At 33.3% G+C, this 53,254-nt stretch overlaps 2 protein-coding genes across 2 annotated transcripts; both read left to right on the top strand.

The window, feature by feature from the left end:
- The first annotated feature begins 3,896 nt into the window (after window positions 1-3,896).
- Window positions 3,897-26,538, top strand: LOC142333811 (uncharacterized). Its single transcript, XM_075381348.1, has 5 exons — window positions 3,897-4,131; window positions 7,844-7,996; window positions 11,803-11,931; window positions 17,013-17,153; window positions 20,951-26,538. The coding sequence occupies exons 2-5, from the start codon at window positions 7,847-7,849 to the stop codon at window positions 21,584-21,586; spliced, it is 1,056 nt and encodes a 351-aa protein (XP_075237463.1). The 5' UTR covers window positions 3,897-4,131; window positions 7,844-7,846; the 3' UTR covers window positions 21,587-26,538.
- A 13,591-nt stretch (window positions 26,539-40,129) lies between these two features.
- On the top strand, window positions 40,130-47,407 carry LOC142334024 (uncharacterized). The gene is made up of 4 exons (XM_075381691.1): window positions 40,130-40,217; window positions 43,869-44,021; window positions 46,551-46,673; window positions 47,351-47,407. The coding sequence occupies exons 2-4, from the start codon at window positions 43,872-43,874 to the stop codon at window positions 47,405-47,407; spliced, it is 330 nt and encodes a 109-aa protein (XP_075237806.1). The 5' UTR covers window positions 40,130-40,217; window positions 43,869-43,871.
- The last annotated feature ends 5,847 nt before the right edge of the window (window positions 47,408-53,254 follow it).

Here is a 53,254-nt window from a genome sequence, read left to right as displayed (position 1 = left end):
TCCTTACATCCAAGAATCTTCTGCGACTGGATGTCGTTTGACATCTCAATGTAAAGACCATCATAGGTTTTTCGAATTTCCTTTACAGGACCTCCAGCGTAATTATTTATTTCACAAGCAATAAGGAACGGACTTACCCTTGCAAAATTACCATCTTCTCTCTTGATTACAGATACTTTGTTTTAGGGGTATTGTTCTTGAAAACAGCTCTCTGTAAACTCTTCATCTTATTTTTAATTCTTTTTGTCTCATGACTCTTTTTCTGTTTTGCTTCGGCAAGTGGTTGGTTCAAAGCAAGGGTGTTTACATAAACCCTCTGCCATGTTTAATTGTTGTTCAACTGGCATAATTTTTCAACCCCCTCTGTAGCAAGGCTAGTTTCCGGGTTACACACTTATTCCAGGGGTACCAACTTGGGAAGTCCAGTTCGGTACTCCAGTGGAACCAACGTATGCCTTGAAAGAGAGTGGATGCACAGTCTCTGCACTAAATCCAGGTCTCTAAACACAAAAGCTTTCAGGGTTCTCATGCACCGACATATGTGGGCATATGTGAATCCATTTTCTAATTGTTTTAAAATTTTCATATCTGCAGGTGGCTGAAAAATCCAGTCCTTGTAAGGACCTGTAGATGTAATTCAGTCTCTTAAGAATTAATTAGGTTTCTAGGATCTTAATTAAGTCTTTAGGATGGAAATAAGTCTCTTAAAAGAGATGGGAAGTGTCAACAATAAGTATTGCTTTGTTGAGGTGAAGCTTAGTTCCAAGAATATGTATTAAATTAATTTCAGGTCTAACCAAACAGATTTTTATTTCAAAAATTGTTTAAAACACCTGACAGATTGTTGGCGTGCAGAAATAAGAAATATAAGTGAAAAATCACATTCACAACTCAACAGCTAAAGCTATTTTATTCTGTTTTAATATATGAATAGATTTATTCTAATAAATTTATACATTCATTCAGAACAAATAAAAAATTTTGCTGCTTTTGTAAAATTAAATTCTAATTTTCTTATCATTAAACAATTAAAATCCATTATCTTCATCGTTTGCATACCACCTAATTCACAAATCTGCACAATGTCAACTTTGCTTGTCATGAAGTTCTTGTTTTGCTAGTTGTAATTATGATTACTTTACACCCATTCTCAAAAATTAATATTTTCTGGATCTATGGAAAATAGTCAAAACCAATCAAACCAGGTAAACGATCTCATGATATAACATCATATCAGCCAATTAGCATGCTACCTATACTTTCAAAAGTTTTCTACTTAGAAGATTAAAACATTTTTACATCAAAACAAAGACTACCAGTTGGTTTTCAAACATATCATAGTTCCATCGAACAGAGTTTTTGCTAATATTGAGACAGCTTTAGACATAAATCTACTCTACCGGTTTTCTTGATATCTGTCAATCCTTTAGATAATGTGCACACTGGCCTTTTTAAAATTAATCAGCATCTATCTTATCATAATTAAACATTTTCATTTATTTTTCTAAGCAATAGATGTTTCAAGGTTAAATTTCAGACTGAATTGTCTCCACAACTTCCCATAAATGCAGCATTCCTCAAGGAAGTATGGTACAGCATCTTCAAGAAAAGTTAAACAACATTTGAAGCATGGCAGAAGTTGTGGCTAATAAAGTCTATGGAAATTAAAGTACAAATGTTAGTTTCACTCTCTGAACAAATGTCCACTTGTTATACTCAATGACATTCAGCTACCACAATCAGATTCTACTTTTGTATTCACCTTGACAAAAGACTCATAATTGGAAAAAGGAAACATCCTGACCCTGTAGGGGAAAACACCCACCATGTGACATTTCCGTTCACCATGCTATTCTCTCCATAACTAGCTCTGATGGGCTTTACTGGAGGTCATCTTCAGAAACCAAGGTGGTTGACATATTACAGTCTTGCCTTGGCCAGGATGCCCCTGATGCGAATGCCACAAGCAACATTCCCATCGATGTACTACTAACTGAGGCAAACTCGTGGAAAACAAAATACATCTCAATTGAAGTTTTAAAAAGATTAAATTACCTAACGTCGAGTGAAGGAACTGAAATTTACCTACCTGAATAGGTAAAAATGAGTTCAACACACAACTCAACAACAAAAATATAAAACAAGATGTAAACAAAGAAACAAAAGGTAGCTCAGTTGGGACCTTACATCCCTGCTGCCATTCTTTCTTTAGCAAAGAAAATCATAAATTCTTCTACTATTGACCATTCGGCCCGGTTTCTACAATTCTACTGAATATCCAAAGTCGACCCGACAATTTCGAGACTACAAATCACCTCAGTGCGCTTCTCATTGTACTTTGAATACTCATACAGCACGCGCAAGGCATCATCAAGTACCCCACACTGCAGGATAGACCCCAATCCACCAGGCTAATCACGCCAATCTGCCTCTAAAAGCACCGTGTTCTGAAAGAAACTGAGGAACATACTTATTGGGGAAATCCAGGAGGGCCCCGCAATCATCTAATATCTGGGAAGAGATCATGCGTCTCCCGTCTTCCGTCTCACCCCATCTTGCTTGGCATAATTCATATCCATGCTGCTCTATCTACCGAATCTTTTCAGAAGTCAACTAATTCCACTTCCTAGCAACATATCCTTCTGCAGTTTTGTCGCAAGAATATCGACTGGCTTCACATCTACCATCACTAAGATCACCTCTCGTAAAATCGTTCAGTAACCACCCGTTACCATCAATAACATAATTCGTTGCGCCCTCAGTAAAATATTTCGAAAACTTTTAAATTTCAGCCTACCCGCATAAACAGGCGCTGTATCTAGCATTATGGCCTCGTAGACGATACTCATAGTTCTAAAATTAAAACTCAAATCAGGATTGACCATAAGTCGAATACCAAAGTAAGCACTACAGGCCTTCCCCGCGACGTATTGAAGGTGCTTCTTGAATTTCAACTTCTCATCGAGTAACACCCCAAGGTATTTCTAAGCCTGAACATACTTTATATGTTTGCCTGCTTTGACACACGGGCTTGCCACCTCACAGCCAGATGGTCCTTAAGGAGCATTATCATGGTCTTCTCGGGCTGAACGTGATCTTGTGTTGACCCCAAAGCTTTAGTATCCTGCACGAATAACTGTGAGCTCCAACTTCCTCCGCAAGTACCCCCTAACTTTATATATATGTATTGCATATATATATTTATATATAACTTTACTACTATAAATACAAAGTTAAACAATTTGATTCGGTTTGTCGCTACACAAGGTATATATTTTTAAATTAACATCACCGCCGACCGTTATAGACAAAAATCTATTAGTAATTAAAAATGAATACTGGTTGTTTAAGTTATTAAAAAAGGTGTTTATTATTTATATAAGTTTATAAACTTATTTGAATTTTTATGTTTAAGTTTGTTCTTTTTTGTGTTATATTACTTTTAGGTTAACAAAGAAAATAGTAATATTAAATGCAAGCCCATTAAAAAAAAATAAATTTATAAATAACAATGGCTTCTAACAATTTTATGAAAATTCCAGTAAATTCTTTATTTTTATATTTTAGTACTTTTATTACAATCGCATCAACAATTAAAGTCATTAGCGACTTATCAGTATAATGTAAACTTATCGTTAAATTTATAGTTTTGATCAAACTCAGTTCGACTACTCCTGAGACATGTGGTTAATTGAAAAACAACCACCAAAGAACACCGGCATCCATGATCTAGTATTCAAATCCGAATAAAAGATACCTTTAATTTAAAAAAAGTACCTTTATTAGGATTTGAACCTGAGAACTTCTACTTCAAAATCAGCTGATTTACGACGATGAGTTTACCACTTGACCAACCCGATGAGTTTATTTTTATAATAAACCGTTTTAACCGTTCAATGAATGAAAAATTATATATTAAGTCTGTTGTGCAATATCATATTTATATATGAATTTAGTTTTGTTTCAACATTACAACGAGATATCGTATATATTGAAGTATAAAATTGCATGTGTTGGCATCATGGATCAATAATTCTACGCCTACCGTTTTTGTGAAGGGGTGTTAAGAAGAGATTCTATTTTCTAATTTCAGTATTATTCAGTTCTTGGGGTGCTCATTTGTTTATCTCAGTAAGTAACTTTTTATTATTCTAATGGAATTTAAGTATGATTTTGTTTTTTTTATTAATGAATCGGTAGTGTGGGCTTTAACCTGTGATAAAATCCTTCGAGTTGTAAAATCATTTATTTAAGCAACGTTTTGTTAAAAACTTTCATCATATATTATAGGCACATTATTATTAGTCGTTTATACATAGTAATTTTCTTACTGTTTTATTGGACATTATAATACTTATTTTCTTATCCTTTATTTTCAGATACTAATAAAAAGAACAATTTATAATTGACAGTTTTATAATAGACTAGACCTTGGATATGGTGTTCTTTGGTGGTTCAGTTTCAATTAACCACACTTCTTAGGAATTTTCGATCTGAGACCACAAGACTACACCTAATTTACATTCATACATAATCTCATTTAACCTTTGAAGTAATACCTGATGGTGGTTTCAAAGGCTAACCATAAAAAAGTTTCAGACTGTTGGAAGTTTTCAGTTATATTATAAGTAATGGAAAAACGATCTGTTTCATGTTAACTTCTACCAAATGTAAATCTTTTTTATTAGTGTCAGGTAAAACTCGCTAAAATAAGCAGATAAGTTACAAAAACTATTGTTATTGTCAACAAAGGAGAAAAACATCGTCACAACTAAATACATATGCCTACTTAATAACACTGCAAACTTTAGATTCTGTTAAAAGGTCTATGAAATTAAGTAGCTTCTCACAAAAATAAGAATTATAAATAATATATGAAACAAATAAATAAAACATGAACATTGTACATAAATATTAATACTGCTTATTGTTTTTCAAGACCTCAGAAGTCTATAATTCTCATTGGATTTTCATACCCATGAGTGTCTTCATTACTTTTAAATAGATAATAATAATTTTATAAATATATCTGGTACCTGTTTTTCAGATGGAATGCTTCCTTCTTTCCCCATCTTCCTCCACAAAATGGGATCTATTTTTGGATATGTTTTATTTTATTGTTGAACTTCAGGTTATTTGTAAGTTTAATGACACTCTTGATTATTTATTAAGTGAGTTAGCTTTGAATTGACATCAAGCATAAACTTCTTTTAACTTGATGTCAAGCCAAACCAACCATTTGGTTGCCTCTGTTGCAGCAACATATTCAATTTCTGTAGAAGAGAATGTTGCATATTACTGCAATTTACTTTTCCATACAACTGGTCTACCAAAGTATTGAAGGAGAGTTCCACTAGTCGATCTTCCAGTGACTGTATGCATAATCGGCATCACTGTATGGCTCAATTTGGCTTCAGGATTAAATTTCAAATATCTGAAAATTCTTTTTACCAAATTAAAATGGACCTTTATTGGTTGACTGTATTCTAGATGTAATATTCAAGGAAACTTAAGTTTGGTGTTGTGCCGGAAGTTAAATAATTTAATTTTCCAACCATTTCCCTGCAATGTTCACCACTGGAGATTAGAGGGATTTTCCAGGTTCCCAACCAAGTTCAATATGTAGAAATAAAGGTTTATAGTCTAAGCTCATATTTTTGTAAAACTACCTTTGACTACTGACTGATCATTGTAAATTTATCTGTTACAGTAATATTTATTCCAATATAATTTTTCACAACATGTGATTTTAATTCAAAGTGACAATTTAATTTTGTAATTGGATCATGATCTTTGAAGAAGGACCTAAAATAAGACTGTCATCAGCATAATAAACCACCACAATTTCTTTGCCATGGTACATGCAAGGATCATCCTTGCTTTATTCTAGATCACACAGCTATAAGAAGTGTGTTAGGCATTTATACCATCACTTAGAAGCTGGTTTAAGGCCATACAAACTTTTTAATAATTTGTGTTACATCTCATATCCTTATTATGGCATGAACACATACATTCTTGTTTAATTGTTCATTGAGGAACGCAGTCTTCACATCATGAGTAAGCTAAAAGTTCCCTGACTGTCTCTAGGTGGGAAATAGGGCCGAAAGTGACAAAATAATCAATCCCTGTATGTTGACTATAGTCCTTAGCAACTAGTCTTGCTTTATACTTAATGATGTCATTCAAATCACTTCATATAAAGATAAGTCAGAAAACAATTTGTTAGAGAGTTTTGGCTTGCAAAACATTTAGGCCTGCTTTCTGCTCCCTCTGAAATTATTGGGGTACAAATCAAGGGGTAAATTTTGTGCTTCTTTATAGTTTTTGATCTAAAAAATAGAATAAAGTGGTCCCAGACCTCTGTCTTACTTAGATTTTAAGAAAAATTAGGTAAAACACGAAAAAGTTTTGTTGAAAAATACAAAATTTTTAAGGTTTTGAATAAAATAGATTAATTTACCAATTAACAAATAAAATTTCTAGTTAAATTTGCAGAGAATTTACTTCTTAGAAAATTGATGTAAATAATGTCTATTAAAATTAAAAATGAAAAGTTTGAAATTTGAAAAGTTCAACTTAAAAACACAACACACAATCTGGATCTGAAAAGTGATAGGATTTTAAATACAACAATTTACAGACAAATGCTAAAAATTATAAAAATAAGTTTGAAAAACATCTTTCTAAAACTTTTTAAAAATATGTAATTTTTAATAGGTCAACAGTAATATTTGATCAATTTTTATGTCTAGCATTTGAATATTCATTCAAATGGTTTTTTGAGGTGAGTTCGAGAAACAGGTATGCTTAAACCGCAACGATTTAGTGGTGGTCATGAACATTTTTTTTAAAAATGCTGTGCTGAAGAAGCAATATTGAATGCAGTAAAAGTATTTCCCACCTCAAGCACGAGAGAGTTGTAACGTCGCTTTCATGTGTTGTAGGAATCAGTGTATAAAGGGGTTTATCACATGGCATGTGATTTAGTGTGAGCGACACATGGCAGTCAATGTGTTAATATTTGCTTATTCTTAAGTTCTTATCTTCTTCATTAGGAAAGCTTGCATCAATATCAAATACCATTCAAACCAGTACATTCCTCATTCATATACCTCATTCAAACCACCATCTATATAAATAAAAATGTAAATGTTCATTTGTTTAAAAGATTAAATCTCCAGAAGGTCTTCACAGATTGGTTTGAAATTTTGACACAGCGTTGCATTCGAATACGGGTATGTTTTTATATACCTACTATTTATATACCTAAGATGTCACACCTGTAACAGGTAAAACATGATTTTTTTTTAAAACAGCACTATTTGTTGGACATAAAAGCAACACATACTATACCAAATATTTTACGATTCTATTTCAGTGTTTCCGATATGTATGTCCGCTATAGCCTAAAAAACTACTGGGCCGATTTACACGCGGGGAAAAAGGAAGAAAGGGAAAAATCAAAAAAGGGGAAAATGGAAAACAGTGAAAATAAGATTTGGGAAAGGGAAAGAGAAATGGGGAAGGAAATGGAAAAGAGGAAAATGGTGAAAGGGCATATGGTAAAAATTAAAATGGGGAAAAAGGAAAGATTAAATTTTGTGTAGCTTCCGTAATGTTCATTTTGTTATTATTTTATCAAACTTTCAATTTTATTCATTTAATCTATATATGTACTCAAATCTAGCAATAGCGAAGCATTGCCGGGTCTGCTAGTAAAACATAAACTAACAATAATCATTAAGGAATTACAACATTTGTGTTTATGAAGTCTTTTTATATTTAGTATTTTTTTTATTTTATTAAGGATAATTATTTTAATTTTTGTTTTTTTTTACAGATAATGAATGAATCTGTAAATAATTCTTTTATTAAAGAAGCTCTGCCTCTTAGTAAAAATATTAAATTAGAGAATGAACAAGATAATGTAGGGGAAATGATATGCATTTTTTTACCAAATCACGTGACTGAAACTGATACATCATCTGAGCATGTAAGGTTTTTTATAATTTATTTTTTGTATGTTTGGCCTTCTGAGGACCAATAAATTGTTCATTTCCATATGAGAAAGTGAAGCATTATTTTACATTTATTTATCTTTCTTCTGTATGTTTTCGCCTTCTCTCTTCTTGTTTAGATTACTTCTTAATTTGCATCCATTTTTTTGTATTTTTATGGGTCCTAGGATTTTTTTAAAGATTTTACTTTCTTTTTTTCTGTTAGATTTATTATATCTGATTTCAAACTGAAGATGCATCTGATGCAAACAGATCCTATGTTTTGATTACTGTATTTTAGTGCCTGATTTTGGCATCTACTGAAATATTCTTTTAGTTGAGAATATCTTTTGTTAGTTTGTAGGCTAATTTAAATTTCTCTTTTATTTTTACTGGTTTCTTTATCTAAAACATTGATTTGGATTATTTCTCCCATATATTTATATTTGTTGACTTTATTGATTTTTCCATGTTTTGTAATTAGGGACTTGAGAGAATCTTTTAGTCATGAAATTTCCTTTATGAAATAAAATTTTAGCTTTATTTTCCATGCAATTTATTTTAGGTGGTTTACTTGTTCTGCTGCCTTTTCGAGATTCTCCATGAAACTTGTAATATTGTCAGCAAAAGATTAAGCAGTTAATCTGAATTCCTTTCAATTTTCTGTCCCAATTTTATTTAGTGGTGTTTTCCAACTTCTTTCATCATTTCCCATTTCCTTTTTATTTTCCCCAGGACACATAAAAAGAATTGATGGAAAACCATTCCTTTGCCTTACTTCTGTTTTATTTCTAATTCTTCTGACACTTCTCTTTACTTCTGATTTTGTAATTAGTGTGTTTAGTAATGTTAATTGTTTTAGGATCTACATCAAATTCTTGTAGAATATAGTTAAATGAAGAATTTTATCAATTGAGCTGTAAGTCTTTTTGAAATCTACAAAGACTATTAGTTATTATTTATGCCTTGTCATTTTTTCTGTTTTATTGTTTTAAGGTTTGAGATTTTTCTTCATGTGATCTTCCTTTTCTGAATCCTTCTTGAATCTTTTCTTCTACCAAGAAAATCTTCAATTAATTAGATTCTATTTTGAAGTGCCCTTGAAAGAATGTTGTTTGTCATAGGTAAGAGGGAAATCCCTTTGTAGTGATTTACTTCCTTTTATCTCCTTATTTATGTAGTGGAAGTATTAATGCATTTTTCCAATCTTGTTGAATTTTCTTCTGTTTTTCATATCTCATTTAAGAAAAAGTTCTTCAGTTTTTCCTGGCTGTTTTGATTATTCTTTCCATAATTCTGCTCCAATCAAGCCATCACTTGCTACTTGATTTCCAGATCATTGTTATCCAAGATTTCCAGATTTTGTCAAAATTTTTTATTCGATTAGGTGGTTTGGATTTTGCATTTCATGTTGCTGGGTTTTTTTAATTAAAATCTTACCTCGTGTTCTTGCTAGTTTAATAATCTTTCAACGTACTTGCTAAAATTTTGTTAATTGTCTTCATTGTTATTTGGTAATTGTGATTGATATTTGGTAAGTTTTTAAATTTTGATAAGTGTGGTAAATTTTAAACTTTATTTATGTATTTAATTCAAAAGGTGGCATGAAACCCATGATACAAAATCATATAAAAAAAAAAAACAAAACATAAATAGATAACAAATTATCATTCATAAGAGAATAGCTCTTGATAAGGTATTAACAGTACTTTAGTATTATAAATGTCTAGCCACCTTAAGTGTACTTTACATAGTAAAAATAGCCTAGTAATCGGTGATCTCCTATGAGAATCAATTGAAACATAAAATATGGAAAATTATGCTTAAGCAGCCCTACTTAGTATAAAAAAGTCAAAAAGTTGCAATAAATCACACAGTAGTGGAAATGACTACCCAAAATTTTATTGGAAAATATTATCTACGTTTGTCAGAAATTATTCAGTACTTGGTATTTTTAACAAATTTGAAATATAAGTAGAGTTATGATTAGTAAAATTCATAGAATCACCAATTTTATAGGCAGCATATCTAAGAAAGATTCTATGTGGTATTTCTAATAATTTTAACTTCAAGTCAATAAAAGATCACCAGACAACAGAGCCATGATTTAGTAATGGGTATATAATATCATACCCTAAAGTTCTGAAGAGTTATTATTTCTAAAATTTGTAGAAAATCTCTTAATAAAATTTACAATTTTTAGTGACTAATACCGTGTAACTAATGTATTTACTGAAGGATAACTTGCTATCAAAATATACACCTAAGTCTATAATAGAAGATACTAGAACTGAAGTCGATTTGAAGCAACTGAATATCTATCAACTGGATTTGTAATAGGATTAAGTAGTTTCATATCATCTGCAAATAATTAAAAAAAAATGTAATATTGTATAATTAAATTGTCATTTACAAATACTAGGAAAATTGGTGAACCCAAATGTATGTCTTGTCTTACTCCAGATCTAACATAAATAGGCTTTGAGATAAAATTGTCAATCTTAAGACAGGGAATTCTGTTTGTATGAAATGAATGTGTCTAAGACAACGATTTATTATTAAATCCATATGCAGCAAGTTTTCTAGTAAGTAATTTAATTTTAACTACATCAGACGCACAACAGATCAGTATAAATTACATCAAGATTATACCATTATTTAGCACGTTGACAATATCTTTTTTATATAGGTTTTATATATATATATATATATATATATAAAACCTCATTTGCATTGTTCTTAAATAATTCTTAATAATAAGTAGATCCTACATTATTTTTGAAGCGTATGTAGCTTTTTTTTTTCCTATTAATAACTGTGTTAATAAATTCATTAGAGAAATGGGTACTTACGTATTAACGCCACCGCAGCTACAGCTGCTGTTTAGGTTATGTTGGCTTCGTACGTATATGTTGACTTCGGGTACTGACAAATCGTACGTATATCAAAATAACTTAACTAAATATAACCTACGCTTGCTTCGCTCCCTAACCTCTTATAATTAACATTAAATATGCATAATATATACAACTTATTAATAATATAACCTTAATGTTATAGCACTGAAATCCAATTAATGTTAATCCACCGAAATCAGATTGACTACTTTGTTTTTAAATAAAGCTGTAGTTGCGGTGGCGTTAATACTTAAGTACCGAGAAATGCTTCGGAAAATTAATTTTTTTTATAAGTATTATTGATTCATATTGTCAACAATATTAATGCATACTAGCAGTTCCTCAGCAAAAATTTCTATATCATGATGAATAATAAATCCCAGTCCCATGGTATTTTTTGTACGCTACAAAATTCCATTTCCATGTTCAAGCTTGTGTGCCGATATAAAAAATAAATAAAAATGAATAATAATCAATAATTATTAATTAGAATCAAATCTCTTTTAGTAAATGCTGAAACTTACAAAATTTATATTTTTATAATCTGGTATGTATTTATCAGATATAAGATTAGAATTCAAAATCTTGGGTAACATTATCTCGAAAGGTAAGTTAATTTACACTATAAAAAATGTCATTGTAAGCAGTATTAACTCTAATGTCAGTAAGTTAAAAAAAAACTAAATCAAGAAAATTACCCCAACAGTTTAAAAAAGGTTTTCCCATATAAAACCTGGCACATTAAAGTCACCTAATAATAATAATAATAATTTAATTGTGGCTGCACTGTTAATGTATGTGGTAAGTGAATTAGAGATACAATTTATCTTTATATTAATATAAATTATACAAAAATCATAAACATATTCACTTTGTAGCATTCATTTTTCTGTTTTGTGTTACAGCAAGTAGATTTAGTAAGATTGAAAGAGGAACCGCTTGATATTATTGATGATGATATTCCAAAAGATCCTTTAGCAATTGAAGAGACCACCTTAATTAATTCAGAAAGTTTAAAAGTTGAAAATGAATTGGTAAGGGTGTTTAATTTTGCATACAGTGGAATACCAATTATCCAGATAGCCCTGTGTAAGGCCAAATCTGGATAATTGGAAAGGATAATTTAAAAATGTTTTATCATATAATTTGAACTAATCATTCTAATGTTAAATGGGTAACATACTAAATTTGAGTAACAAAAAAAATTTGGAACATAAGTAGTGTAAGAAAAAAGAGATATAGTAATATGGTACAAAAAATACATTGTATAGAAATTTGCTTTATAATTGGTTTAACACAGGCCTAAATACGAGGGTATTTTTTTTTCAAGGTCTGATCGGTCGCGAAATAAAAATCCGTGCAAAAATCGGATGAACCTTTGCACATATGTGTAGTGCATCGTCTCTAGTATGGCTTTCAATCATGCCGCGTCACTTTGTTTAGTTCTGAACATGCAGCTAGCACGTAAACACATCTACAACAATAGCATCTCCCGCCAAGTGTGAAGTGCATGCGGTAATTTGATTCTTCAGACTGAGGGGTGTAATGCCGCTGAAATTCATAGACGAATAAGTAATGTGTACGGTGAAACTTCAATGAGCTACAGCAAAGTGCGACAATGGTGCAGGAACTTTAAAGCAGGACGTGCAGATGTTCATGATCTGATGAGAAATCTGCTCATTTAATTTAACAACATTAACTGTGAAAATTTAAATCGTGAATTAAATCAAGCAGTGAGCTGGAACTTCTGGGGTCTAGACTGCAACAGTGAAATCTTTTAGCGGAAAAAAAGTTACTGCGTTTAGAACAGAAAATAAAACTCAACGTTTTTTACTATAAAAATTTCATTGTGTGTATGTACTGATGTTGATGGTCTGAAGAATTAGCTGTGCATTCAGCTTATTCTTGAAGATTGGCTCTTTATTGACTCTTTTAAAGTTATGAAAGCAATTTTATTGCATTGGGGTAACAAACTGCCATCCATTCCATTAGCTCATACAGTCAACATGAATTAAACTTATGAAACTGTAGTATCAATTATTAGACACAATAAAATAAAAGAGCATATATCACAAGTTTGCAGTCATCTGAAAGTTTTGTTGTATTACTTCTAGGTTTACAAGGTGGGTTTATATAATATTGTTTTCTTTGTCTTTGGGATAGTCATGATACAAAATGACATTACTAGAACTAGCCATTGTGGCAGAACTTTGTGGTTGGTGAAAAAAATATAAAGCATTTATCATCAATTGTGAGTGGTAAAATCATACTGCCACCACTTCACATAAAATTCAGACTCATGAAAAATTTTGTAAAGGCACTAGACAAAGATGGACCAGGATTTAATCATTTAAAAATAAGTTTCTGGAATTGAGTAATGGTAAGCTCAAGAGGGTATATTTATCAGTCTGCAAATCAAGAAACTGCTTAAGGACTCGACTTTTGTTAAATTTAGCGACTGTGAACCTGCATGGAAGTCCTTCAAAGACGTTGGTGGTGGTTTTTTTAGACAACAGAAAGGATGAAAACTATTATTTATTTAAACTGTTATTTTTGTTAATAATAATAAGCTGTTAGATAACTACAAACATGTAGGATGTCATTAAAAATTGATTTCCTTCACTGCCACCTAGACTTTTTTTCCTGAAAATTTAGCCTCTGTCAGCGATGAACAAGGAGAGCATTTCCATCAGAATATTCTGACATTGGAACATCGGCATCAAGGAAGATGGAATCCTGGAATGATTCGTGACTTGGTAGTTTTTGTTTGTCAAAACTGATCAAACATTGTACCTGCAAAAAAGTTTATCAACATATTTTAAAAATTAATAGTAAAACAATTCCAATGATTTAACACGTTAGTTGCAGCATGGGCAATATATATCCCGTATGATAAGTAGTACCATATGTTCTCGAATTCTAGATGGAACTGCATAGCAGTTAATTGCTATGATGCTTGTTAAAGGATTCTGTTCTGTGCGTTAACGGCTGACATATACCCTGTATTCATGTTCCATCAAGTGGCACAGGAAAATGCTTTCTGTATGTATTGCCTTATTATTCTCCTTTTTGTTTTATAACCAAACTAATTGAAAGGTTTTGCCATATATCAGAAACAGTATGAACTATCATACTCCGAAACAGTTTGGCTAAATTCTGTACGTTATATTTGCTGCAGCTGACTTGGTACAGGGAATTTTCAGCCTGAAAGTAGTATTTCTTTTTATATAGGCACAACTTCTTTATAATTTATTCCTGCTATAAACCACCTATATAGAATTACTTTTATTTTTTGTTATTTCTTCAATGGTGGAAAAAGTAAAACTCTCTCATAAAAGCATTCAATGATTGGTTTAAAAGTATAGTTGAATATTTATGTTAGTAAATGGTAATTATTATTTTTTTAAATATAAATATATATCAAGAATCTGTAATAAATTGACATAATTAAAAATAAAACATAAAATTTTACAATAATATAAATTTTGATTCAGGAAAATGCAAGAAAGCATTAATTCTAGAACAAATGTGGTAAATTTAATTTCATGAAACAAATCATCGAAAAACATAAATAAATACATTGGAATTGAATAAAACCATAAAAAAACCATAATAAAAATGTAATGAATATGTTTAATAATAAATGTTATCCCACTCAGTGAAAGAAAAAATATAGGAAATTCTTTATAAAATGAATGAAATTACCTGAAATCATTATTTTAAATAAAAACAATACTCGTAAAGTTACAGTAGAAATGGACAAAGTAATTAGTACACATATTTAAGAATGAACTAAATCTAAATTTAAATGAAAGATTGCATTGATTTATTTTGATGAAACAAAATTGAAATTATTATCTGTATATTTAAAATTAATATCTACTTACCTTGTAATGAATGAAGAATATCCAAACTGAAATATTTCACTGAAAACCATCATAATTTTATAACTAAATTACTCTGGAAAAATTCCGTAACCACCACAAAATATTCTGGTACTAATACAAAATAATTTTAATTCATTGCTTGTCTAACATAATTCTTATTTTCTCATGAGAAGAATTGAAGCAGTTTAAACACGAAGCCTGTTTTCTGTCATATTCATCACAATACATGTTAACCTTTCTGACTTTGTTGTCTGTTTCTGGGTTCCGTAAAAGTTTGCTGTAAAATCTTGTAACAGCCACTACATTTTCATCTTTTCTTTTTCTCTGGATTGATTTTTAATGAATAAATTCTCTTAGGAGTTCTTGGTTTTTGCATCTGAATTGTTTCTCCAACCAGAGCTTTGATTATCGTATCGTTAAAATTTAAAATTGAATATTTTTTTTACGTTTGGTATTGTATGAAACCTATGCGTTGGTTAATAATGAACCAAATATTAATTCTAGGGCGACTTTTCTGTACACTACACACCTTTTCTTAAAACTGTCTAGCAGCTACTCATTTGATCATTGAAGTCAACATCTTTTTTGGCATCATTGTAATTAATTATACGTTCTGGTTTTTATCACTGGTTTTTTTTACAACTTTTCTGTAAATACTAACAAGTCGTGTTCTTTTATAGTTAGCATAAGTACTAGTCACTTATTTTTCCACATAATTATTTTTATGTCATCCTTCATAACCCCAATTATTTCTCTTTTTTTTTATTATTTCTTCTCAAGAAATGGACTTAACATTGAAAGACTTCTTCAACATATTCAGTGATGAAATTGTGGGTTTCTGAATTTAAAAGAGGTTATAAGAACACTAAGGACAAACCCACTCCAGATGCCCTGCTCAGGTGACAGCTCCTGAAATATTAGAAAATATATGTAAAAATGTATGTAAAAATATATTTTAAAAGTGTATGAGATAGCCGAGACTGTTAAAATATTAAAAAGTACGTGCAGGTTAAAAAGAATGACCACATCTAGTGAAAAAAAAAAATATCTTGTTTCATCATGACAATGCACTAGCACATTCATCAGTCATTGCAATGGCAAAAATCAACGAACTAAAGTTCAAATTGCATGCTCATCTGTCTTTCACCAGATTTAGCTCCCAGCAACTACCACCTATTTCCTAATCTCAAAAAATGGCTTGGTAAACAATGATTTAAGAGCAATAAGGAAGTTATTGTTACTGTAAATGGGTATGTTGAAGAACATGATGAATTATATTATATAAAATGGTATAACTAAATTAGAGCACCAGTATGAAAAATGTATTAGTCTTTGTGAAGATTATATTGAAAAATAAAACCAAAAAAATGGTTTCTTTATCAGGCCGAAAGCTTATCAGCCCACCTTTGTGTGAATGTATATATATATATATATATATATATACGTATAAATACACACACACACATTATTTCATATGTTTTATATAAACTAGCCGGTTGGAGGGGTCTGTCCTCTGGATTCTTGACATGTTTGTGTATTCATGTTAATGAGAATATTAAGTGTTTTACAGAAATATTTTAGAAAAGAAATTTTAGTGCATAGAGAATAATTTTCTGAACATTTTGATATTTTTATATTTAAAACAGGCTTAAGGAATTAGTAGATATAGAATTTAATAGTTTTTAATAGAAAAATAATGTGTTTAACGCTAGCCATATTGATAACAGGGAGTTGACTTGGGGATGCAATCTTCTTTGTTTAGTCTTGTATATGGTTGTGTTAGTTGCCAGTCCAACTGCTGCTATTTGCACAGAACAGACCAAGTGATGCGCTGACTGGATGTGCACCCACTAAATAAAGAATCCTTTTTTTTAACTGCTAAACATTTACTAATAATCCCTTTTTTTAATTAATTAAAAAATAAGTAATAATAAGTAAATAAAAATAATATACACTTAAAAATTATCTGTAAATAAATTGACGACAGACTGTTCTAGTGGGATAGAGCTGTCTGAGAGAGAGCCGCCGTGTGCAGCCACCTGCCGCACTATCATTAGTCCACTCTGTGTCAATAGCAGCTAAAATAAGAATGTGAGCACATACAACAAACAAACCAACATATCATCCTTTTTTAAGGAAGTGGTAATCTATATAGAGTAATATTAATTATTTATTAATATTTAATTTTACATTTTCTAAGGTTTGTATTTATATTTTTTTTTTTTAAGGAATCTGAGACCTCATTGAATGATGATGAAGTTTCATCAGAGCTTAATTTTAATATGAAAACCACCAATGAACTTCAAATGAATGGTGAGCATTTGCACACTGTAAAGACAGAAGAGGAGGTCAGATTTGATCCGGGTCATGTAAGTATATAGAGTTCATATTTTTAATAAGCTTTGGGTGATTTTTTTGTAATTGTATTTGAATATTTATAAGGTAAACAATTTAAAATCAACGCAATATAGATAAAACACTGTTGTGACATATTTACCGTCGTATTATTTATAATATAAGATTACGGTATTATAATTATACATTTATTTAATATTTGCTTAGTTTGATCGCATATATCATATGTACATTGTTTACATCGACATTGGTTTTTATAACAAACATATTCTTATGAATTATTTTCCTGCTGCAGTGCAACATTTTTTCACTCATAATCACAGATGGAAGTGACTCATCAGTAACATTTTTTCACTTATAATCATCACAGATGGAAGTGACTCATCAGTAACATAGTATAACTACATATTTTGATGTTAATATTAGTCATAATTTCCTTTTTTCTTACAATTGTACTGTAGTCCTTGCTTTTTTTTAATCTTCTTCCTGTATCAGATTACTGTAAACTGAAGCAGTTGCATTCAATTATTATTAATCTTTTGCTGTGCGTGTGTGTTTTTGTCCAGTTTTTTCAGAAATAATTTTGAAATTAAACATTATTAGGCTAGCCTCTTCAGTTTTTAAAAAATTATATATATATATATATATATAATAACATTACATATTTTTTAAATATTTTTAAGTTATTTACGGGAATACTACTGCAGCTCATCAGTTCAGTAGTTGTGCTAGTGAGTGGTTGTGTTTTAAGTCAGTGCTATTGCATTTTTTTATAATTACTGAAATGAAGTTTTTTCTTTAGAGTTGTGTTTTTTTTATTGTTATTATGTCAACAGAAAAGTACAATGGACTGTTCTGTTGGTGTTTTTGTTAATGAAGTTTGTCGTAAAAAATATTACTCTCAATTTTCTAAAGAGGTTTTTCAAGTAAATGACCTACCTCTAAATGAATAAATATTGATCAAATTATCAACCGACCATCAGCGGTCAAAATACCACTTCAGTTTGTCAATACTGTAAAAACAAGTACGGTTTGGCAATCGCTCAAGACATGACAATGATTTTGCTAAGACTGATTCAGTAGAATTTTCGGAGAGAGCCCCTTTAAATGAAATAAACTCCATTTGTAATGAATACAAATGGATATTTCCCCGGTCACAAAAATATAAAGCTAAATATGTCCCAGTAGGTTCCTGCTTTGAAAAAAATACTCTAAAAATGTCAGATGCAGTCAAAAGCAAACTAGAGGAATCATTTGATGAAAAGTTACCTGAAGTTGTACTAACCTCTACCAGTAACTGTACATGGTGTGGAGATAAGTTAATAGAAAATCTTAAATAAAAATGTGCCTTAATAATGATATACCTGTAGTATTGGACACTTCATTATTTTATGAAGCAAGTTAAAAAACCAAGAATGCTAGTTTTTTAAATTAAAAAGAAAACTTTTTTAATTCTTTTGGTTTTTTAACAAAATTTATTGTTTTTGCATTATTTGGATTTAAACATTTTAAAATGGCCACCATTTTGAAAAATATTATTAGATAAAGTTTCTAACAACAGGTCTTTATCTATGGCAAGTACCATGCCAAATTTCAACATAATTAGTCAAACCATTCTGGAAATAAAAATTTAGTGAAAAAAAACAAAATGGCAGCTAGCGCGTAAAATAAAGCATTTCTAGTACCATGTTTATAGGAACTATTTTCTTTATTTTAATGTAAGAAAACCATTGTAGATGTTTGGCAGCCTATTTTAGAATCTCTCTCTCTAAAGAGAGAGAGAGAGAAAGAGAGTGAGTGTGTGTGTGTGTGTGTGTGTGTGTGTAAAATTCTACTTGATACCCCCAAGTATAGAATTAAATGAAGTAAAATGACACTCACCTTATTTTTTCATGTCTTCAATGGTACTTTCGTAGCAACCCACATCCTCATTTGTAATTCTTCTTTATAAAATTTAATATCAAATTACGTATTAAACTTGCAATAATTAAAATATATAATGTGTAAAATTTTAAAAATTAAAAAGTTAAAAAATTAAAAAGTTGTAGTATTGGCTGACTAAACAAGTAGTATATTTTGTTTTTATCATAATTGACGTCATATTTGGTCTGCACATCAGCTTTCTACTAACTATGAGAGTATATTGAACAAATCTTAGATGTATATTCTGTTGTTTGAACCTACATTTAAGAGATTGTGACTGGTTTTCTAAATATAAGTCATTAGTTTTGGATTTCCCTAGACCAGACATTCTGTATATATAAAAACATTCTGCATATATAAAAATATAAAATGTGTGGGTTTGTAGATCTGATCGATATGGATAAATATATTTATCTGTAATAAAATTCCTAAATTGTTAGTTTTCTTGGTTTTTAAAACATTCATATGATAATGAAGTTTCAGTAAAGTATACACAGTATGTCTGAAAAGTTCCCAAATTTTTCTGTAACTCGATACAAGTAGTGCCATCTCTCAGACAACCAAGGAATTATGTATTACGATTTCTGGCGAGTGTGTGTATAAAATTTCATAATGTTTCGTCATTCCAGTCTCAAGTTACATTCGGACATGTACATTGTGTTCATGGTACCTTGTGCGAGCTTGCTACATGGAACAGAGAAGCGCGATAAAAGTTTGTGTTCTTTAAAAATCGTTTGTTGAAACTTATTCTATGATTCAGCAAGCATTCGGTGATGATGCCGCATCTCCTATTACAACATACATGTGGTGGAAGCGGTTTAAAGATGGTAGAGATGTTGTTGGATGACAACAAACAAAGCAGGAAGGCATCAACAGCTGTTCATGACGAAAATGTTGTGAAAGTGCTCACACTTCTGCTCGAACAACCTCATCTTACCCTTTGGGTCATAGCAGAAGAGCTAAACATCAGTAAACACGTGGTACTCTAACAGAAAAAATGTACTGCCGAAATGTGTGCTGTCATTTTGTTCCACACTTCTTGACCAAAGAACAAAAGCAGGTGTACCTTTCTTATGCTCAAGACTTTGTTGAAACTGCCAATAACGACCTGAATTTTTGCAAACAATTTTAACTGGGGATGAAAGCTGGTGCTTGACCAGCAAAAATCAAGAGTGATGTTGAGTGCCTTCTTCGATTCAAAGGACCTGATCCATCATTAATTTGTCCCAACTAGTCAAATCTTGAATCCTAAATTCTGTTTGTAAGTAATGAAATGCCTGATGCGACACAGTCGTCGAATCCGGCCTGAGTACCGGGATCCAGGGAGTTGGACGCCCTAACAACAGTTTTAACACTTTATTACATTGTAAATCAACACTGTCTTATCCCACCCGCCGTATTTATTTTCTGTTCCTGAAACTCAAGTTGAAGATGAAAGGCCACTTTTTTGATGACATTCAGGCCATCCAAAGGGCTTGCACCGAGCAGTTATCGGCTCTACCGGTGCTTCAACGAGTATATAAATAGAGAAGAATTTTTCTTTGTAGAGGGCTGATGTGAATAAATTAGTTTATCTTTAAACCTATATTTTTACTTAATTTAGTTTGGGAACTTCTCTGACATACTGTTTATAAACTACTAAAAGATAAGTAAAGTTCCTTATTAATAATTATGATTAAATAATATTCAAAAACATGTTGATTTTGAATATATGTTAAAAATATTCTTTTTTTTAGTGGCTTATTACAAGATACAACACTTAATGTTATTGTAATTGATGTAATTTTGCATTAATTCATAAAAAATCTTTTAATTATTATAAGATAATAGTATTTATAATATTATAAGATATTTATCTTTTAATTATTAGTTATTTTTAATTTTACAGGTTACTATCGATAAAGAAATCATCAAGGAAAGTACCACAAAAAGTTTTATTTGTGACTTTTGTCAAAAGTCATTTAATCGTAAAAATAATTTAAATAAACATCTTAATATTCATAGAAATATGAGAAATTATGTTTGTAACTTTTGTCAGAAGTCATTTAATCAGCGTTCTACTTTAAAATTTCATTTAAATACTCATACTAATGAGAAAAATTATATTTGTAATGTTTGTCAAAAATCATTTAATCGTAAATACGATTTAAAGAGGCATTTTAATAGTCATATAAAAGAAGAAAATTATATTTGTAATTTTTGTCAAAAGTCTTTTTTTCAAAGTCACGCATTAAAATTACATTTAAATATTCATACTAAGGAGAACAATTATATTTGTAACTTTTGTCAAAAGTCATTTAATCATAAAAACAATCTAAGGAGACATATTAATAGTCATACAAAAGAGAAAAATTTTATTTGTAGCTTTTGTCAGAAATCATTTAATGAACTGTCTGATTTAAAATTACATTTAAATATTCATACTAAGGAGAAAAATTATGTTTGCAATGTTTGTCAAAAGTCATGTAATCGTAAATCCAATTTAAAGTCGCATCTTAATACTCATACAAAAGAGAGAAATTAATTTGTAACTTTTGTCAGAAGTCTTTTTATCAAAGTTATGATTTAATATTTTAACTATTCTCATTAAGGAATATTATTATATTTATAACTTTTGTCAAGTCATTTAATCATAAATACAATTTAAAGAGACATTTTAATAGTCATACACAGTCATTATATTTAATAGTCATTGCAACTTTTGTTAGAACTCTTTTTATCAAAGTTCTGCTTTAAAATTACATTTTTACTTAGTTCGTACTATGGAATAGAATTATGTTTGTAACCTTCTGCCAAAAGATTTTTTATCATCTTTCTAGTTTGACAGTGCATATTAATTTACAAAGAGAGTAAAGTTATGCATATAAAGTTTGTCAAAAGTCTTTTAATCGCAGTTATAATTTAAAAAATACATTAACTTCCACACTAAAGAAAAAAATTTCTGTATGTTACTGTTGTCAAAAATCTTTTAAGAAGAGTGTTATACTTTAAGAGACATCTTAATAATATGTATATTAGAGAATCATTATGACCTTTAAAAAGTTCTTATGTTAAGAAATTTGTTTAAGGAAAAAATTATATCATTCTTTCATTTATGCATAATTTAAAACAAGTATAACAGAATTTTTCTATTGTATATAATTTAACATTACATTTATCACAATTTTTTTATATGTTACAACTTAATGCAGAAATGTTACCTTGCATACCTCAAACACAAGTGATTTTTTTAAAAAAAAGTTAAAAATGAAATTGTTATATATGCAATTTATATACAATATTTATTGGGTAAAAAAAAAGAAAAGTTTTTTGATAGACTCATAGGTAAGGAAAACTGATCAGTCAGGATATCACTGTATATGGGAGTCGATGGTGAAGGGGATAATTATTGATGGAATTATCTGAAAATAAAAATAGAGCAGTTTTATAATAGATAAACATCAATCAACAAATAAAGTAGACTAGAATGAAATTAAAAAATCAACTTTTGGCTTTGTTATGGCTACCAAGTACCTTTTTTGTTTTTTTTCTACCTGTAGAACCACTGTTAGGTATTGCATCAGAGGATGAGGTGAAATGGCAATTTTGTAGTGTGTGGAAAATATCATACTTTGCTGGGATTCGAATCCAGGAATCCAGATGAAAGGCCAGGACACTACCATTCGAAACCACAGTAGCCGGCCAAGGCTACAAACTAGTCATTCCACGTTAAGTGATCCACTTTTGAAAATCGTCCCCAGTTGACCAACTCCAAATATCATCAAATTTTTGATGGAGATTCCCCATGGTCTGAAATGCCATTATACGAAATTGCGGGTTTTTATCTGTTATGGCGTGATTTTTTTGTGGCCCCTTGAGAAAGGGGTACTTACCTATAGTTTATGGACACGTGTAAAAAGTTATCTTTGACTTTTGATGGCAATAATAAAGATACAGATTAAAATTTTGGTTAAATTTTTATGCTATATCTGAATATGTTAGTCACAAGTTTCTTTTGGAACCTGGTTTTGAGATATAGCAGCTGAAATTTAGCCAAAAATTGTCGCAACATTTTGGAAGTCAAAGTTTGAGCATATATATTTCCTTATCTAATAGTTTAATCAGAATGAGACTTTGTAATTTGAAAAAGGAAATAATTATGTGTATGATCTTGCAGTTTCAAAGAAATTGGAATCTTATGTAAGTAGAAATCCATAACCAAATTTCATCAAAATTTTTTATCATACGTTTTGTCCCACTTCGAAGGCTTATATCTCAGGTATACCTTCTCAGATTTTGTTAGTTTTATAATAGGTGGAAAGGGCAGGTTTTAAACTACATAATCTGTGCATTTTGTCTTATGACCCAAATATTATAGTAGGTAAGAAAGCTTTTCAAAGATAATTAATTTTTTGTACAGGACAGATTTTTAATCTGTGGATATTTCTAGTTAATTAAAACAGCTGAAGGTGGAACACATTCAGTGCTTCAGAAAATTATTAGATTTTTTAAAGAATGTTCTAAAATTTACAATATCTTAAAAAAGAATTGCAGGGTTTGAGAAAATTTTGGACTATTGTAGAACTTTCTAGTTGATCTGAAAAAGTCCAGTTTCTAAAATGTTCTAGAAAACTCCATTCTACAGAACATTATACAGAAGCATCAACTTTTTGTGAATTGACATATTTGGTAGTGACTAACTTCTATAATCAATTTTGACATTTATTGTTATCTCCCCAACTGTGTTTTGAATTAAATTAAAGTCAGTGAAATTCTTGACCCCTGCCATTTTGGCAAACCTGATGGCTCTGAATGTTACAAGTCTTTAACTTTTAATTCTGAAAAAGCTTTTTTGTTGCCTGTGAAAGAACTATCAGCAATGGACAAAGAATTTTACAGCGGCAATCTGGAATTAGCTTTAATGAAGATGCTGACATATGTTCCTATCATAAAGCTCTTTTTCTGATGAAGTTTGAATTCCTACTGAAGGATTACTATAAAACATTGGAAAAGAGTCGCACAAAGCCAGAAAAGGATTGTGGCTTATTGATATTGATTCTGCTGACCGATTAAAAGCTTTAACAAATTATGATTTCAAGCCAGGTCAATAGTTATGCCCACGATGTAGGCAGTATTGGCTCAGCTTCTGGAAAAATGGATGCCTCATTGTTACCACTTGGAATCTCAGGAGATACGAAGTAAAAGCAGAAGGTAAGAAAAGCACAAGATGCTATTGCTACTACAAACTCAAACCAGCAGCAGCTGTTGCTGGTTTAAGTGACTGATGTAATGCAAACATTAAAGAGCAAGCAGCATCAAGGATACTTTTGATCCAAGCTCGCCCACAACAAGATCAGATTTTGACATTGGCACGCAGCAGCTGGAGTATTGAGAAAACAGCTGATGAATTCCAGTTTCAATATGAGTGGTGAAACAGGCTGGAAAGCTCAAATCTGCAGTTGGTATTTTCGTACATCAGAAGAAAAAAGAAAAAAAAAATTGAAAGATCATATTAGACAAGTCGTCAAATTTTTTGAAGATTGTGAATTTTTTTGAATCTGTCCAGGAAAGAAAGTTTTTTTTTCAGTTAGGATCAGTGGTGATAAAGTCCACATGCAGAAATGTATACTTCTGTACAATTTAAAAGAGATGTTCATAGCTTATTACATACATTATGGCCATGAAATTGCATTCTCAAAATTTTGTGAAATGTATTGTTTTGAATTATATTGTTCTTTGTAAATGTTAATGTTAGGCCAAAGTGGTGCATTACAATTGGTGCTACTAGCATACATTCACTTTGTGTTTACCATTCATTAAAATGGTAAGATCATCATATTTGCAATATCCATCAAGAATGACTACAAGGTGTTGATTGAGAAAACTGTCTGCAGTTTAGAATCTAAAGATTGAATGCTACAACATTGTCCTGGAAAATCTGGATTGTAGTCCTATTTATTAAATGAGCTTAAAGTTTTTTACTGGGAGGAACTAATAGAATATAAGCAGTGAATTCATACAGACAGACACGTTGGAGTTGCAACAGGCATCCATGGAAAATTTTATTGAAAAACTTTCTTTAAAGTTTTTTGCTTGACTAGCCACCATTTTGTTTCAAAACGTCGAATTTCATATTTAAAACAACTGAAGGAAAATTTAAAATGATAATCATACCATTATCCTGATAGATTTTGTTGAGAACTATTCGTTTGTTGTGCAAGGTGCTATACAGGGATTCCACTGGGACAACAGCCAAGCTACACTGCATCCATTCATGGTTTTATACAATAAAAACAAGCTTCAGAATCTTAGCATTTGCATGGTCAGCGATTGTCTTCATTTATTTTTGACAAACTGATCAAGTACTTGAAGATAGTGACTGAAATAAAGCATATACACTATGTCAGTGATGGTTCAGCTGCTCAGTTCAAGAATGTTATCAATTTGTGCCACCATGAAGAAGACTTTGGGATAACAACTGAATGGAACTTCTTTGGTGCTAGCCGTGGAAAATCATCTTGTGATGGAATTGGAAGTACTACAAAACAATCAGCTGCATTTGCCAGTCTTCAGCGACCTGTAGAAAACAAGATATTGACACTAAGAGACTTGTTTGAATTTTGTAAAGTAAAAATATACCAGAATCGGGCTCCCATTCTGTGGCATTTTTTATGTTTTCCAAATCATTATAATTTTAAAAATTGCACAGTTATCAAGTCCTCACCAAAAGCTTTATTATTTTTCAGAAATCTGATTATATGTTCTTTATTCTTGTTTATTCAGGGGACTTTAGTTTTCTAGTTTAGTTACAGGTTATACAAAAAGTTGAGCTTTTCTTAGGTTTTTACAATTTTTCAAAATAATTTGCTAAAATTTTACAATTGCAGGTTTATATGACTTATGCTTTATCTGTACTTAATGTTTTTGAAAATAACTTTCCTTGTTAAATATACTATTTTATCGTAATAAAAAACTCAGTTTAAGAAATACATTTATAATATGTAAATTGTGAATTTTATATGATGTAAATAATATTTTGTTCGTAATGTAAAAGATTTTAGAATTATTAGTTTGATTTTATTATAAGTCTGTGAAATCAATACCACAAACCATGGTTTATATATTTAGATATATTAAAAAATTGTTTTATCAATTAATTTTAAAATGTACATTCCATATTGCTGTTTTATTTAAAACTTACCCCATTCCTTTTTGTAAAAAACAAATCGATTGTATTGTAGTGTAATCGGATGCAGGTTTATTATTTATCTTGTACTAGTAATGATGATTAAATCTAAAAGCTACCGACTTTGTCCCATCTACATGGTGAGAGTGGTACTACTGTGTGTCTACATCCAGGTTTGGAATTTGAATCTAAGGTTGGTTTTGAATTTTTTAACACATTAACATAAATAAATTATTTGTAAATGCCTGAAGTTATTTGTCAGCCTGTCAGTTTAAATAAATAAATAAAAGATAAAATATGATTTACCAGTATCTTTTGTAGTTTAAAATGTTTTTTGATCAATTCTTTTAAAAATGATGTGTAACCTTACCCTTTCCATTTAAATTTTTAGTGTCCCAACCATTAGTGTTTTGAGCGAAGTTGCCTCATATTAAAAAATAGATTGTTTTGAAGTTATTTGATTTTTCTGTGTTTAATGGTTTAAAAGTAAAATGTTCTATTCTGCTATAGATATTGGCATTAAGTGAAAATCATAATTTTGAAATAAGTTACTGCTGGAATTAACATTAATCATCCGTAATATCCTAAAGATTGAATATTTTTTGAAAATACTTTGTAAATCCAAGATGATATTAAACTTGATAAATAATAAAAATTGTATGGATACATGCTTAAAATTTTGATTTAACTGTATCAACATTAAAAATCATATACATAACCCAACTACATATAAACATTAAAAATCATAAAATAACCCAACAACATAAAATTAATTTATTCTGTTTTTAATTTATGAATAGATTTTTTTAACAACTTTATGTATTTATTCAGAACAAATAAATTTTGCTGCATTTGTAAAATTAAATGTTAATTTTCTTTCATTAAACTATCAAGATGCAGTATCTTTATTATTTGCATACTTAATTCATAAAACGATAATAATTTATAAACTGTCTACAAAGTCAACTTTGCTTGTCATAAAGTTTCTTGTTTTGCTAGTTACAGTTACGATTACTTTACGACCCGTCTCAGAAATGAATATTTTCTGGATCTAGAAAATATCCTGTATCCTCTGGTAATCGATCTCTATGCCAGCAAGAGGCTGATGGGTCGATAACTGCCAACCTCACTCGGAACCCTTCCTGATTTTAAGAGTACACTCACCAAAGCCACTTTCCAACAATTTGGAAAGCAACCCCAGCTAAGACACCCGAGAACAGTCTATCAAGCGGCTCTCTTATTAATGGCAAAACATGGTAATCCACCAGGTTGATCCAGTGGTGATTGAGTCTTCGCTAATCAGCTGATTTTGAAATCGAGAGTTCCAGCATTCAAGTCCTAGTAAAGGCAGTAATTTTATACAGATTTGACTACTAGATCGTGGATACCAGTGTTCTTTGGGGTTGGGTTTCAATTAACCACACATCTCGGGAATGGTCGACCTGAAACTGTACAAGACTGTACTCATACATATCATCCTCTGAAGTAATACCTGACAGTGATTCCTGGAGGCTAAACAGGAAGAAGGTAGAAGATGATGAAAAATATCTGGGTCAATGCCCAGTGCTTTTCTAAGTGCCATTCAAGAAACCACTCTATCTACATTCATGGGATTGTCATTCAGGAACAGTCAACCACTGCCCACTAAGACCTGCCGGATCTTTTGCAAGGTCTCTGTAATCCAGTGGCTCTTCAGGGCCGCTTTCTGCCCCAACTGCCGAACAACCCTGGTCCCCTTTAGGAAGTCCATGACAGCCACATCCAACTCAGAATTTTGGCTGTCTATAGCCTTGAGGATTTCAGGCTCCTCTACACTCATTGCCCTTGGTAGATGATACACCAATATCTGCGGCCTTCAGCAGCCACTTCGTCTGCTGCTCATTAACCACCTCCAGCACGACGCCATGATCCCTTGTTTTCGTAACACGGGAGATTTGGAACTTTTCCCTCTGCGGGTCCAGGACCTTTTTCAGGGTCAGTTCCGCGATCGCAGACGAAGCGCAGATATAATAGTGGCCCGCTTAATTTTGCTAAACGGCGCCTGGATTGACAGCGGGGCACTAACTCGCTTAGACCCCGGCGCGGCTGTTACCGCAGCCATCCTGGCTGCGGTAACAGGATGATAAATGATATGATGCTAACAATATGATAAATCAGGCTTTTTTTGCCTTCTCTACCCGTTTCAATGAAGTCTGGATCTCACCAAGGACTCTTGCCGTTTCCGGTTTGAAGTCTCTGACTCCTTCCACCGTACCCGACAGTCGAGAAATGGCTGAATCAAGGGCTCGGATTGCGCCCTGGAGGTTTTCATTTGTTAACGCCACCTAAGCTAGCAAGAAGCCACATTGAAGGTATAGGGCGGATCTCCTCAATCCGTCCTAAACATTCAGACCCCGAGCTAGACCTCTTTAAGGGAGACTTCGCCCCAGAGACCTCCTACGGCCGACCACCTCACCACCCTCGACTTGGAGAGGAGCCGCCCTTCGGCCGTGCTCTCTTTGCACGGTTCCGTCCGAAGTCTTACCCGCGCATCTCGCAGCAGAGGTATTGGCCGGATTTTTCATGCAATCCGCCGGTTTACAAAAGGTTTGGAGCGGTAACCAAGTCCTTGACAAAACCCACAAAGTCTTCCAAGCAATCTCCTCCGGATTGCTACATAGCAGCGTTATTAAGAACAGAATTGCCGACTCCGTCTGCAGCCTGAAAGACTCTTTATCACCCCAAAGTAAGGTGAGCGTCCGCAACTTCTATTCCTGAGAAAGGCTGTTTATTCTCACACAACCTCGCTCGAAAACGTCAAAAGCCGAAACGCTCCTAATGTATGACCACCGGCGAGGTCGGAATTTCGCTTCTCACACCTGCCAGAGGATCAACAAACTTTTATTGGCCTCACGAACTTAAGAATGGGGGCACGATATAACAAAGGAAACTTTCTTATTTAGCCGACAGTGGCACTACGACAACACGCTACACCGCTGTTTAGCTTGCCCTCTGCAGCGGCGCAGGTTGACTGACAGCCACTGATCATTGTATAGCCAGACGACGTGAACGTAGGAACACTGTCCTGCTAGAAGTCACAAACGGTAATGCAATTGCAGTTTCCAGTACGGGGCCAGAGGCCCAGAAGAGATCTTCTGAAGTAATCCCTCGCTGGAGTTCCGGAGACTAAACAGAAAAAAAGAGTTATATGAATAAAATTGGTCATTTAATCTATCAAAGAGATTTGAATTAATCACCAGATTAATGAATCGTTTTTAAACAACTCTTCATGTTGAACGATTCGGAAACCTCATATTTCATACGTGAGATGCGAGTTGTTAAAAAGACTCATTCAACTGATAGATTTTTCAAATGTTTAAAATCTATTTAAACATATATAAGTATATACATATTTATGCAGCGTATGACACTCTCGGTAACGTAAGGATTCCAACACGAAATCATACATCTAAATCAGTTCAGCCCTTGAGCTCTCTCTTTTTATGTTAAGCCTCCAGAACGACCGTAAGATATTAATTCAGAGATATGTATGAATGTGAATGAATTATAATCTTATACAGTCTCAGGTCGACCACCCCTTAGAAATGTGATTAATTGAAACCCAACCACCAAAGAACACCGGTTTCTACAACCTAGTATTCAAATCCGTATAAAGTTCAGCTGTTGAACAGCTACGGTGGAACCAACATACTTACATTCATTCACCTTAAAAACATTACACTTATTTTCGGACAGTCGTATAAATAAAAGGAATTATTAGTTAATATTTAGCAATAAAATTGTGACGCAAAGTAAACGAGTGGTGGTGCGCTGAGCGGCTGCACACAGCTTCCTGCATGACTCTTCCCCCCGGAGGGGAGTCTTATTCTTTAAGACTTTGGGGGTTGGCGTCCCCACGGGCCTAGCCTCTGCAGCTTTTCTTCCAACTACACACTTGGCTGCAGAATACTTTTCACTATACACGTATGCTACACCAGGTACACTACATGAATTACAACATATACATTTACTAGACTACACAACAACATCCAACACAGTTTTCTCTTTCACTTACACTTGATGGCGTTGCGACATCGTACGAACTGCAACCGTAACCCAAGGTGGAAACTATCGTGCCAATGGATGAATGGCTCTACGTAGTGAGTCTTGAACGATGTCCTCTGGACACCAGAGCAAACCCAGTTGTATTTAGCTCTAGCTCCAGTACGTGTGCGCTCTGCTGGAGTGGTCTATTGAATCGCCGGTTCTCGAGGGACCAAAATTTCAGTTCCTACAATCAATTCTATGATGGTTGGTGGTCCATCTGAAAAAACCACCACTCTAAGTCGTGTGAAAAGGCCTTGGTCAGCTTTGTCTGACGAGGATAATTTTGCTACAGCCAATGAAGATGGTGTTAGGTGCAAGACTGTCCGCTTTGTTGTTGTTAAGAATAATCAGGAGGGTGGCTCCCTTCAAAAGGTCTCACCTAACCTTATTAGTAAATGCATCACAGGGTGTATTGGTTCTCCGAAGAACATTAAAAAATTACGTGATGGGACAATTCTGGTAGAGACGTATAACGACGAGCAGAGTCGATCTTTGTTACGTCTGACGAATATGGGCGGCATAATCGTAAGTACGCCATGCCACAAAACCCTGAATACCAGCCGAGGGGTGATTTTTTGTCGTGACCTTATAGAAATGAATTTGAGGGAAATTACTGACGAACTTAGTACTCAAGGTGTTGTAGAGGTGAGACGTATGACGAAACGGCAGAACGGGACGGAAGAACCGGCGCCGTCCCTTATAATAACATTCGGTCTTCCTGTTCCTCCAGAGAGGATTAAAGTGGGTTACCTCTCCGTTCGGGTACGCCAGTTCATTCCCAACCCACGGCGGTGTTTCAGATGCCAAAGGTACGGTCATACTACAACATATTGCTTGAGGTCAGAGGTCTGTGCTCGGCGTGGTACTGAAGGCCACAATGACGCTACCTGCGAAAAAAGAGAAAAATGTGCGAACTGCAATGGTTCGCATACGGCTCGCTCCCGAGATTGCCCAACTTTTAAGGAAGAGAAGGCGATTCTCAGGATCTGTACTGAACAGAAACTATCCTTCCCGGCTGCACGCAGGGAGTACAGGAAAGTGGTTAACTCACGGAACCTCGTACAAACCTGATGTGTCCTTCGCCACTGCTGCGTCAAAACAGACTGCTTCACCTGCTCATATTCCACAGTGCCGATCCTGCACGGAACTTAAGAAGCTCGTTCAGATGCTTTCTGATCAGGTTGCTTCCCTTACTGCCACTATTTCCGGGCTTACAAGGATGAGTGAGAAGTCCTGCGTTGCAACAACTGAACCCACCAGTGTGGTCCGTACAAAAGTCCCTTCTCCTAAAGTGCTGCCGACAGCCACAATTTCCGGGCTGACGAGGGTGAGTGAAAAGTCCTGTGTCGCAATAGCTGAATCCAACAATGTCGTCCATACAACAGTTCCTGCTCCCAGCGTGCTGCCCGTAAGGGCGGAGGCTACCACAGACGGTGGCAAGCCATCTAACAAGGCCCCCACAAAAATAAACCGCATGACCGCCCCCTCTTGGATGTCAGTAGCGACGTCCCGTTCAAATGAATCTCCTCCGCCGTCACCCCATATAATGGAGGATATGGTTGAGGAACCTCCCGACCCAACGGCGTCGGAGTTACCTAAGTTGAAGAACTCAAAAAAGAAGAATAGAATCACGTACAACTGAATTCTATGTGGTTTCCTGGGTATATTTATTATTTATTGTTATTATACTTGTACTTTTTACTTTATTTTAATTGTATGAACATTATCCAGTGGAATGTTCGAAGTGTACGGTCCCGCATTGCAGATATTGGAGTACTGGCGCAGCTGCATGATCCGATTGTCATGTGTTTCCAGGAGACTCATCTTCTGCGACATGACCCAATCGCACTCAGGGGATACTTTTGTGAGAGGTTCGACTGTGTAGTGGACGGTAGAGAGAGTGGTGGAGTAACTATTTTCATGAAGGATGAGGTATCGGCTACAAGGATTCGACTGACCACTCTCGTTCCTGCTGTTGCAGTGAAGATCTCTGTCCGCTTCAAGTTGCATATCTGCAATCTATATCTCTCGCCGAATACTGAGTTCAGTGCTCTGGATATCTCAGACTTCCTCGCACAAATACCATCTTCATCATTAATAGTGGGAGACTTCAATGCCCACCATGTTTCTTGGGGCTCGACTTTCTGCTCCACTCGGGGAAATATGGTACACAATGTAAGACAGGACTTGACCTTTGTTTGCTGATTGATGGGTCTCATGCATTCATGTCTTTCTCATCTGGTACTATGTCTAATATCGATCTCTCCATCTGCTCGCCGGCTTTACTCCCTCGTTTTGGTTGGTCTGTTTGTGACGATTTTCATGGCGGCGACCATAAACCAATTGTTCTTCGTTTCGGTGTGGAACACGATATTCGGAGAAGGCCACGGAGGTGGATTGTTGAAAAGGCGAATTGGGATGGATATCGTACGGCCTTTCAATCGCAGTGTGACGTCGGTGCGGGCGTCCTTGAGCAACTTTCCTCTCTTACGTCCAAAATACTGCCAGCAGATATGTCCCACAAACATCGGGCAATCCTAAACGTCCTTCCGTTCCGTGGTGAAATGATGATTGCAAGTGTGCTATTCGGAATCGACAGCGTGCTCTACGCAAATTCAATAATCTACCTACAACTGAACATCTAGATATGTACCGCAGAGCTAGGGCGGTGTGCCGTCGGGTCTTCTTGACCGCTAAGAGGAATTCGTGGACGAAGTATGTGAACTCCATCTCACGTACTACTCCAACACCTACTGTGTGAAGAAAAATCCATGCAATTTTCAGATCGCCAGGGCATTCTATTCTCGGTCTCGTCGATGAGGGGGAACTCCTTACATCATCTTCGGCTGTAGCAAATGCTTTAGCGAAATCTTTCCGTTCGGTGTCTCTCACCTCGTCATGTAGTAACGACTTTCAGAGGTACAAAGCACGGATGGAAGTAATGGCGTTGAATATTGGTGTTTCGGTTGGTGAATTGAACACTCCATTCTTACTTAAAGAATTGTTACACGCAATTATGAACTCGCGTGACACTTCCTCTGGACCGGACAACGTTCGCCTTTGTATGCTTTTCTCACCTTCCTGACTCAGCACTACAACATCTTTTGAGTATTTACAATGGTTTATTCTCCGGACAAGTCTTTCCGCCTGACTGGTCGGAGGCATTTATTATACCAGTACCTGGCAGAGAGAAAACCGATCCCTTAAGCTACCGCCCTATTTCTTTAACAAGCGTGTTGTGTAAAGTAATGGAGAGGATGGTGAATCGCAGGCTTGCGTGGTACTTAGAGAAACATGGCTTTCTTTCTTCGGAACAGTGTGGTTTCCGACATGGGAGATCTTCCATTGATCATTTGGTGTCGATGGAGACAGCCATACAAAATGTCTTCTTGAACCGCCAACACCTCGTTGCTATCTTTTTCGATATAAAAAAGGCGTATGACACGGCCTGGCGACGTGGCATTCTAGACACCCTTCGGAGGTGGGGGATCACTGGCAACATGCTTGCTTTTATCCGGGGATTCTTGAATCACCGAACGTTTCGTATTCGTGTAGACGATTCACTTTCAGACAGTGTCGTCTCAGAAAATGGGGTACCGCAAGGTAGTGTGTAAGTGCCACCCTGTTTTTTGTGGCCATAAACAGCATTACCACTTGTGTACAGGCTCCTGTCTCTTGTTGTCTTTTCGTTGATGATTTTGTTATTTACGTTGCGAGCCGCTCTACACCCACTGCGGAGCAACTGATGCAGAACACTATATTTCGCCTTGAGGCTTGGTCAGGGACTACTGGTTTCACATTTTCACCCGACAAGACAAAATGTGTAGTCTTTTCTCGGCTACGGACCCCTTCTAATCCGCGGGTTTTTCTGAACAGGGAGCTTATTGCTGTCTGTACTTACGTCAGGTTTCTGGGTTTGCCTTTTGATAGCCGTCTTACTTGGGTCACACATATGAGAGATTTGAGGACAAAGTGTTCCAAACTTTTGGATATGATGCGGGTCCTAAGTAACACCAACTGGGGGGGGCCGATCGGTCGTGTATGTTACGTTTTTACTACTCCCTTGTTCGTTCCCGTTTGGATTATGGTTGTGTCGCCTATTCCTCAGCTCGTCAAATCGTACTTAAGATGCTGAACGGTGTGCATCATTCTTTTCTTCGGCTTTCTACCGGTGCGTTTAAATGAACCCCTTTCGCAAGCTTACTTGTAGACAGTGGTGAGCCATCACTTTGGGATAGACGAGACCAACTTTTGTTAACTTATTTTGCCCGTCTCAGCGGACAGCCGAATCACCCGGCTTTTGACCCAGTTCTTAAGAATCCTAATTTGAGGAAGTATGAGGATCGTCCACGTTGTACTGCGCCTGTGGGTGTCCGTACACGACGTCTGCTGCAGCGTATGAATGTTGGCACTCCCTCGTTCCTTCTATCATGTCCGTGCTCGAATCCCCCGTGGAGAATACACCATGTAAGTTTTACGTTTGATCTTACAACGTATGATAAACAATCAACGCCACCTATTGTTTACCAGCAGGTGTTCCAGTTTCTCCTCTCCAAGTCGAACCCAGACGTGGTGGTATACACTGATGGGTCGAAGCATGACGGTAACGTTGGTTGTGCTTTTGTTTTCAATGAACAGACTTATATGTTTGGCCTACCCGGTGTTACGAGTGTGTTCACCGTGGAACTACTCGCTGTGGATAGGGCTCTAAGTATCGTTGGCCCTAAGTATAGGAACATTCTTATTTGCAGTGACTCGTACAGTGCTCTCCAGGCGTTGGAAAACCTTTATTCCGGACATCCTGTCGTCGTTGGCATTTCTGATAAAATCGCTGAGTTAGAAAAACGAAACAAGGGGGTAGTTTTTTGCTGGATCCCTAGCCACGTTGGGATTCTTGGTAATGAGAGGGCGGATTCTGCTGCGAAAGATGCGTGTATTCAGCCTCCTTTCACCATCCGAGTTACTACCTTTGATTTTATAATTCATATAAAACAATCACTGCGAGCAAGGTGGCAAAGTGGCTGGACGGATGTCGTCGACAGTAAACTTCGACGGATTAAAGACTCAGTGTTGCCGTGGGGCTTCTCTTGTAGAAACTCTCGTCGTGAGGAAGTGGTCCTCTGCCGGTTACGGTTGGGGCATACGAGGATCACACACGAATATTTAATGTCAGGAGGAGACCCACCCCTGTGCACACGATGCAACTGCCGCATGACTGTGCACCACATTCTCGTGGACTGCGTGTGTTATGCGGCATTGCGTCGTCAGTTTTATATACCCAGCAGCATTCGTGATGTCTTGGGCAATGATGGCAGGGTTTTGGAGCGAATGTTTCTCTTTTTGCATAGTAATGGGTTACTGCAAAGGATTTAATATGCTTATATATGTTTTTCTGTAAGGAGAGTTTTTTAATAATTTTAACCTTTATTTTCGATTTGATTTTTTTAGTTTAATTTTACTATCCAGGGTGGGGAGTTTTGCACAACCCATCAGAGTTAGGTAAGTTTTTGTACTATTATCTTATCTTTATTGTTTTATCAACTTCGTCTGTGATATTAGTTTTGGGTTTTATTTTGCCTTCTTGGCTTGTTTTAGTAAATTTTTATTATATGATTAATATTACATTTACACCTTGTATAGTTTATTATTTCGGAGTTATATTGCTCTTTTTATAATAACTACCGGGCGATGATAACGCCCAAGCGTTTTTCGCCCACAAACAACAAAAAAAAAAAAAATGACTCCCGCAAGTAGCAGTCCTTTGTCAATTAATTTACATATTATTTGATTCAATTTCCAAGCGTAGATTATTTATTTATTTATTTTAATTAAAAAAAATGGGATAATTGGTTAATATTTAGCAGTAAAAAGAACATGCTTACATGATCGAACATACTACCCGTCAAAAAATTACAAGATTTTTTTTAAATGTTTGTAAATAATAAATAGCAGTAGTAATAATAATTAAAAAATAAATTAATAAATTTGACTACCGTAATTCAGTCATTCATATCGTAAACACATCTATTTTCGTTCCAAATAAATCTATACTGGAAATAGAATTGCATATATGTTTTTTTTTGTGATCTTTTAGTTACAACTTAACATATACGTATACATTTTGTGTGTCCTCCTCTATGAATCATGAGACCTTGCCGTTGGTGAGGGGGCTTGAGTGCTCAGTGATACAGAGTAGCTGGACCGAAGGTGCAACCATATCGGAGAGGTATCTGTTGAGAGCCAGACTAAGGAATGATTCCTGAAAGAGGGCAGCAGCTCTTTCAGTAGTTGTTAGGGGCGTGAGTCAGGACGACTTAAACGGCCGTATCAACATCACTCAGTCCTCTGAGTACTGCGCAGCTGAAAGCAATGGAAAACTACAGCTGTTTTTTTTTTTCCAAGAAAATGTGGCTCTGCATTTTCAAAAGCAATAATGGAGGCGCCTTCCTTGGTAAAATATTCCGGAGGTAAAATAGTCCCCCGTTCGGATCTCCGGGTGGGGACTACTAAGGAAGGGGTCACCAGAAAAGTAAAAAATAACATTCTACGAGTCGGAGCGTGGAATGTTAGAAGCTTAAAAAAGGTTGGTAGGCTAGAGAATTTAAAAAGGGAAATGGATAGGGTAAACGTGGATATAGTAGGAATTAGTGAGGTTCGGTGGGAAGAGGAAGGCGACTTTTGGTCGGGTGACTTTAGAGTAATTAACTCAGCGTCAAATAATGGGCAGGCAGGAGTAGGTTTCGTGATGAACAAGAAAATAGGGAGGAGAGTGGAGTATTTCAAGACGCATAGCGATAGAGTCATTGTAATAAGGATAAATTCAAAACCTAAACCGACAACGATTGTTAACGTCTATATGCCTACAAGCGCCCATGATGATGATGAGGTAGAATGTGTATACGAAGAGATTGATGAAGCAATTAAACACGTAAAAGGAGATGAAAATTTAATAATAGTTGGAGATTGGAATGCAAGCATTGGAAAAGGCAAGGAAGGAAATATAGTGGGTGAATACGGGCTGGGCAAAAGGAATGAAAGAGGGGACCGACTTATAGAGTTTTGCACGAAGTATAATTTAGTAATTGCCAACACCCAATTTAAAAATCATAATAGAAGAATATACACTTGGAAAAAGCCAGGCGATACTGCAAGGTATCAGATAGATTATATCATGGTTAAGCAAAGATTTAGAAATCAACTCGTGGACTGCAAAACTTACCCTGGAGCAGACATTGATAGCGACCATAATTTGGTGATAATGAAATGTAGATTGGGGTTTAAAAACCTGAAGAAAAGGTGTCAGATGAATCGGTGGAATTTAGAGAAGCTTGAGGAAGAGGAGGTAAAGAAGATTTTTGAGGAGGACATCGCTAGAGGTCTGAGTAAAAAAGATAAGATAGAAAATGTAGAAGAAGAATGGGAGAATGTTAAAAAGGAAATTCTTAAATCAGCAGAAGCGAACTTAGGCGGAATAAAGAGAACTGGTAGAAAACCTTGGGTTTCAGACGATATATTGCAGCTGATGGATGAACGTAGAAAGTATAAGAATGCTAGTGATGAAGAAAGTAAAAGGAACTATCGGCAATTAAGAAATGCTATAAACAGGAAGTGCAAACTGGCGAAAGAAGAGTGGATTAAAGAAAAGTGTTCAGAAGTGGAAAGAGAAATGAACATTGGTAAAATAGACGGAGCATACAGGAAAGTTAAGGAAAATTTTTGGGTACATAAATTAAAATCTAATAATGTGTTAAACAAAGATGGTACACCTATATATAATACGAAAGGTAAAGTCGATAGATGGGTGGAATATATTGAAGAGTTATACGGAGGAAATGAATTAGAAAATGGTTTTATAGAGGAAGAAGAGGAAGTTGAGGAGGATGAAATGGGAGAAACAATACTGAGATCTGAATTTAAGAGAGCATTAAAAGATTTAAATGGCAGAAAGGCTCCTGGAATAGACGGAATACCTGTAGAATTACTGCGCAGTGCAGGGGAGGAGGCGATTGATAGATTATACAAACTGGTGTGTAATATTTATGAAAAAGGGGAATTTCCGTCAGACTTCAAAAAAAGTGTTATAGTAATGATACCAAAGAAATCAGGGGCAGATAAATGTGAAGAATACAGAACAATTAGTTTAACTAGTCATGCATCAAAAATCTTAACTAGAATTCTATACAGAAGAATTGAGAGGAAAGTGGAGGAAGTGTTAGGAGAATACCAATTTGGTTTCAGAAAAAGTATAGGGACAAGGGAAGCAATTTTAGGCCTTAGATTAATAGTAGAAGGAAGATTAAAGAAAAACAAACCAACATACTTGGCGTTTATAGACCTAGAAAAGGCATTCGATAACGTAGACTGGAATAAAATGTTCAGCATTTTAAAAAAATTAGGGTTCAAATACAGAGATAGAAGAACAATTGCTAACATGTACAGGAACCAAACAGCAACAGTAGCAATTGAAGAACATAAGAAAGAAGCCATAATAAGAAAGGGAGTCCTACAAGGATGTTCTCTATCTCCGTTACTTTTTAATCTTTACATGGAACTAGCAGTTAATGATGTTAAAGAACAATTTAGATTCGGAGTAACAGTACAAGGTGAAAAGATAAAGATGCTACGATTTGCTGATGATATAGTAATTCTAGCCGAGAATAAAAAGGATTTAGAAGAAACAATGAACGGCATAGATGAAGTCCTACGCAAGAACTATCGCATGAAAATAAACAAGAACAAAACAAAAGTAATGAAATGTAGTAGAAATAACAAAGATGGACCACTGAATGTGAAAATAGGAGGAGAAAAGATTATGGAGGTAGAAGAATTTTGTTATTTGGGAAGTAGAATTACTAAAGATGGACGAAGCAGGAGCGATATAAAATGCCGAATAGCACAAGCTAAACGAGCCTTCAGTAAGAAATATAAGTTGTTTACATCAAAAATTAATTTAAATGTCAGGAAAAGATTTTTGAAAGTGTATGTTTGGAGTGTCGCTTTATATGGAAGTGAAACTTGGACAATCGGAGTATCTGAGAAGAAAAGGTTAGAAGCTTTTGAAATGTGGTGCTATAGGAGAATGTTAAAAATCAGATGAGTGGATAAAGTGACAAATGAGGAGGTATTGCGGCAAATAGATGAAGAAAGAAGCATTTGGAAAAATATAGTTAAAAGAAGAGACAGACTTATAGGCCACATACTAAGGCATCCTGGAATAGTCGCTTTAATTTTGGAAGGACAGGTAGAAGGGAAAAATTGTTTAGGCAGGCCACGTTTGGAATATGTAAAACAAATTGTTAGGGATGTAGGATGTAGAGATTATACTGAAATGAAACGACTAGCACTAGATAGGAATCTTGGAGAGCTGCATCAAACCAGTCAAATGACTGAAGACAAAAAAAAAAAAATACATTTTGTGTAGCCTACGATACTCCCCGTAACATAAGGATTCCAAAGCGGGGTCGTACATCTAAATCGATTCAGCCGTTGAGCTGCTACGATGGGGAAACAAAACGTACATCCACCCTAAAAACAAACTCCTTTTTTGGTAGTCGTGTAAAAATTATTACTGGTTGTTTAATTTATTATCGTAGGTCCATTTATAATTTAATGGTTTCTAATAAGTTTATGTAGATTTAAGTAAATTCTTTATTTTTTTTATTAAACTGCTTTAACTGTTCAGCGGATGTAAGATTATTTATTAAGTCTGTTATACAATGTCGTATATATTTATATTTATTTTTGTTCAACCTTATAACAAGGTATTTATTGAAGTATAAAATTACGTCAGTTGGCATCACTAATTAAGTGTAACAGTTTTGTTTGTGAAAGGGTTGTGTTGAGGAGAGATCTACAATCTGATTGCAGTATTATTTTTTTAGGGGATACTCATTTGTTTATATAAGTAAGTAATTTAAATTTTTCTAATGTAAATTATAGAATTCGTTTAATTTTTTTTTGTATTGATGAATCGGTAGTGTGGGCTAAGCTGTTATGTAAATTTGAGTTGTAAAATCGTTTATTTAAGCAGTGTTTGTTAAAATACTTTCATCATATATTGAGGGCACATTTTTATTATTATTAGTCGTTTTTAAATAGTAATTTTCTTTCTATTGCATTGAATATTATAATGCTTTTTTTTATCCGTTATTTTCCGATGCTATCAGAAAGTTTTCAATTAACATCACATCTCAGGAATGGTGCAAATCATACTCATTCATCCTCTGAAGTAATGCCTGAGATTGTTCCGGAGGCTAAGTAGAAAAGCCAGTTTTGTAGTAGACTGTTGAAGCTTTTTATTATAATTAACGGGAGAAAAATCTGTTTCATGATAATTCCTAGTAAATGTCAATCTTTTTTATTAGTGTCGGGTAAAAGTTCCTAAAATAAACTGAGATCAGTTAGAAAAAACTATTGTGATACTCAACAAAGGAAAAAACATCTTCACAAATAAATACACTTATGCCTACTTAATAACATTGCAAACTGTAGATTCTATTAAAAAGCCTGTGAAATTTAGTAGCTTCTCACAAAAACAAGAATTAAAAATAATATATGAAACAAATAAATAAAACATGAACTTTGTATATAAATATTAATACTTATCATTATTCAAGCCCCAGAAGTCTATAATTCTCATTGAATTTTCATATCCATGAGCGTTTTCATTCCTTTTAAGCAGATTATATTCATTTTATAAATATATCTGCTACCTGTTTTTATATGGAATTCTTCCTTTTTTCCCCATCTTTCTCACATAATGGGATCTAGTTTGGATATGTTTTATTTTATTGTTGAACTTTGGGTTATTTGTAAGTTTAATGGGACTCTGATTATCTAATAAGAGGAGGAGTCTGCATTGCATTGACATCAAGTGCACAAAATTCCTTTAACTAGATGTTAAGTCAGACCAACAATTTGGTTGCCCCTATTGCAGCAATACTCTGCTTTCGTAGTGGAAAGTGATGCACATTTCTGCAATTTACTTATCAACACAACTGGTCTACCACAGTATCTATGGAAAGGAAAGTTTCGCTAGTCTATCTTTAAGTGACTGTCACCAACATAATTTGCATCACTGTATGTCTCAATTTGTGTACTGGTTATTTTATTATATCTAATTCCATCTTCAGGATTAGATTTCAAAAATCTGAAAATTTTATTTACCAAATTAAAATTGGCCTTTATTGGTTGACTGTATGCTCTAGATGCAATATTCAAGGCAAAATGTTAAGTCAGGTGTTGTACGTAAATAATTTAAGTTAATTATTTACTTAAGCTAAATGATTTAAGTTTCCAACCATTTCCCTGTAATGTTTTCCATTGAAGATTAGAGGGGATCTTCAGATTACCAAGTTCAATTGGTAGAAATAAAGGTTTACGGTTGCTAAAAATGATATTTTTGTAGAATTATCATTGCATATGCTGAGAGGTCCATCTCTATAAATTCATTTCAGTAATCTGTATCTCAAGATAATTTTTTACTTATATGATTTTAATTCAATTTGAGATTTTAATTTTGTGATTGGCTCATGATCTTTGAAGAAGGACGTATAAGATTATCAACATGATAAACCACCACAATTTCTTTACTGTGATGCATGCAAGGATCACTTTGCCCTCTTCTAGATCATGCTGCTATAAGAAGTGGTTAGGCATACCAACACTTAGAAGCTTGTTTAAGGCCATACAAACCCTTTAATAATTTACACCCATATGTAAAGTTCCATCTCATATCCTTGAGGTTACGACACGAACACATTGTTGTTTAATTGTCTATTGAAGAACGCAGTCTTCACATTATGAGTAAGCTAAAAGTGCCCTGACTGTCTTTAAGTGGGAAATAGGGCTGAAAGTGGCAAAATGATCAATCCCTTTATGTTGACTATAGTCCTTACCAACTAGTCTTGCTTTATACTTAATGATGTCATTCAAATCAGTTCATATAAACATGTCAGAAAACAGCGAATTAGCGACTTTCGGCTCTCAAAACATTTAGATCTGCTTTCTGTTACCTTTGTGAAATTAAACATTACTGAAATACTTGGGGTAAATTTTGTGTTTCTTTATTGTTTTTTATCTAAAAAATTGAATAAAATTTGTCCCAGACCTCTATCTCGCTTAGATTTTAAGAAAAATGAGGTAAAACAAAAACGTTTTGTTGCAAAATACTGTTTTAGGTTTCGAATTTACTTTGCAGAGAATTTACTTTCTAGAAAATTGATGTAAATAACGCCTATTAAAATTAAACACAAATTTGAAAAGTTCAACTTTAATTAGAATCAAAACACACAATCTGGATCGGAAAAGTGATGGATTTTAAACACAACAATTTACAAACAAATGCTAAAATTATAAAAATAAATTTGAAAAATATCTTTCTTAAACTTATTAAAACTGTGTAATTTTTCAGGTACTTATCAAGAAGATACCTGCAGTCAATCTGTAGTTAGTTAGTTGTTGATGGTACCACTGAAAGGAGAAAATAAGTAAATTAAAATTATGATGTAACTTTATATAATACATTGCACCTTCAATTTACATGGGTGTTACATTCTGGAAATTTTCCATGTATAATGAAGTTACGTAAATTGAAGACTCACATTTATTGCAGGAATGCAGGTTAGGTTGTTGTTAAGTTATACAGTAAATGGTATATGTAAAGTACTGTACTCAAAAAATACTGTACTTTACTGTTTTGTTATTACAGTATCATTGTATTATTTTAATGATATTACAGTACATTGTATGTGTTTAAAAAAAAAAAATGTACTATTTATTTATTTTCTTTTTTCAATAGCACCATCTAACACTTAACTGACTAACTACACATCGGCTATGGGCATCTTCTTGAAAAGTACCATTTTTCATAGGTTGGTAATAACACTTGATCAACAATTAAGTTTTGTGTCTACTAGCATTTGAATATTCATTTGAACAGTGTTTTTGCTGTTATTATACTTCAGACACTCACAATAGATGATACCACAAATTTACTTTTATTTGGAGAGTTGACAGGCATGTTATTTATTTATGGTAAAGTAAATAAGAATGGATTGGCTGCTGTACATGAATACTAGGAAAATTATCCTGGTCGATTGATTGTAAAATATTTGAGGCTTTGGGAAGGTGAGTTCAAGAAACAGGTGTGCTTAAACCACGATTTGATGGTGCTAGTGAACATTTTTTGAAAAATGCTAGCACTGAAAAATCAATATTGAATGCAAGACAAGTATTTCCCACCCCAAGCACCAGAAAGTTTAACATCGCTTTCATGTTCTGCAGGAATCATTGTGTCAAGAGCTGTGTCACATGGCCTCACAGACAGATTTAATGTGAGCCACGCGTGCCGATCAGTGTGTTAATATTTGCTTGTTCTTCTGTTCTTATCTTTTCATTAAGAAAGCTTGCATCAGTATCAAATGTATAACCTCATTCAAACCACCATAAAACATAAGCCAAAAATAATCATTAAGGAATTACAAAAGTCATATTTATGAAGTTTTTTTTTTATTTTGTTAAGGATATTTATTTTAATTTGTTTGTTTTTTTGCAGATAATGAATAGGCCTATTAATAATTATTTTATTAATGAAGCTCTGCCTGTTAGTAGAGATATTAAATTAGAGACTGGACAAGATAATGTAGGGGAAACAATATGCATTTTTTTACCAAATCACGTAACTGAAACTGATTCATCATCTGAGCATGTAAGATTTTTTAATTTTTTTCTTGGTTTTCCAATAATTCTTCATTCTTTTGTATTGTTTTTGCCTTCTCTTTTCTTCCTTAAATTACTTACTAATTTGCATCCATTTTTTGTATTTTTATTGGTCCTAGGACTTTCTTATGTTTTTACTTTCTTTTTTCGGTTTGATTTATTTTATCTGATTTCAAACTGAAAATGCATCTTGTGCAAATAGGGTCCTGCAGTTTGATTACCATATTATAGTGCTTGATTTTGGCATCTATCAAGATGTTCTTTTTGTTGAAAATATCTTTCCTTAGTTGGTAGGCTAATTTTATTTTTCTCATTTTTGTTTGATTGGTTTCTTTATGGTTTCACTCTAAACCATTGATTTAGATTATTTTTCCCATGTAATATTTGTTGACTTTATTGATTTTTCCATATTTTGCTATTAGGGACTTGGGGAAATCTTGTTTAATCATAAATTCTTCCGTTTTGAAATAAAATTTTAGGTTTATTTTCCATGCAATTTATTTTAGGTGGTTTACCTGTTCTGCTGCCTTTTCGAGGCTTCCCAAGAAACTTGTAATATTAAACAAGAATATTAAACAGTTGAAAAAAGATTAAACAGTTTAATATCAACTAGATTTGTAATAGGATTAAACAATTTCATGTCATCTGCAAATATTAAATAAAATTTGAATATTGTACTATGAAACTGTCATTTATAAATACTATGAAAATTGGAGAACCCAGATGCATGCCTTGTATTACTCTAGGTCTAACATAAATAGGCTTAGAGATAAAATTGTCAATTTTAACGCAGGGAATTCTGTTTGTATGAAATGAATATGTCCAAGACAATGATTTATTATTAAATCCATACGCAGCAAGTTTTCTTAAAAGTGATTTGATTTTAACTACATCAAACGCACAATGAAAATCAGTATAAATACCAAGATAATAACCATTATTTAGCACATCGACAATATACACATAAGTTCCTCTGTGTAGCTTTACCTTCATAAAAACCATGTTTGAAACTATAAATTTTCTTTATGCAAGATGTAATTTTCATACAAACTAACTTATCTAAGAGTTTGGAAAAAACATTTCATTTGCTGATAGGACAATAATTATTGATATCAGAATTTCACCATTTTTAAATAATGAGTGGATTTACCAAACTCTAAGAAAAACATCAGTGTATGAATAATGATTGAAGAGCGTACCTAAAAATGTACAAAAAAAGGCAGAGCTTTTCTTAATTAAAAGAGGATGAATATTTTCTTGGCTCATCAAAGAATTATCATTTAGTTTGTAAATGGTCTCTTCAGCATCATTCTCAGTTAAAGTGTTACTATAGCGATCATTTGAGTTAGATGTAATTTCAGTCTAGAAAAAAAGTTTTGTTAATACAGACACTCCAAAATTTTTTAGTAAAAAGTTCTACAATATCAGCACTTCCATCAGCATACTAATTTTTAAAATGCATTTTTTTTTTTATGTCTTCAGTCATTTGACTGGTTTGATGCAGCTGTCCAAGATTCCCTATCTAGTGCTAATTGTTTCATTTTGGTATACCCCCTACATCCTACATTCCTAATAATTTGTTTTACATATTCCAAACGTTGCCTGCCTGCACAATTTTTTCCTTCTACCTGACCCTCTAATATTAAAATGACTATTCCATGATGCCTTAATATGTGGCCTATAAGTATGTCTCTTCTTTTAGCTATATTTTTCCAAATGCTTCTTTCTTCATCGGTTTGCTGCAACACCTCTTCATTTGTCACTTTATCCACTCGTCTCATTTTTAACATTCTCTTATAGCACCGCATTTCAAAAGCTTCTAATCTTTTCTTCTCAGATACTCCGATCGTCCAAGTTTCACTTCCATTTAAAGGGACGCTCCAAACATATACTTTAAAAAATTTTTCCCGACGTTTAAATTAATTTTTGATGCAAACAAATTATATTTCTGACTGAAGATTCGTTTTGCTTGTGCTATTCGGCATTTTATATCGCTCCTGATTCTTCCATCTTTAGTAATTCTACTTCACAAATAACAAAATTTTTCTACCTCCATGATCTTTCTCTTCCTATTTTTATATTCAGTGGTTCATCTACATTTATATTTTTTTATTTCATTTACATTTCAAATCAGAAAACATTACTGAGGATGGGCTTATGGCCGAAAGTGCTCTAAAGGAAATAAAGTAAAAAAAAAAAAAAAAAAAGTAAGAATATTTCTTTAATTCTGCACTTGGCGGATTGGCTGAAAACAAAAAGTGTTCAAAATATATATATATATATATATATATATATATATATATATATATATATATAGTTAAAATTTCACGTACAGAATAATAATGGACTCAGGTACTCCAATCGACCAAGTTTCACTTCCGACCAAATTTAATTGTGGCTGCACTGTTAATGTATGTGGTAAGTGAATTAGAAATGCAATTTATCTTTCTAATAAACATTTTATAAAAATCATTTACATATTTACTTTGTAGCATTCATTTTTTGTTTTGTGTTACAGCAAGCAGATTTAGTAAAAGAGGAACCGCTTGATATTATTAATAGTGATATTCCAAAAGATCCTTTAGCAATTGAAGAGACCACCTTAGTTAAATCAGAAAATGTGAAAGTTGAAAATGAAGTGGTAAGGGTATTAATTTTGCATACAGTGAAACACCAATTGTCCAAATGTACCTGTGCAAGGCCAAATCTGGATAATTGGAAAGGATAATTTAAGAATGTTTTTATCATATACATTGAACTACTCATTTTAATGTTAATTGGTTAACATACTAAATTTGGGTAACGAAAAAGAAACTTGGAATGTAAGCAGTGTAAGAAAAGAGAGATACAGTTATATGGTACAAAAAATACATGTGTAGAAATTTGCTTTTATAAATGGTTTAAGACAGGCATAAATATATGCATATTTTTTGCTAAATGAATTGTATCAAAATCAGTTATAAAAACCCCAGTAAAATAAAGATCGATAAAAAGAATTCTCCTGAAGTTAAGATTTGAATGATATTTAAAATTTTTCTAAAATGTATTAGTTTTTTAAATTGCCTAGACTGTATTTAAGTAGTCCAGGTAGTTGGACATCTGGAAAATTGGTGTCCTGCTGGAAAATTGGTATCTTTTCATTATTATACATGTTACCTAATATGTTTAAATTTTGGATTGTATACAATTCATTTCTTAATTCCTACACAGTGCTTATCACAAAGTTCTCCTATGATTTTTATAACCCATTCTACTTGTGAAAATAATGAAAAATATTCGTGTAAACATCTCCTAAAATGATTCATTTGCATGTTTCAGCTATTGAAAGATTTCACTCAGATTTCAGCAGCCCCAGTGAAATTAGCTGATACTTAGATTTTTAGGATGTTAATTACGGGACAGAATTAGTGATTTCTTATGGCATTTGACCTGAAAAATCTAATGAAATAGATTCCAGAACCATATCTGCAGTTGTTTTTGAGAAATCTAGGGTGAAAACCAATAAATTCAGGTAATAAATATATAACCTATCAGGGTTGGTCTAATGGTGAACACGTCTTCCTAAATCAGCTGATTTGAAAGTCTTGAATTCTATCATTCAAGTCCTAATAAAGTCAGTTATTTTTACATGGATTTGAATACTAGATCATGGATACCGGCGTTCTTTGGTGGTTGGGTTTCAATTAACCACACACCTCAGAAATGGTCGAACTGAGACTGTACAAGACTACACTTCATTTACACTCATACATATCATCCTCATTCATCCTTTGAAGTATTATCTTAATGGTAATTACCAGAGACTAAACAAGAAAAAGAAAGAAAGAAAAGGTAATGAATATATAAAACTATTAAACAAAACTCGGAGAGAATTACATTCCAAACAAAGTTGTGTATTATAAATTAATTAAAAAAAGAAAGAGAAGAAAAATTTGAGTTATTTAGAGACAGTACACTAGACCAAAGTGCCTTATATGTACCAGTTTATAATAAATGTTCAAAGATGAACCTACCTTCTTCAACACATTTCTTGACACACTTCTGTACTGCTTTTGTTGCTTTTTTGAGTTGTTGAGGAATGTCCTTAAGTTGCATAGCCGCATCCATAATGTGGACAATTATTTCCTCACGAGATTGTATATTTATTTTGTATACAATATTTTTCATTCATTCCCAGATGCAAAAATCTAAAGGTGTTAGATCATCAAGCAATCTTGATAGCCAGGAATGTGTACCTTCACAATCAATCCATTTCTCAGGGAATTGATGATATACGTAAGTGGAAATGGCACAAGAGAAGCAGGGAGGCGTGCCATCGTGCTGGAAGTATACTTGACATCTCAGCGCCAGAGCAACATCTTAAAGCAGCTGCAGCAGTTCTTCTTAGAGCAAGTATACCTCAGAATTTAAGCAGCCAGGTAATATGAATGGTTCCAAACAGCTGATTGTGAAGAAGGCTGCGCCATACATTGATACTAAATTGGTGTTGAAAATTGCCTCCCACCATTTCATGAGGATTTATATCTTTCCATGTATGCTCATTGCCATATGTTCATGCCATATCGGGTGAAATTTGCTTCTTCTATAAACAAAGCATACTTTTAGAATTGTCAGTTCGTATTCTACCAGTTGCAGAACTCCAAGTGAAGCAAATTGTCTCGTGGTTGTACATGTTTAACTGGCTGCTTATGATAAGGACAAAACCTTTTTGTTTAACTGTATTCTAAATTATCGAATGAGAATCTCCAATGGACTTAAAAAGACTTTACAAACACTTGGTACATCTTGACAAGACGTACCAACACTTGGTGTGCATTGAACTGCAATCAGTAATAAGTATATCAATAACAGTGTCATGCTGGAGAGATTGATTAATCGTAGCTCGTACAAATACTACGTAGTGTAACCTGTTTCCTGAAGATTGCAAAAAGATCAAAACATATTTCAAATTCTATTGCAGTAGAATCATGTTCAAACTGAAATTAACAGAAAACTTTCGCTAACGACAGCACATTTACATTATCGGATATACTTAAGTATCTTACAGAATAATTCAAATGCTAATACAGTATTGTGCATTGTTGATCATCTGTTATTTTATTGCCAACTTTGAAATAATTTTTCAAATTAATTTAATTTAAATTAATATATGTATATATTTTGTTATTTCTAGTTTTTATTTTTTTAACAGCAAATTCTGTTTTTACAGAAGAAATGGTTTTTATTTACATTAAGTAAGTACTTTTTGGGCACTTTTAGTAATATTGTTGTAATATGTTTCTAAAAGAATTCAAACTTTTCTTTGTTTTATTCCACTGAACTTACACCATTTTTTTTGTTTTTTAGAATTAAATTCTCTACAAGATTTATTTAAGTTTTATGCGTTTATTAACCATTTAACAAAGTTACTTTACGTCAAATATAAAAAACAGGGTTTTATTACCCCAGTTTATTTGTTTTCACCTTGAATTTCTCAAAACCTACTGCAGATATTGTTCTGGGACCTAGATCTTTCAGATCCATAAGAAATCACTTATTCTGTCCCTTAATTAACATCTTAAAATTTCAGTACGACCTCATTTCACCAGGGTAGCTGAAATCTAATCTAAATTTTTCACTAACCGTAACTCACAATCGAAGCACTTTGGGACATATGTGTATTTGAACATTTTCCATTGTTTTCATGAGTATAATAGGCTATGAAAGTCCTGGGAGAAGTTTATGATATTTTGTATGTGTTCGAGGGCTAACTGCTAAATATTAACTTATAATCCCTTTCTTTTATTAACAAAAAAATAAAAATAAATAAATAAATAGAATTAATAAATAATAATTAAGTAAAAATAATCAACATTTGGAAATTAAATTATCTATAAATTAATTGACAACAGACTGCTCTAGTGGGAAAGCGTCATCTCAGAGAGAGCCACCTGGTGCACCACCATTGGTCCACTCTGTGCCAATAGCAGCTAAAGTAAAATTGTGAGCAATACAACAAATAAACCCACACACCATCCTTTTTTTTAAGAAAAGTGATAATCTATGTAGACTAATATTAATTATTTATTAATACTTAATTTCACATTTTGTAAGGTTTTATATCTTCTTTTTTTTTAAGAAATCTGAGATCTCATTGAATGATGAAGTTTCATCAGAGCTTAATTTTAATATGAAAGCCACCGATGAACTTCAAATAAATGATGAGTATTTACACACGGTAAAGACAGAAGAGGAGGTTGGATTTGATTCGGGTCATGTAAGTATTAGTGATGACTAAAATGTGTGTATTTTAACTTGTTGATTGAGTTAACATTTTTAATAAGCTCTGGGTGATTTTTTCATAATTGTATTTGAATATTTATCAGGTAAGCAATAATACCAACTTGATACAGATTAAACTCAGTTGTGACATAAGATTTTATTAATAAAAAAAAAGGTAAAATAAAACTTAATTCTGTATTTACATTAGAAAAACCTAAGATATTTACCATAGTATTATTTATAATATAAGATTATGTTATTATAATTATTTATTTATTGAATATTTGCTTAGTTTGATGATATATATATATATATATATATATATATATATATATATATATATGTATACACACACACACACACACACACACACACACAAGGTCTGTAAATAAACTTATGAGATTTTTTTTTTTTGGCAGCCTAAGTGGCAACACTGTAAAGTTACTAGTAAACATATGGTTATATAAACAGCTGATTTATATTAGGTATTAATATGTTTAGTGTATTGTTGCCACGTGAGACGTAAATAAACTTTTTGTACACTGTAAAGTTACTAGTAAACATATGGTTATATAAACAGCTGATTTATATTAGGTATTAATATGTTTAGTGTATTGTTGCCACGTGAGACGTAAATAAACTTTTTGTGAAACAAGTTTTTTTTGTTACAAAAATGTGTGATACTAATTATGAGGAATGTTATGCAATCAAGTTTTGTGTTAAACACTGTGAGAATGCTACTGAAACTTTTTCATAATTGAGAAGGGCATATGGCGATGACGCTCTGTCACCAGCTCAAGTTTTTAGGTGGTTTAAAGCATTTTCAGGTGACCGGGAATCAGTTGCTCTGTCAAATCATTAACATCAAACAGTGATGACATGTTGAGCGAATCAGAGACTTGATATGGTTCGACCGGTGATTAATTGTCGATATGATTGCAGAACAATTGAATTTGAACTGTACCACGGTCCATCAAATTTTGACAAATGAATTGGACATGGAAAAAGTTTGTAGAAAATTGGTCCCAAAAACCTCACTATTGAACAGAAAAACAACAGGGTGGAAGTGTGCTGCAATCTTCTAGGACGAATTGAAACTGATCAAGATTTTCTAAAAAATGTTATTACTGGCGATGAATCTTGGGTATTTGTGTATGACCTATGAGAGCTATTCAGAAAGTAAAGGAACGTTTTGGAATTTTAAAAAACGAAGTACAAGAAAAACCTTTTATTATGTACATGTGAAAGAGGGACTAAAATACTATTTTTCAACATAATCACCATACAAATTCAGGCACTTATCATAGCGGTGGACAAGCTTTGAAATTCCTGTGTCATAGAATTCTGTTGCCTGTGATCTCAACCACTCAGTGACGCGTTTTTGGCACCCATCTTGCACAAAATTTGTGGTAGCCTAGCTTCTGTGAAATAATTTCAAACAATAAAGTCCGTGAAACTTGTGGGAAACATAGAGAAAGCTCAGTTATTGTGAAACGGCGGTTTTCACGAATCTTTTCGTCAACTTTGGAGACCGGATCGTCAGTCACAATGCTCGGACGTCCACTCTTCTCTTTATCATGAACATTTGTTGGGCCATTTTTAAACTGAATGCACCACTTCTTGACAGAACTTTCATTCATTACGTTGTTCCCGTACACTTCACATAGTTCCCGATGAATTTCTATTGGTTTTAAGTTTTTTGCCAACAAAAAACGAATCACAGACCGCACCTCACAACTGGCAGGATTTTCGATTGCAGCACACATTTCAAATTTGTATATAAAAAAACGGGCAGTGCGGAGATGTTCCCGTTGTCACGGCTGGATGCTGACTGAGGTGCCGAGCACGAGCACACCAATATATACGCGATTGGCATGCGCCTGGCGGCGTCAGGTGGAAACGTTCCTTACTTTCTAAATAGCCCTTGTAGAAACAAAACGCCAGAGCAAGGAGTGGTACACTTCAAACCCACCACTACCCAAAAAAGCAGAAATGAGCAAATCAGAAGTGAAAACCATGCTAATTTGTTTCTTTGGTAGTAATGGCATTGTCCATAAGGAGGTTTTGCTTACATGACAGACTGTAAATCATTATACTTACCGAGAAATTCTTGAAAGACTGCGGAAAAGAGTTGCCCGCGTGAGATCAGCCATCAAAGTTAACTGAATGCTACATCAGGACAACTGCACTCTCAATTAATAAGTTTTTGGCAAAGAAAAACATTTCTGTAGCTCCTCAACCACCTTATTCATCTGACTTGAGTCCCTGTGACTTTTTCCTGTTCCCAACTTTAAAAAATACACTTAAAAGGACACCATTTGTGAACAATAGAAAACAAAAAAAATGTAACCAACCATCTGAAGGATATTCCACTTTCTGAGTTCCAACACTGCTATGAAGAGTGGGAAAACTGTTTGAAGTGTTGCGTGGCTTCCCAAGGAAACTATTTTGAAGGTGATACGAGTCCGTGTATAATTTGATTGTAAATAAAAAGTTTTTCTGAACCAGTCTCATTACTTTATTTACAGATCTCGTGTGTGTGTGTGTATATATATATATATATATATATACATATACATATACACATATACACATACACATACAGTAAGTATCGTTCATAGTGACATCAAATATAATGAGATATCGGATATAGTGACCAAAAACTGGTCTCTTGGTTAGTTTGGTATGCTGTTGATGCATAAATACAGAATGTTCATTGTTTTTATCCGCTGATATTGGTTTTAGTAATATATCTGCTATTATGAATAATTTTTCCTACTGCAGTGCAACATTTTATCACTTATAATGACGGACAGAAATGATTCATCACTAATATAATACATCATTAATATCTACATTGTAGCTACAGAAATATTTTATGGTTAAAATTAGTCATAATTTCCTTTTTTCTTACATTTTTACTGTACTTGTGTTCAGATTACTGTAAACTGAAGCAGTCAC

The sequence above is a fragment of the Lycorma delicatula genome, chromosome 13 (genome assembly GCF_047948215.1).
Source record: "Lycorma delicatula isolate Av1 chromosome 13, ASM4794821v1, whole genome shotgun sequence".
Lineage (NCBI taxonomy): Eukaryota > Metazoa > Arthropoda > Insecta > Hemiptera > Fulgoridae > Lycorma > Lycorma delicatula.
Note: the sequence above shows the minus strand (reverse complement) of the source record. Positions and strands in the feature narration are given on the sequence as shown.

Excerpts from the sequence above, each read along its gene's own strand:
- LOC142333811 (XM_075381348.1), top strand. The coding sequence starts at position 7,847 with ATGAATGAATCTGTAAATAATTCTTTTATTAAAGAAGCTCTGCCTCTT. Across the intron at positions 7,997-11,802 it reads CTGATACATCATCTGAGCAT|CAAGTAGATTTAGTAAGATT; the intron begins GTAAGGTTTTTT and ends TTTGTGTTACAG. Across the intron at positions 17,154-20,950 it reads TCAGATTTGATCCGGGTCAT|GTTACTATCGATAAAGAAAT; the intron begins GTAAGTATATAG and ends TTAATTTTACAG.
- LOC142334024 (XM_075381691.1), top strand. The coding sequence starts at position 43,872 with ATGAATAGGCCTATTAATAATTATTTTATTAATGAAGCTCTGCCTGTT. Across the intron at positions 44,022-46,550 it reads CTGATTCATCATCTGAGCAT|CAAGCAGATTTAGTAAAAGA; the intron begins GTAAGATTTTTT and ends TTTGTGTTACAG. Across the intron at positions 46,674-47,350 it reads TGAAAGTTGAAAATGAAGTG|CTATTGAAAGATTTCACTCA; the intron begins GTAAGGGTATTA and ends TGCATGTTTCAG.